The following is a 72,089-nucleotide window of genomic DNA, read 5'->3' on the forward strand; positions in this document are numbered from 1 at the left end:
GTTCATAGTTTGTGGTATTTAGTAATTTAGAGAAATCTGGCAAGCTCCCACCCACTGTAGGTGGCACCATTTCCTAGGAAGGGAGTCATGAACTGGATAAGAGTGAATAAATCAAGCTGAACATGAGCAAGCAAGAAGCATGCATGCCTCCATTCACCTTTCTCTATTCTTAAGAATGTCATGTGACTAGTTGCTTTCAGTTCCTGCTGCTATGATGAACTATTACCTTGGCTTGTGAGCTAAGTCTACATTTCTTCTGCTAAGTTGTTTCTAGTTGGGTACCTTATCAAAGCAACAGAAATGAAACAAAGACAATGACTCAGAATATATGAAGCAAAATTCAAATGTGGTATCTCTTATTTAAGGTAGTACCACAAATTCAAAGTGAAACTCTGAAGTAGTCTAGGAAAAGGGGATTGGACACATGGATAGGTGAGAATGCTAGAATTTTATGTACATTTACTAAATATCAGATGAAATCTTCTTTGTAAGTTTTCTACTTTTCTAAAAGTAGATATGATTTTAAATTATGTGTATATATGTTCATCTGTGTGTGGATGCTTATATGTGTGAGGGTAATCTTACCTGTGAAATCAGATGAGGGCATCAAAGACCCTTAATATGAAGTCAAAGGTAATTATTAGTGACTACATGTGCATTCTGGGAACCAAACTGTCTTCTTCAAGAGCAGTAAGAGATCTGAACCACTGAGCAATATATTCAGTCCCAAGTTCTGTAGCATAAAAAAACTTTTTAATTGCAGCATAAAATAAAATGTCAACAGGCACTCAATCTACCATGCTCTTTCTAGAGTTTTTACATAGATATATAGTATATAGGATTTAGTCTGTATTTTTTACACCAAAACCTGATTCTCCTCCCATTTACTTATATACTTATTTATTTATTCATTCATTCACTTTACATCCTGATTCCAGATCATAGCCCCCTTACCTCTTCTCCTCCCAGTCCCATCCTTCAACATCCATATCTCACCTTTTCCCCCTTTTCTTCCCTTTTCCCCTTACCTTCATCTTAGAGTAGGGGTTTCCCCATCAACCCATCGAGGCATATGATGTCACATCAAGACTAAACATCCTTTCCCACTGAGGCCCAACTAGAAGTTCAGCTAAAGAAAAGGATCCAAAAGCAGGCAACAGAGTCAGAGACATCCCCCGCTCCAACATGAAGATAAAGCTGCACATCTGCTACATATGTGTAGGGGCCTAGGTCCAGCCCCCGCATGCTCTTTGGTTAGTGGTTCAGTCTCTGTGAGCCCCCATAGGCCCAGGTTAGTTGACAGGTCTTTTGTGGTACCCTTGACTGCTTTGACTCCCTCAATCCTTTTCCCTGCTCTTCCACAAGATTCCCGGAGCTTAGCTTAAGGTTTGGCTGTGGGTCTCTGCATCTGTTTCGTTTAGCTGCTCATATGACATTTATGCTAGGCTTCTATCTGCAAGCATAACAGAGTTTCATTACTAGTTTCAGGGACTGGCTCTCTCCTACAGAATGGGTCCCAAGTTAGGCCAGACATTTGTTGCCATTTCCTCAATCTCTATTCTACCTTTATCCCTACACATCCTGTATTTAGGGCAAATTTTGAGTTGAAGGTTTTATGGGTATATTGGTGTCTCCTTCCCTTTATTGGAAGTCCTTTCTGGCTACAGGAGGTGGTGTCTTCAGGCTTCATACCCCCTCTGGTGGGAACCTCAGCTAGGGTTACCCCGGTATCCTCCCAGGCACCTCCCTCATACCAGGTTTCTAGCTTGTCCCGGAGATGTCCCCCTCCCCAATTTCTCCTCTCTCCCAGACATATCATCCCACCCCTGCTCTACTCACATCTGATCGCTCCCCTTTTCCCTCCCTACCCTTTCTTTCATCTAATTTCTTCAATCTATCCACTTCTGGATCTGGGTTACTTCACTTAGGATGGGATTTTGTAGTTCCATCTAATTGCCACTGTGTCTCTTTCTACTTATATATGTCTCTATCTATCTATCTATCTATCTATCTATCTATCTATCTATCTATCTGTCTATCTATCTATGTATCTATCTACATATATACACAATATAGATATATACATAATATATATACACATAGTGTTGTATATGTATATATGTATGTGTATGTGTATGTGTATGTGTATGTGTATGTGTATGTGTATGTGTATGTGTATGTGTATGTGTATGTGTATGTGTATGTGTATGTGTATGTGTATGTGTATGTGTATGTGTATGTGTATGTGTATGTGTATGTGTATGTGTATGTATATGTATATGTATATGTATATGTATATGTATATGTATATGTACATACTCAGTGAGGACTTTCCAAAGACAGCAAAGTGAAAATGTGTGAAATCAAAATACATCTTAATGAAAGGAGGAAAAAAGTCAAGGCCAGAGTTTAATTGCTTTCAGATTCAGTGTTTCATTGGACCATTGCTTACTACTGAGAAACTGATTTAAAAAGCTTAGAATAGGAACTACCTGTATTATGAAAGATTTGGGAGAACTCCAAGAAAGCACTGGGCAAAGGCTGAATTCTTTTAATCAGGATTGAGTTGTCTTCATATTCTTTCAAATTGAGTCTCAAACCCTGTTCAAATTTCATCTTAGTTCACATTCTCTGAATTAAATTCTACATTAACCTCAGAGATTCAGTAAAAGAATTTACACCTTTGAAAAAACACTTTTTAAAAGCCTTGTAAGGGGGATATTTTTATTTATTCTTTCTTTCTTCCTTTCTTTCTTTCTTCCTTTCTTTTCTTCTTTTCTTCCTTTCTTCCTTTCTTTTTTTCTTCCTTTCTTTTCTTCCTTTCTTCCTTTCTTCCTTTCTTTTCTTCCTTTCTTCCTTCCTTTCTTTTTCTTTCTTTCTTTCTTTCTTTCTTTCTTTCTTTCTTTCTTTCTTTCTCTTCCTTCCTTCCTTCCTTCCTTCCTTCCTTCCTTCCTTCCTTCCTTCCTTTCTTTCTTTCTTTCTTTCTTTCTTTCTTTCTTTCTTTCTTTCTTTCTTTCTTTCTTTCTTTCTTTCTCTTCCTTCCTTCCTTCCTTCCTTCCTTCCTTCCTTCCTTCCTTCCTTCCTTCCTTTCTTTCTTTCTTTCTTTCTTTCTTTCTTTCTTTCTTTCTTTCTTTCTTTCTTTCTTTCTCCTGGTTCACCTTCTGACTGTTCCATATCCCATACATCCTACCCCACCCTCTACAAGAAGTTGTCTACACCCATCCATCCCTACTCCTCCAGACCTCATCACTCTCTGGAGCCTCAAGTCTCTTGAGAGTTAGGTGTATCTTCTCTGACTGAGTCCAGAACCTGCAGGATTCTGCTGTATATGTTTTGGGGCCTCATATCATATGGTGTATGCTGCCTGGTTGGTGGCACAGTGTCAGAGCAACCTCAGGGGTCCAAGTTAGTTGAGACTGCTGGTCTTTCTCTCCTGGATTGCCTTCCTCTTCAGTTTCTTCCATCTTTTCCCTAATTCAACCACAGGTGTCACCATCTTCTGTCCATTGGTTGGGTATAAATATATACATCTGACTCTTTCAGCTGCTTGTTGGGTCTTTAAGAGGGCAGTCATGATAGGTCCCTGTTTGTGAGCATGCCATAGCATCAGTAATAGTGTCAGGCCTTGGGGCCTCCCCTTGAGCTGGATCCCAATTTGGATCTGTTTTTCTCAATTTCCAAATTGGACCTTGTTGTCCTCAGGCTTTTCTTCATTTTTGTCCCTGTGGTTCTTTCAGACAGGAACAGTTCTGGGTCAGAGTTTTAGAATGTAGGATGGCAACCCCATCCCTCCACTTGATGCCCTGTCCTTCTACTGGAGGTTGGCTCTACAAGTTCCCTTTCTTCACTGTAGGACATTTTATCTAAGGTCTCTCTCTCTGAGTTCTGGGAGTCTCTCATCCCCCAGGTCTCTGGTACATTCTAGAGGAAGTGAACATAACTTCCCAAGGTTGCATGTTTCTGTTCTTTCTGCTAGCCCTCAGGGCTATAGTCCTTTTCACCCACCCAATACCTGATTGTGTTCCACTCTTCCCCTCTCTGTCCCTTTTCCCACACAGGTCTCTCCCCCATTTCCCCTTTCTGTGATTGCTTTCGTCTCCCTCCCAAGTGGGATCAAGGCATCCTTACTTGTGCCCTTCAGCTTGCTAGCCTTCTTGAATTCTGTGGATTGTATCCTGGGCAATCTGTACTTTTTTTTTACTAATAGGCACTTATTAGTGAGTATACACCATGCGTGTCCTTTTGAGTCCAAGTTACCTTACTCAGGATGATATTTTTTAGTTCCATCCATTTGCCTGCAAAACACAGGATGTCCTCCTTCTTAATAGCTGAGTAGTATTCCACTGTGTAAATGAACCACATTTTCTGTATCAATTCTTCTGTTGTGGGACATCTGGTTTTTTTCCAGTTTCTGACTATCACAAATAAGACTGCTACGAACATAATGGAACACATGCCCTTTTGGCATGGTGGGGCATCTTTTGGGTATATTTCCAAGAGTAGTTTAGCTGTGTCTTCAGGTAGATCTATTATTAATTTTCTAAAGAACCTTCAGATTAATTTCTAGAGTGGTTGTACCAATTTGCAATCCCACCAGCAATTGAAGAATGTTCCTCTTTCTCCACATCTTCTCCAATATGTGTTGTCACCAGAGGTTTTGATCTTAGCCATTCTGATTGATGTAAGATGGAACCTCAGTGTCACCTGATCACTAAGGACTTTGATCATTTCTTTAATTGCTTCTCAGTCATTTGAGATTCCTCTGTTGTGAATTCTCTGTTTATTTCTGTACCTCATGACTTCTGCTGAGAGACAATGATACACAGAAATGTTTTATGTTTTCCTCCTGGGAAGAACTCAAAAGGTATTTAATTTGAATGCTTGCCATTGGTGGAAGAAAATAAGAGGATTGTGCTTTGTTTTCCTGCCTTGATGCCCTGAATCAATGTCAGAGATTTCACCCACATTCTTTACTGTATAGTTAGAAAAGAGAGGGTTATGCACATTGTTTTTATACTTCTGAACATCAAAGACTACATTGTGTTGTCTACTTAAATCAGCAAAATACCCATCAGGCAGTATTATTTTATTAATAAAGAGATCCCATGTTCAACATCTCCCAGTAGCAATGAAAGGAAGAGGTTTATCATGCCTTTCCCTGTCACTTAGTCCTTAGTCATTCCGATAAAAATAAGTAAATCTAGAAAATAATAAGCAAGGTGACTCAGGATCAAAAATATAAACAGCATGTGTTCATGCTTTCTCACACAGGGTGATCAAACATATGCATGTATGTAAGTGAGACTATAGATACAGGCTATGAAACTACAAAGGATATCATTAGAGAGGGAGATGAAGCAAGAGGGTATTGGAGGGTGTTGAGACAAAAGTTGAGAGTTGAAGTTCCAGGTATGAGGGAATAAGCAGATCAGGGATAAAGTGAATAAAAAAAAATGTATCTGAAAATGCCATGAAGAATGTTAATTCTTTTTAATGTTTCACTGCATGGATTATTTTTATTGCAAGCTTTTAAGCATGCAGAAAGGAGTAGATGATGCTATTACTGATAGTCCCATAAACTTAGCTCAGGTAAAATAAGTATTACAAAGTGCAATCACTGCCGTAGACATTCTATGCAATTAATAGTCTGTAGGCTCTTCCTTTTCTGATCCTTATTTGTCTTATTCTAAGAGTGTTAAGTTTTTGTTATTGTTAATTAAAATTAAACTATGTGCCAGGGAGGTCACTTAGCAGGTAAAGGAATTTACCACTATGTTCAGTGTCCTGAGTTTGATTCCTAAGATGGACATGGTAGAAGGAGCAAACTTGTCAGCATCCTAATACTTGAACTTGCACATACACATACACGCACATGCACATACACAAACAGAGAGAGAGAGAGAGAGAGAGAGAGAGAGAGAGAGAGAGAAATGCATTCATGCACACAATGAATGGATCACTGAAATAAAAAATTTTAAGAGAGATTAAAACAATAACCAAACCAAAGATGATTTTGAGTACAATAACCCTTTTATAAGTTGAGTGTGAGAATACCTCAAGAGTGGCAATAGAATAGAACAGAGGAGAATTATAGAACCTGACTTTGCCAAGATATGCATTAACAGAAAAGTGTCAATGACATGAAATTAACTAAACAACTGGCACTTTTATAAAAGCCTTTAGTGAGGTTGGACTCCTTGAAAATTAGTCTGGGGTTAATTGTCCATATTTCTAGACCCCCAGTCACCAGAAGTGTGGGCTGATTTATAGTCTTGCATAGTTTTCATTTTAGTTCTTTGAAAATAATTTCAATGTATATTAATTAAACATAATGAGTTTCATTCTGACATTCTCATATGCATAGATAATACTCACCCCATCACCCTCCCCTCTCCCCCTTGCAGTCCACCTGAACCTTTTCTCCTCCCAACTAGGCTTCCTTCTTTTTTTTCTGACCTAGTACATATCATTGGCAATGCTTACAAGATCATGAATGAAGGACTATTTACAGCATCATGTTACTAGTCTTACCCACTAATGAAAATGTCACATATTAACTCATTATAGGTCTTCAAGGAGGGGTGAGGTCTTATGAGCCATCTCCACCTGTGACATGATGCTGATGTACCTAATCATTCATTTGTGAGTTCAAGAGTACAATGGCAAGTATGGCCTCATAGAATAAATTAAGTAATGTTCCTTCTATTTATATTTTTGTGGAATAGTTTGAGGCATTTGGTATTCTTTGAAAGTCTGGTAGAATTCTGCCCTAAACTCTCTGGCTGCTTCTTGATTCTTCTTCTTCTTCTTCTTGATTCTTCTTCTTCTTCTTCTTCTTCTTCTTCTTCTTCTTCTTCTTCTTCTTCTTCTTCTTCTTCTTCTTCTTCTTCTTCTTCTTGGTTGAGAGACATTTAATACTGCTTCTATTTCTGTAGGGGTTATAGGACTGTTTAGTTTACCTGACCTTGATTTAACTTTTGTAAGTGACATCTGTCACATAAACCATTCATTTCCTTTAGATTTTCTAGTCTTATGGAGTATAGGCTTTTGAAGTAAGATCTGATGTTTTTTTTTAATTTCCTCAGTTTCTGTTATTATGTCTCTATTTTCATTTCTGGTTTTGTTAATTTGGATACTGTCTTGTGTCTTTTTGTTACTTTGGCTAAAAGTTTGTCTATCTTGTTGATTTCCTCAAACTACTGACTCTTGGTTTCGTTGATTCTTAGTATTGCTCTTTTGTTTCTAGTTGATTGATTCTAGCCCTAAGTTTGATTATTTCTTGCCATCTACTTCTCTTGGGTCAGTTTGCTTCTTTTTGTTCTAGGGCTTTAAAGTGTGCTGTTAAGTAGCTAGCATGAGACCATACCAGTTTCTTTATGAAGGCATAGTGTTATGAGTTTTCCTCTTAGCACTGCTTTCATTTGGCTAAGATCAACAACTCAAGCATCAGTCCATGTTTGCAGGAATGTGGAGAAAGGGGAACACTCCTCTATTGCTGGTGGGATTCCACTCTGGAAAACAATCTGAGGGGGAAGTTCTCAGAAAATTGAAAATAGTTCTACCAGAAGACCCAGCTATCCCACTTCTGACCATATACCCAAAAGATGCTCCACTATACCACAAGATCAGTTTGTTTGCTTTGTTTTTTAATGAGGTAAAGCTAGGCCAGCTGACCATTATGCTATCTTTAAATGGGGGATGAGGAGTTATAACCCACTGTACCACCTTTACAAGCATTGTTCACCAACATTCTTCTTGACTAGGAAACAGGATGCTCCTGGCCTCTTCATTCAAGCATGTGTTATTTTTCATTCATCTATTTTAGTTGTTGTTATTTTCCAGTGACAAACTATTTTGAAGAAGCCAGCAAATCAAACCAAAACAAACACAGGTATTCAATCCATTCAATCCAGACATACATATTTAATTTAGTTTTGAGGGTAGACTTAGGGGCTAGTGAGATGGAGCAGTTCAGAGTGCTTGCTGATCTTGCAGAAGACTGGCATTCAGTTCACCACCCCTATAGCAACCTGTAATTCCAGTTCAACTAGATATGATGCTCTCTTTGATGAACATGGGTACCCCCACTCAAGTTCACATATATGCACACAAGTAAGCTCACAATATGCATAGGTAAATAAACTTTTAAAATATTTTTAACAAAAAAAAGAAATGTTTTCCATAAAGTTTTCTATTTATACAAAATCACACATTTACTCACTACCTAATTTGGAGAGACAGGTATTAGCTAATTTTCACTATATTCTCAGATGATAATTAACCTTTTTCTGTTTCCATTTTATTCATGTAAGGACTTAGTAAAATGAAAATATCAATTAAAAACTAGAGAAACTGGATTGAGGAGGGGAGGTATTCTACCAATATTCAATGACAGAAATGCTCAAACAGCATTTGCTAAGCATCAGGGAGTTAGGTCTGTGACAGAGTACGAGTGACTCTAGGGTGGGATGCATCAATTAGTGCATCCTGAATGTAGTGAAAAACAGTACTCTGGAGACAATACTCCATGTCTCACCCTGAAGGGAGCTCTCCAGAGGCTCCCAGAGACTACTTGGAATTAAAGGGATAGATTGTATTGGCTGAGAGAAGTATGTGCTTGTGTGCTTGTGCAGGCAGATACTCATACAGAGACACAGAGACACACAGAAACACGCATACAAATACACACACATATGTACAGAGAGAGAGAGAAAGAGTCAGTAAAACCTTACCTTGAAGAAGCTGAGTTTGTGATCAGATGGAGGGATGTAAACAGGTGAAGATATTGGTGCTGTATTCTTCCATTGTCATCAAGAAACAAATTTTGTTTTGTTTGCAGTGGTGGCGCATGCCTTTAATCCCAGCACTTGGGAGGCAGAGGCAGGTGGATTTCTGAGTTCAAGGTCAGCCTGGTCTACAGAGTGAGTTCCAGGACAGCCAGAGGTACACAGAGAAGCCCTGTCTCTAGACTAAACATGAGAAGGATATTTTACAAAAAAGAAAAAGGAAAGAAAGATTCCATAGTTCAAGAAGACAAGTCTTCAAAGGCCATAGACATAGGAGTAACATAAAATCTTATCTCTAGAAAACATCTACTCTTCACCCACCCATCTCCAAACAAACAAGTGCCTTTACTCCAACCTCCTTCCATTGCTCATGGAAAGTAGCTAAATTTATATATCAAGAATCAGGCTTCATACCTGCTGAGCTATCTTATCAGCAATACTTTTTAAATTAATGCAGGGTAAAAACAACCAAACAGAAATAGTTATGAGATGAGTGATAAATAATAAACAATGTCAGATGCTAAATTCACATGATAATTGATACATAGAAACCATAGGTTAGGATATCCAATTGTATCTACTTAGCTCTGTCCAACAACTCACAGTTTGAGTTATCATTACACTACACTTCATAATAATGATTGTTACATATACTGTTTAATACCCCAGTATTTACATAAGAGTATAACAAAGTTAATTTAATTAATGTATATTGCTAATAATTTGTCCAATATATTAATATATTAAAGAATATTTTCCTTTAAATTATTAAAATTAATACATGCATTTGGGGCCTAGCAAACACAGGAGTGGATGTTCACAGTCAGCTATTGGATGTATCACAGGGCTCCCAATGGAGAAGCTAGAGAAAGTACCCAAGGAGCTAAAGGGATCTGCAACCCTATTGTTGGAACAACATGATGTACTAACTAGAACCCCGGAGCTCTTGTCTCTAGCTGCATATGTATCGAAAGATGGCCTAGTCAGCCATCAATGGAAAGAGAGGCCCATTGGACTTGCAAACTTTATATGCCCCAATATAGGGGAATGCCAGGGCCAAAAGAATGGGAATGGGTGGGTAGGGAAGTGGGGGGCGCTATGGGGGACTTTTGGGATAGCATTGGAAACGTAATTGAGGAAAATATGTAATAAAAATATTAAAAAAAATAAAACTAGTATTTTTAAAGTGAAAAAAAATTTCTTATCATGTGAATGCAACATCTGACATTAGCTGTTGCTTATTACTTAGCTTTTTCTTTTTAATTATAATTTTGTATTTATTCTAAAAAATAGAACTAGATGGATTAGCAGGTAAAAGTTATTATTACTGAACTGTGTTAAATTTCTGAGACCCATAGTGTCTCAGGTTGTCCTGTAGTGTCCAAATATGTGCTGTATCATGCACTTACAAACTATGTGTAAATGAGTAAATACAATATTTTTTAAAGATTCATTGTGTTTGCTAGGCCCTGGCATAGTCTCACAAGAGACAGCTATATCAGGGTCCTTTCAGCAAAATCTTGCTAGTGTATGCAATGGTGTCAGCATTTGGAGGCTGATTAAGTGGATGCTCACAGTCAGCTATTGGATGGATCACAGGGCCCCCAATGGAGGAGCTAGAGAAAGTACCCAAGGAGCTGGGGGGATCTGCAACCCTATAGGTGGAACAACAATATAAACTAACCAGTACCCCCGGAGCTCGTGTCTCTAGCTGCATATGTATCAGAAGATAGTTTAGTCGGCCATTAGTGGAAAGAGCTGCCCATTGGTCGTGCAAACTTTATATGCCTCAGTACAGGGGAACGCCAGGGCCAAAAAGTGGGAATGGGGGGGTGGATGTGGGGGACTTTTGGGATAGCATTGGAAAGGTAAATGAAATAAATACCTAATTAAAAAAAAAGATTCATTGTGTTCCTGTCATGTGTGAAGCACAATACAGATGTCAGTGTTTAACCTAGGGTGAGACAGAGCGAAGATGATCCATGGAAGTCTAGGAGTTTTCCTCACTAAAATGGTCAAGATGCTATATGGAAGTACTGAGGGTAAGTTGGAAGTGTGGTTTTATAAGCATTGGGCTCAAGATGGAGGACTGAGTTTGCATGCAATGTCCAATGGGTTCATAGAAATGAATTTGGAGTCTTTGAGAAAAACTGAGCTAATGCCACAAGTTGGGAATCTTCTTCTGATGGCCACAGGGGTAAGTCTATATAACAGAAGCCATACAGGGGTGAAGAATGGAGTTCTTTGAGGATAGAGTTCTTGCATAGACATACTGGCTTTGGAGAGAGGTGACCACCAACAGAGGACATAGAAAAGACACAACATGTCTGCTGGTGGATTGGCTGGCCCGCCAAAGGCACACACAGCCAGGGAACTCAGCCCGAGTGTGTGCTCCTGAGTAACTTTGGCAAGGCAAGAGCAGTGCAGTGAGGCAAAGCCAGTCTGAAGTGATTTGCACAGAGGATGGGAGGCAAAAAAAAAAAAAAAAAAAAAAAAAAAAACTGAACTGAAACAATACAAATTCCAGTTTATTTTCTTAAAATCTGTTTATGATATATTTAAATCAGTTCCACTTCCATGGTGCCCCTTCTGCTTCCACCCAGATTCCTATCCCAACACCATTCTGTTTTCCAACTTCATGGCATCTTCTTCTTATTGTTTGTTTAAATGACTAACTAAATCTAACAAGTTCTGCTCATATTCATCTGGGTGTGGGGCTCTCCACAGGAGCACAGGACCACCTTCTGTGAGCCATAACCCTGAAAAAAATGGACCCTCTCTTCCTAGTTAGCCACCAGCTTCCAGTAGCTTCTCAGCTATTGAGGGTAGGGCCTCATGAGGTCCTGATTCCATGATGAGATGCTGATTAGCTAGATCTTTTCCAGGCAGCTACATCTGTCGTCAACTCATGAGTACAATAGGCCTTTCATGTCAAGAAAATGCTGTTTTGAAAGAGTTCTCTTTGATGTGTGGCTCCTACATGCTTCCCTGCTTCTGAAATGTTCTCTGAGCTTCAGACAGGACAGGTTGTGATATAGTCATCCTAATTTTGGAATACAAACTCCACAGTCTAATCCAGTATGAGTCTCTGTATTAATCATGATCTAGTTTTTCAAACCATCCAGTTTTTCAAACTGTGGGTTAGAACAGAATGTGGGGGTTGAGATAATCTTGGCAACAGTAAAAGATTTTTGAAAGTGCTACAACCAAAAGTAAATTCAAAATTAAATATGTGGTAAGCTCATGGTGTTTTGGGCAGTATTTACTAGTACTGTGTTCTGTGACTACACTGCTGCCTTGGTTCTGAATGCAATGTATGAGCACCTTGAAGGTCATACTCCTTCAAACAATTTAGCACCAGGAAACATAGCATGGAACACTAAGACCCGAGTTGACCATATTTTATGAATTAGAGGAATGTGCTGTGCATACAAAGTTTCATGCTCTTATATAAATATAATGGTTCAATTACAGAATATTAAGATTTTAAATATTTTCAGCTTGCCTTCTTTAGCTTATAAGTATCAAGTTATTATATCTATGTATTGTTTTATGTCAGAATGTTGAATTCAAAATGTTTTGCTTGAGCTTCTGACTGAAGTGTCATATAAAATCATTAAGTGCATTTTTGCCTTTGGATTTTTACAGACATTTCAGTAATTATGAAATGCTTCTAATCAAATTTATGCCAAATACTGTATGTATTCAATGGGGGGTATTATGAGCACTGAGGATTAACAATTCAAAATATTGATTTAATCTGAAAGGGATTGATGATGACATTATATATTACAGTATCAAACACTCATCTAAGACTTACCTATTTATATACAAACAAAGTATATGTCCATTTAATCAATTTGAAATTTTCCTTCATCTTTAATAAGTGACACAGCTTTATGTTTACCAAATAATTGTTTAAATATAATTTCTTTATGATGTATTTTATGTAAATGATTGATTTCGATACTTATTTTATATACGTGTATGCCTGGGGTTATGTACAAACCTCTATTTTAGAAAAGGTGTAGATTGGGGAAAGTTTAAGAAATCCTGGCATAGACAGCAGGCTGATTAGCCCTTACTCTACCAGTAAAATGTCAGTAATGACTGCGAGAGAGATTTTTGTGGGCTAATGCTAACGTGCAATAAAATCACAGGCATTTTAGAAATGAAAGCAGACCAGATGGGTCCTGTTTTCTCAGTTGGAGATCCATTTTAGCTCCATTGAGCTCAAGCACAGCTCCCTAGTAACATGGCTTAAAATATGCACTACACAGACTCCCACCAAAGTTAAAGACATGTTTGAGAGAGTGAGAGAGTCCATGACCTTTGCTTACTATCCAGTTATAGTATGTTTAAAATTACTTTATTACTCCTTCTATTACAATGATTTATCTTGGAGACCACATAGTCTCAGAGCAGTTTCTAGCACTGATTTTGAGGTTTCTTTTTTTTTTCTTTCTTTTTTCTTTTATTAGATGTTTTCTTCATTTACATTTCAAATGCTATCCCCTTTCCTAGTTTCCTCTCTGAAAATCCCCTTTACCCTTTCCCCTCCCCCTGCTCTCCAACCCACCCACTCCTGTTTCCTGGCCCTGGCATTCCCCTGTACTGGGGCATAGAATCTTTACAAGATCAAGGGCCATTCTGCCCACTGATGGCTGACTAGGCCATCCTCTGCTATATATGCAGCTAGAGACATGAACTCTGGAGGTACTGGTTAGTTCATATTGTTGTCCCTCCTATAGGGCTGCAGACCCCTTCAGCTTCTTGGGTACTTTCTTTAGCTCCTTCATTGGGGACCCTGTGTTCCATCCAATAGATGACTGTGAGCATCAACTTCTGTATTTGCCAGGCACTGGCATAACCTCACAAGAGATAGCTATATCAGGGTCCTGTCGGCAAAATCTTGTTGGTATATGCAATAGTGTCTGGGTTTGGTGGTTGTTTATGGGATGGATCCCCAGGTTGGGCAGTCTCTGAATGGTCCTTCCTTCAGTCTCAGCTCCAAACTTTGTCTCTGTAATTCCTTCCATGGGTATTTTTTACTCCCTTCTAAGAAGGGACAAAGTATCCACACTTTGGTCTTCCTTCTTCTTGAGTTTCATGAGTTTTCCAAATCCCATCTTGTATTCTAAGTTTCTGGGCTAATATCCACTTATCAGTGAGTGCATATCATGTGTATTCTTTTTTGATTGGGTTACCTCACTCAGGACAATATCCTCCAGATCCATCCAATTGCCTAAGAATTTCATAAATTCATTGTTTTTAATACCTGCATAGTACTCCATTGTGTAAATGTACCACATTTTCTGTATCCATTCCTCTGTTGAGGGACATCTGGGTTCTTTCCAGCTTCTGGCTATTATAAATAAGGCTGCTATGAACATAGTGGAGCATGTGTCTTTATTGTAATAAAGATTTTGAAGTTTCAAATCTCAGCCTAACTCCCAAGAGCTCTGTGAGCTGAACACTTCTCTGTCTATGTCTTCTCAATGCAGAGTAAAGATAATAGTTTCTGGAACTGAATGAGTTAATAAGCAACCAGCTAAACCAAGAAGCTAGAATTGTAATAAGTATTTAAGATTTTTTTTCTTTAGTTCATGTGTATCCTCAGTGGGTATGCACACAGGGGTGGAAATTTTCAGGAGGCCAGGAGATATTGTCCGATCCTGTGAAGCAGAGTTATAGGTGGTTGTGAGGCACCTGATGTGGGTGATTTGAAGTAAACTTACATCATCTGGTTAGATGGTTAGAAATATGGCTTAGTGGGGAAAGGTCTTTTGTGACAAGCCCTAAAATCTAAGTTTGATTCCTGGTAACCACATGGTAGAAGTAAAAAAACAACTCCAGTAAGTTCTCCCTCTGTGTCTTTCTTTGTCTTCCTCTTGCTCTATCTTTCTGTCTCTGTCTCTGTCTAGACACACATATACATACATACATACATACACACACACACACACACACACACACACACACACACACACACACACACACACACACACCAAGCAGCATTCCTCTGTGTCCTCTGATTTAGTTCCTCCCTCCAGGCTCCTGCCTTGAGGTCATGTCATGGCTTCTCTTAGTGATACATTTTAAAAGGACACATAAACCAAAAGAACCACCTCCTTGCCAACTTGATTTGGGTTGGGTGTTTTATCACGGTAATGGGAAGGACACCATTACACTGGGTGTATGTGTTTCTTTCTGGCATAGAAATAGTCTTACTATGGAAGCTGGCAGGAAACTTTCTGTGCAGACCAGGCTAGTCTTGAATTAGCAAACGTCTGCCTGCCCCTGCCTCTGTCTCTAAGCATACACTAAGTCATTGCCAGAACTTCTGATGTTCCTTTGCAGGCGCTTTTACCCCCATGACATTGTTAAAATCAGACATTGTTGGCAGATGATCTTTTTAATAAACTGGTAAGGAGGACAATGCCAGTGATGCTATTTGCACCAAGCAGAGCAAGCCTATTTGCTAGCAGTGTGTTTTATAAGATGGGTTTAGCACAAGGATAGCAGCATCCTACTTCTGACAATATAAGGATACAATATTATGATTGCAAATTATGAGGACCCACCCCACCCTATAGGGAGAGCTCTCGGAGTGGGCTCCTCATGTTTTGACTTGTTTTCCATTGAATTCTAATGCACACCAAGTCTAAGAATTTCTCTTTTAAGGACTAGTCACATGAAAGTGAAAAGCTGCAGTCTCTGGATGACTATAGAAGGAAGAGGTGCTGTCTACGTGGCTTGCTTTGACATGAGAGAGGTATGGATATATACTTGTCTCAAGTCACTTGTCTTTGTCTTTTTGTTGTAGCTGATTAACACGCATGAGCTTCCTAGAATATGACCAAACAACATTAATAGGAAAACAACAATTGAGTTTCCCTTAAAAAGGGAAATTGGCTTTCAATCTGCTAGACCTACTAATGAAAACCACATATCACATCTAACTATAAACCTTCTACCAGACACACATTCGGCATCAATTTTTCAGTCACAGAAACATGTTCCTGGGATGTAAACTAGTTTAGTAGTAAATCAGGTCAATCTGAATAATAAGTAGCTATATCAAAATAAGTATAATTAATCATATCTTAGAAGTACAATCTTTCTTCTTAGTTGACTCAGTGAAGCTCAGTAAAATATGATATTCAATAAACTATAGTAAATATTTCTTAAGAATGTATTTTATATCAGAAAAATAAAAAAGGAAATAACAATATAAAGAAGATTAATAGAGTCATGAGAACACACTTATTAAGTTCAAAGACTTGTGAAATCGTAGTGGATATATTTCCAGAAGCACAGTAAGTACCATCTGCTCCCTGAAGTCTTCCCTAATCTATTCTTTTAAAACAAAATTTTCTTATGTATATTCAAAGTATACAATGCAGGGTAGACATCGTTTAGTGATCAAGACACATATATAATAGCTCACAAGATCCGTAATTCCAGTTCCAGAAGATTTGATGCCATCTTTTGGGATTCATGGGCACTGGGAACACACAGAATTCACATAAATTTTAAACTGAGCTGAACAATGTGATGTTGTAGGATGAAAATGAGGTTATTTCTTAAAAAGTAAATCAAAGAATAATTAACAAATGGATGGCTTCTGTTCTGTGTCTGTTTCATTATACACACACTAGTATTCTTCTGATAAGCTTCTTTATTAGAGAAGGAAACATGGCAGGATTTCCTTTTGTGAGGCCAAGTACCAAATTTTTCCCAAATACACACACACCAATTTTTCTTTATGTACTAACCCATTGGCACACATTCTCATTGTTTCCTATCTGAATTTTGTGACTCATACCAGGGTGAACGTAGGAGGACAGAACCCTCCCCTGGGTTTTGATTTCACCTTGCCTGTGTGAACAGAAGGATTGCTGTGCCCCATGTTAGAAACTTCCTTTAGAAACTTCCGCAATGTTTCCTATGATGGTGGTAACAATTGAGATCTTTTTAAAAAAATTTCCATTCAGGTAATTTTGATTAGTGATTAGTGTTAAATATATGTAAAAGTTATAGGCAAAGATTAAAGTACAATTAATGTTTCTGGCAGGAAACTTTCTGTGCAGACCAGGCTGGTCTTGAATTAGCAAAAGTCTGCCTGCCCCTGCCTCTGTCTCTAAGCATACACTAAGTCATTGCCAGCACTTCTGATGTTCCTTTGCAGGCGCTTTTACCCCCATGACATTGTTAAAATCAGACATTGTTGGCAGATGATAAAATGCTCCATTTTAAGTGTGCATTTCTAAGCCAAGCTGATATATGAAGCTGTTCTTGGTGTTGATTTTGTTTGACACAGAATCTTATGGAACCAAGGTTGGCTTCTTGCCTACACCTCCCAAGTGCATGGATGGCAGTAGTATGCCACCACCTCTGACTGAGGAACCCATATTAGTGGGTTCAAGTGACTTTGGCTGAGGAGTGGGAAAGTCGTCAAGCTCCTGATATTCACTATGTGGGATGGGGCAAGTTAAATTCTACAATGCAGTTCCTCATCTCTAAGGTTTTGGTATCAGTGTTTATATCCTCTGGATGATTTTGTTGCAAATTAATCCTCTTAGCCACATCCCTGAGGCAAGGTGCTGTACCAAGACCTATTTTTCTATATACAAAAATCCTTACTACCACACAAAATCTCTCCCCACAGTGAGAAATTAATGGACATATTTTAGTCATTAGCATATGTGAGCTTTGTAAAGGCTTCCCTGCAAGAACACTGAACTCTAGTAAGTCAGGACAAATGAACTTGCTTTGATATTTGTCTTTAAACCTTTTGTGTCACTGGGCATCTCTTTCAGCAGCCTCTTTGGGCTTACTGAGTGTGTTCTACTACTTAACTGAATATGTCCTCTTTGCCTTAGTTAACAGCAAGTATTAATTTTCTTGTCCTTGAATGTTATGAATTCCAAATTTTTTTAAACCTATGACACATCTTTCATTAATTTTCCTCATCTTCTTCCTCATTGTCTGTTGTCTAGTTCCATCTCCTCTGGTTCTTTCTCTATTTCCTCTTCCATATCTATTTCCTCCAACTCCCACTTCCTTTCCTCATTTCTTTCATCTCTCTCTTTCTTCCTCCTCTTATTCCCTTATCTCAGTCCAGTTCTAGATGTCCTTACCCTCCCCAAGGTATTAAAAGGCATAAGTAATATGACTATTTTCATTCACAATTCTCTTATCAGAATATATATGTATATATGTTTATATATACATATATATTCTGATATATATGAGAATCCAAAGCACTCAAGGTGGAAACCTAAAAGCAGGAACTAAAGCAGAAACCATTGAAGAATACTGATTATTGGCTTATATTTTCTGGCTTGTACCATTTGCTTTCTTATGCAATCTAGTGGCACCTATCCTGGGGTGATACTACTCACAGAAGACTGTGCTCTTCCACATCAGTTATTAGTCTAGAAAATTTTGCCACAGACTTGCATATAAGGCAGTCTTATGTAGACTAATCCTCAAGGGAAGCTCGCTATTCCCATGCAACTCAAGTTTGTGTCAAGTTGACAAAACCCAGCCAGCACACTGACTATATATAGATTTGGGTTTCTTTCTCCTTACAGACTATTCAACTATGACAAAAATTAAATTTATCTTCTTCCTGTTGAAATTCTGTCAGTCACTATTATTTCTTATTTTAAGAAATTGCACCTGGAGTTTCAATTTTGTTTGCCTTTGAGACAGACTCTTGTGATGCAGCCAAGGCTAAGGATTTTGTTACTTCAGCCTCCTTAGCACTGGGATGACAGGGGTACAATGCCATGCCTGACTAGTTATCTATTTTGTCATCCTCAAAGAGTGGCATTTTTTTTACACGTTTTGTTCCTCTTCATTTCAATAAGTAGATCTTACTGATTTTGCCTCTTGTGGAATTTCTGAAAACAGGTTTGCTAATTGTTGCTGCTATATCTACTGTTGTCTCGTGTTAAATAACCCTCTATAAGAGGAATGATCCTTAATGAAAATTAGATTTAAAAGACCTGATCAAGAATGTTAATGGATGCCAACTTTAGACTCCTTTTGCCCACTCAAATATAAGTATTATATCTGGAAATTTTGCCCTCTGGGACTCCTAAGGTTCTTAGATTTTACAGCATTCTTCAAGTAAGTAAGGCTCTACATTATTAAGAACCAGTGAGTCTACTAAGAAAGCTGAGATAATATTATGTGTTGACTTTCAACTACATGGTAAAAGGTTTATCACAATATACTGCTTAGTTACCAGCAAAGCAGCTTAGGAAGGACAAGCTGTGTTGTTCTTTGTCAGAGACAACCTTTGATTAGCCACTTAGTGCAGAGACAACATGAAGCCAGGCTGAAATGGAGTAGATTCTGCTCCTTCAAGGAAATCAAGGATGCTTGGCAATTTTCTTCTTTCTCTTTTTATTCTGGAGGAAAGTAGATAGATGAGAGCTAAGATGTAGAACAGGACGAAAGGAAAACAACAGCCTGTCTTAACTGAAAAACTCCTAAGGCAGAGCTACAGATGTGGGTTTTACTTGGGAGCTGTGTTAGTGAGGTGGGATTGCCACCTTGACACAATCTACACTCCTTTGGAAAGCAAGAGTCAAGGAGGAACTCCCTAGATCATGTTGGTCCCTGGGAGAATTTTTCTAAATTGGTTAAATGAGGTGGGAAGATGCACTCTCAATGTGGGTGGTGTCTTCATGAGCTGAGCTGTAGACTGAATAAGTTTGGGGAATGTGAGCTGGGCACCAGAAGCATACACATTTATCTATCTATCTATCTATCTATCTATCTATCTATCTATCTATCTATCTATCTATCTTTGATTAATTAATTAGTTAATTAAGTAATTTTCTCTCGACTGTGGATGTTATGTGACTAGCTTGACTTTCCCTACATAGATGGGATCTATAACTTGCCATTGTGAGCTGAATAACCCTCACTTTTGCAAAGTTGCTTCTGGTCAAGGCATCTTAACCACAGCAAAAGAAGTGGAATCAGAAACTGGAATAGGAGCAAATCCAGGAAGCATAGTGAGGGAGAAAGGAATGGATGGATGGAAAGTAATGAGGTTCTCAAAGATGCTGCTGATGAGAAAGGGTACTAATGATTCTCCGTCAACAGCCATTTTCTGAGAAATATTGAGGAATTGTATCACTGAGTCTCCATATAAGACTTCTCCCAGGTAAGTTAAACACACTTCGTACTATGTCTGCTACTACACACAGGTCAAATGAGTTACACCATCAAGAGAAAGCCCTATGCCTGGAAAGGGGAGACCATGAAAAGATGTGAAGAATTCTTCAGCACATGTTCCAGAAATCAGATGTCAGGAGGAGATGGACACTTTAACACTAAAATACCTGCCCTTACAATCAGCCACGAAATTAAATGTGGCATTTTGTAGGGATGTCAAGTGGAGTCATTCTTTTAGTAAAGTTCAGAAGCCTGATGGATAATGCCCGCCATTCAAGTGCTAATGCTGTGAATCTTGATCTGCATCATTCTCTTCACAGCCATCTCAGAGAAACCCCATCATGACCGCACTTCTTGTATTCATAAAATATAATATGTCCTCCAGCCTATTCTGCTCCAGTCAGTCACATTGGTTTAGTTTATTTTTTTTCCTAAATGCATTGGTCCTTGTTTGATTCTATTTTAGATGCCTCCAGTCGTCTTCTGTTGAGGTTTGGTCTGTTGCCAAGTATTGTAATACTAAGTGTGGGGCCTCTAAGACTCCTTGCCCCAGAGACTAGTGAGTCCTCATGTAGATCCAAATTGTGCTAAGTGGCCTTCCTTCCAAGTTATTTCTGATTGGTAGATAAAGATATCTACAGTCTATGACTGGGCAGAATTGAAATAGGTGGGGCTTGGTGTTCCTGGCCTTGGGGTCAGAGAAGGCCACCAGGAGGGATATAAGTAGGTGAAGAAGGAAGAAAGGTGCCATGGATTAGGAATGAAGAAAGCATGGCCCTGAGGGCTGGCCAAATAGAGATAATGGCAGCCAGGATGAAATATAGTAAGTAATAAATCCATAATCAAGTAGATTCCAATAGCATAGGAGGCAGATATCTGCCTAGCTCTAGTGCTGATTAAAGCTTATTATAAATATGAAGGTTGTGTGTGTCTTATCTGGGAACTAAAGTTTGGGGTAGAAACCCTGAATTGAGATTAAATATTTTCAACTACATTCCCCATTTAGCTAAATGTTGCATTTTCTTCCATTTCAGTTTAAATTCTATTTCTAGAATATTACTTGACTTCTTGGACACATGCTTTATATACTCTATAAACTTTAGAGGGATGACAAATGGTTTACTGGGTGAAGATATGTGTCTGATGACCTCAGTTTGATCTCCATATCTCACAGTTGGAGAAAGAGGACTGAGTCCATAGGTTTTCTGACTTCCAAATGTGCAAACACACACACACACACACACACACACCATTAATAATAGTAATAATTTTTAATTTTCAAAGCTATTAACTCTCATAAGTTTTATATCAACTTCTTCCACTCTGAGACACAAGTTCCATGGACAAGAAGATACATAGGCCCTATAATTCCATTACCCAATGCAAGATAGACATCCTGTGGCTACAATAGATTGGTGATGAGGGCATCCACTTGAGTGGAGTTGAAGGAGACATTGTGAAGATTGTCTACTTCATCACTTCTGGTGATTCTTGTTTCACAGTAATACTCTGAAGAAAATGAGAAAAGAACAGTAATTTTTTTAGAAAAATTGCAATGAGGTTTTTTTGTTTTGTTCTGTTTTGTTTTTTTAGACATTGTCAGATATCAGAAATTCTACTCTTGAAATAGAACCCTTACTTTAGAATGCACTGTAACCCATTTCTTGAGCTTGGAGAATGGCTTAACTAATAAAGAACTTGTAGTAGCCATATGAGAACCTGAGGCAAATCCCAAGAACTTACAGGAAGACAGGAATGACAGAGAGTCTAATCTCAATGTTCCTACATGTGGGTTGGAGGCAGGAGAATTCCATGAAGCGTTCAGGCCATTTAGACTGGCATATGCAGGGCTGAAAAAGAAGGTAGAATGCAGAGGCATACACTAAAGCTGCTTCTTTCTACCACTATACAGCTGCACTCACAGCCAAACCATGCATGCACAGAGATTAAAACACATCTAATTCTCTTCTAGCTATTAATGGGGTTTCATCTTCTTTTATTTCAACCAGTCACTTTTTATATTGTAAGCATTGTATAGCTCCCAAAGCAATCATTTCAAATCTTAAGACTCCAGTGTCAATGATTACCTAAACAAACAGATGGAAAAGAGGAAACCCATGATGTTTTCATGGTAAGGTTGACACTCCACATCCATGCATTTTAATCCATAGATATGACCAATGTTACTAAAATTATTTTTAAAAATTGAACTGGGATACAGCTCAGATAGTAAAATGCTTGCCTAACTTTCACAAAGCCTGAGTTCTTCTTTCTGTATGAAAAACACCAGGCCTGCCACGGGATCTTAAGACTTCTGGTGAGTGGAACACAGCCTCTACTCCAATCCAATTGTGTGGGACCTGAGACTGCATTAGTTAGGGAAGCAGAAAACCGGCCTGAGTAGGGGCACAAGCCCCTTCCTGTCTGACCAGCACTAGGGTAGCTAGGGCGCAGAGTCAGCTGAGTCAGCTACCAACGACACATGCCACGGGACCTTAAGACTTCTGGTGAGTGGAACACAGCATCTGCTCCAATCTCTAAACAGAGACAACTATAACAACTAACTCCAGAGATTACCAGATGGCGAAAGGTAAACCTAATAATCTTACTAACAGAAACCAAGATCAATCACCATCATCAGAACCCAGCACTCCCACTTAGCCCAGTCCAGGGCATCCCAACACACGGGAAAAGCTAGACCCGGATCTAAAAGCATATCTCATGATGATGTTAGAGGACATCAAGAAGGTCTTTAATAACACACTTAAAGAAATACAGGAGAACACAGCTAAACAGGTAGAAGACATTAAAGAGGAAGCACAAAAATTCCTTAAAGAATTGCAGGAGAACACTGCTAAAAAGGTAGAAGACATTAAAGAGGAAGCACAAAAATCCCTAAAAGAATTGCAGGAAAACCAGACCAAACAGGTGTTGGAATTGAATAAAACCATCCAAGACCTAAAAAAAAAAAGGGGGGGCGTAGACACAATAAAGAAAACCCAAATTGAGGCAATGCTGAAGATAGAAACCCTAGTAAAGAAATCTGGAACCATAGATGAGAGCATCAGCAACAAGCAACAGAATACAAGAAATGGAAGAGAGAATTTCACGTGCAGAAGACTCCATAGAGAACATCGGCACGACAATCAAAGAAAATACAAAATCCAAAAAGATCCTAACTCAAAATATCCAGGAAATCCAGTGCACAATGAGAAGACCAAACTTACGGATAATAGGAGTAGATGAGAATGAAGATTTTCAACTCAAAAGACTGGCAAATATCTTCAACAAAATTATAGAAGAAAACTTCCCAAACCTAAAGAAAGAGATGCCCATGAACATACAAGAAGCCTACAGAACTCCAAATAGACTGGACCAGAAAAGAAATTCCTTCCGACACATAATAATCAGAACAACAAATGCACTAAATAAAGATAGAATAATAAAAGCAGTAAGGGAAAAAGGTCAAGTAACATATAAAGGCAAGCCTATCAGAATTACACCAGATTTTTCACCAGAGACTATGAAAGCCAGAAGGGCCTGGACAGATGTTATACAGAAACTAAGAGAACACAAATGCCAGCCCAGGCTACTATACCCAGCCAAACTCTCAATTATCATAGATGGAGAAACAAAAGTATTCCACGACAAAAACAAATTCACACATTACCTTTCCACGAATCCAGCCCTTCAAAGGAAAATAACAGAAAAAAACAACCAATACAAGGATGGAAACCACGTCCTAGAAAAAGCAAGAAGGTAATCTCTCAACAAACCTAAAAGAAGGCTGTCACAAGAACAGAATGCCAACTCTAACAACAAAAATAAAAGGAAGCAACAATTACTTCGCCCTAATATCTCTTAATATCAATGGACTCAACGCCCAAATAAAAAGACATAGACTAACAGACTGGCTACACAAACAGGACCCAACATTTTGCTGCTTACAGGAAACTCATCTCAGAGAAAAAAAGATGGACACTACCTCAGAATGAAAGGCTGGAAAACAATTTTCCAAGCAAATGGTATGAAGAAACAAGCTGGAGTAGCCATCCTAATATCTAATAAAATCGACTTCCAACCAAAAGTCATCAAAAAAAAAAAAAAAAAAAAAACAAGGAAGGGCACTTCATACTCATTAAAGGTAAAATCCTCCAAGAGGAGCTATCAATTCTGAATATCTATGCTCCAAATACAAGGGCAGCCACATTCATTAAAAATACTTTAGTAAAGCTTAAAGCACACATTGCACCTCACACAATAATAGTGGGAGACTTCAACACACCACTTTCACCAATGGACAGATCATGGAAGCAGAAACTAAACAGAGAAACAGTGAAACTAACAGAGGTTATGAAACAAATGGATCTGACAGATATCTACAGAACATTTTATCCTAAAACAAAAGTATATACCTTCTTCTCAGCACCTCACGGTACATTCTCCAAAATTGACCACATAATTGGTCACAAAACAAGCCTCAACAGATACAAAAATATTGAAATTGTCCTATGCATCCTATCAGATCACCATGGACTAAGGCTGATCTTCAATAACAAAATAAATAATAGCAAGCCAACACAAAAGTGGAAACTAAACAACAGTCTTCTCAATGATAACTTGGTCAAGGAAGGAATAAAGAAAGAAATTAAGGACTTTTTGGAGTTTAAAAGCACTAGAACCTAAGGAAGCAAATTCACCCAAGAGGAGTAGACTGCAGGAAATAATCAAACTCAGGGGCAAAATCAACCAAGTGGAAACAAGAAGAACTATTCAAAGAATCAACCAATCAAGGCGCTGGTTCTTTGAGAAAATCAACAAGATAGATAAACACTTAGTCAGACTCACTAGAGGGCACAGGGAAAGCATCCTAATTAACAAAATCAGAAATGAAAAAGGAGACATAACAACAGATCCTGAAGACATCCAAAACACCATCAGATCCTTCTACTAAAGGCTATACTCAACAAAACTGGAGAACCTGGATGAAATGGAGAAGTTCCTAGACAGATACCAGGTACCAAAGTTGAATCAAGATCAGGTTAATGATCTAAACAGCCCTATATCCCCCAAAGAAATAGAAGCAGTCATTAATAGTCTCCCAACCAAAAAAAGCCCAGGACCAGATGGGTTTAGTGCAGAGTTCTATCAGACCTTCAAAGAAGATCTAATCCCAGTTCTTTACAAACTATTCCACAAAATAGAAACAGAAGGTACTCTACCCAACTCATTCTATGAAGCCACAATTACTCTGATACCTAAACCACAAAAAGACCCAACAAAGATAGAAAACTTCAGACCAATATCCCTTATTAATATTGATGCAAAAATCCTCAATAAAGTTCTTGCTAACCGAATCCAAGAACACATCAAAACAATCATCCATCCTGACCAAGTAGGTTTCATCCCAGGGATGCAGGGATGGTTTAATATATGGAAAATCAATCAATGTAATCCAGTATATAAAAAAACTCAAAGACAAAAACCACATGGTCATCTCATTAGATGCAAAAAAAGCATTTGACAAGATCCAACACTCATTCATGATAAAAGTCTTGGAAAGATCAGGAATTCAAGGTCCATACCTAAACATGATAAAAGCAATCTACAGCAAACCAGTAGCCAACATTAAAGTAAATGGTGAGAAGCTTGAAGCAATCCCTCTAAAATCAGGGACTAGACAAGGCTGTCCACTTTCTCCATACCTATTCAACAATTGTACTTGAAGTCCTAGCCAGAGCAATTCGACAACAAAAGGAGATCAAAGGGATACAAATTGAAAAAGATGAAGTCAAAATATCACCTTTTGCAGATGATATGATAGTATATATAAGTGACCCTAAAAATTCCACCAGAGAACTCCTAAACCTGATAAACAGCTTCGGTGAAGTAGCCGGATATAAAATTAACTCAAACAAATCAATGGCCTTTCTCTACACAAAGAATAAACAGGCTGAGAAAGAAATTAGGGAAACAACACCATTCTCAATAGTCACAAATAATATAAAATATCTTGGCATGACTCTAACTAAGGAAGTGAAAGATCTGTATAATAAAAACTTCAAGTCTCTGAAGAAAGAAATTATAGAAGATCTCAGAAGATGGAAAGATCTCCCATGCTCATGGATTGGCAGGATCAACATTGTAAAAATGGCTATCTTGTCAAAAGCAATCTACAGATTCAATGCAATCCCCATCAAAATTCCAACTCAATTCTTCAACGAATTAGAAAGTGCAATCTGCAATTTCATCTGGAATAACAAAAAACCTAGGATAGCAAAAACTCTTCTCAAGGATAAAAGAACCTCTGGTGGAATCACCATGCCGGACCTAAAGCTTTACTACAGAGCAATTGTGATAAAAACTGCATGGTACAGGTATAGTGACAGACAAATAGACCAATGGAATAGAATTGAAAACCCAGAAATGAACCCACACACCTACGGTCACTTGATCTTCGACAAGGGAGCTAAAAACATCCAGTGGAAGAAAGACAGCATTTTCAACAAATGGTGCTGGCACAACTGGTGGTTAACATGTAGAAGAATGCGAATCGATCCATTCCTATCTACTTGTACTAAGGTCAAGTCTAAGTGGATCAAGGAACTTCACATAAAACCAGAGACACTGAAACTTATAGAGGAGAAAATGGGGAAAAGCCTTGAAGATATGGGCACAGGGGAAAAATTCTTGAATAGAACAGCAATGGCTTGTGCTGTAAGATCGAGAATTGACAAGTGGGACCTCATGAAACTGCAAAGCTTCTGCAAGGCAAAGACACCATCAATAAGACAAAAAAACCACCAACAGATTGGGAAAGGATCTTTACCTATCCTAAATCAGATAAGGGACTAATATCCAATATATATAAAGAACTCAAGAAGGTGGACTCGAGAAAGTCAAATAACCCCATTAAAAAATGGGGCTCAGAACTGAACAAAGAATTCTCACCTGAGGAATACCGAATGGCAGAGAAGCACCTGAAAAAATGTTCAACATCCTTAATCATCAGGGAAATGCAAATCAAAACAACCCTGAGATTCCACCTCACACCAGTCAGAATGGCTAAGATCAAAAATTCAGGTGACAGCAGATGCTGGCTAGGATGTGGAGAAAGAGGAACACTCCTCCATTGTTTGTGGGATTGCAAGCTTGTACAACCACTCTGGAAATCAGTCTGGCGGTTCCTCAGAAAATTGGACATAGTACTACCGGAGGATCCAGCAATACCTCACCTGGGCATATATCCAGAAGATGTCCCAACCTGTAAGAAGGACACATGCTCCACTATGTTCATAGCAGCCCTATTTATAATAGCCAGAAGCTGGAAAGAACCCAGATATCCCTCAACAGAGGAATGGATACAGAAATATGGTACATTTACACAATGGACTTCTACTCAGCTATTAAAAAGAATGTATTTATGAAATTCCTGGCCAAATGGATGGACCTGGAGGGCATCATCTTGAGTGAGTTAACACAATCACAAAGGAACTCACACAATATGTATTCACTGAAAAGTGGATATTAGACCAAAAATTAGGATATCCAAGATATAAGATACAATTTGCTAAACGCATGAAACTCAAGAAGAATGAAGACCAAAGTGTGAACACTGTGTCCCTTCACAGAATTGGGAACAAAACACCCATGGAAGGAGTTACAGAGACAAAGTTTGGAGCTGTGATGAAAAGATGGACCATCTAGAGACTGCCGTATCCAGGGATCCATCCCATAATCAGCTTCTAAATGCTGACACCACTGCATACACTAGCAAGATTTTGCTGAAAGGACCAAAATATAGCTGTCTCTTTTGGGACAATGCCGGGGCCTAGCAAACACAGGAATGGATGCTCACAGTCAGCTATTGGATGTATGACAGGGCTCCCAATGGAGAAGCTAGAGAAAGTACCCAAGAACCTAAAGGGATCTGCAGTCCTATAGTTGGAACAACATCATGAACTAACCAGTACCCCGGAGCTCTTGTCTCTAGCTGCATATGTATCAAAAGATGGCCTAGTCGGCCATCACTGGAAAGAGAGGCCCATTGGACTTGCAAACTTTATATGCCCCAATATAGGGGAATGCCAGGGCCAAAAGAATGGGAATGGGTGGGTAGGGAAGTGGGGGGCGCTATGGCGGACTTTTGGGATAGCATTGGAAATGTAATTGAGGAAAATATGTAATAAAAATATTAAAAATTAAAAAAAAAGAAAAGAAAAAACCACATGATCATCTCGTTATATGCTGAGGAAGCCTTTGAAAAAATCCAACACCCCTTTATGATAAAAGTCTTGGAAAGATCAGGAATTCAAGGTCCATACCTAAACACGATAAAAGCAATCCACAGCAAACCAGTAGCCAACATCAAAGTAAATGGTGAGAAGCTGGAAGAAATCCCATTAAAATCAGGGACTAGACAAGGCTGTCCACTCTCTCCCTACCTATTCAACATTGTATTTGAAGTCCTAGCCAGAGCAATTAGACAACAAAAGGAGATCAAGGGGATACAAATTGGAAAAGAAGAAGTCAAAATATCACTCTTTGCAGATGATATGATAGTATACATAAGTGACCCTAAAATTTTCACCAGAGAACTCCTAAACCTGATAAACAGCTTCAGTGAAGTAGCTGGATATAAAATTAATTCAAACAATTCAATGGCCTTTCTCTATACCAAGAATAAACAGGCTGAGAAAGAAATTAGGGAAATGACACCCTTCTCAATAGTCACAAACAATATAAAATACCTTGGTGTGACTCTAACAAAGGAAGTGAAAGATCAGTATGACAAGAACTTCAAGTATCTGAAGAAAGAAATTAAAGAAGATCTCAGAAGATGGAAAGACCTCCCATGCTCATGGATTGGCAGGATCAACATTGTAAAAATGGCTATCTTACCAAAAGCAATCTACAGATTCAATGCAATCCCCATCAAAATTCCAACTCAATTCTTCAAGGAATTAGAAAGGGCAATCTGCAAATTCATCTGGAACAAAAAAAAACCTAGGATAGTGAAAACTCTTCTCAAGGATAAAAGACCCTCTGGAGGAATCACCATGCCTGACCTAAAGCTTTACTACAGAGCAATTGTGATAAAAACTGCATGGTACTGTTATAACGACAGACAAGTAGACCAATGGAACAGAATTGAAGACCCTGAGATGAACCCACACACCTATGGTCACTTGATCTTCAACAAGGGAGCTAAAAACATCCAGTGGAGGAAAGACAGCATTTTCAACAAATGGTGCTGGCACAACTGGAGGTTATCATGTAGAAGAAGGCAAATTGATCCATTCCTATCTCCTTGTACTAAGGTCAAATCTAAGTGGATTAAGGAACTCCACATAGAACCAGAGACACTGAAACTTATAGAGGATAAAGTAGGGAAAAGCCTCGAAGATATGGGTACAGGGGAAAAATTCCTGAATAGAACAGCAAAGGTTTGTGCTGTAAGATCAAGAATAGATAAATGGGACCTCATAAAGTTGTCAATAAGACAAAAAGACCACCAACAGATTGGAAAGAATCTTTACCTATCATAAATCAGATAGGGGACTAATATCCAATATATATAAAGAACTCAAGAAGGTAGACTCCAGAAAATCAAATAACCCCATTAAAAACGGGGCTCAGAACTGAACAAAGAATTCTCACCTGAGGAATACCGAATGGCAGAGAAGCACCTGAAAAAATGTTCAACATCCTTAATCATCAGGGAAATGCAAATCAAAACAACCCTGAGATTCCACCTCACACCAGTCAGAATGGCTAAGATCAAAAATTCAGGTGACAGCAGATGCTGGCGAGGATGTGGAGAAAGAGGAACACTCCTCCATTGTTTGTGGGATTGCAAGCTTGTACAACCACTCTGGAAATCAGTCTGGCGGTTCCTTAGAAAATTGGACATAGTACTACTGGAGGATCCAGCAATACCTCTGCTGGGCAAATATCCAGAAGATGTCCCAACAGGTATGAAGGACACATGCTCCACTATGTTCATAGCAGCCTTATTTATAATAGCCAGAAGCTGGAAAGAACCCAGATGCCCCTCAACAGAGGGATGGATACAGAAATTATGGTACATTTACACAATGGAGTACTACTCAGCTATTAAAAACAATAAATTTATGAAATTCCTAGGCAAATGGATGGACCTGGAGGGCATCATCCTGAGTGAGTTAACACAATCACAAAGGAACTCACACAATATGTACTCACTGATAAGTGGATATTAGCCCAAAAACTTAGGATATCCAAGATATAAGATACAATTTGTTAAATGCATGAAACTCAAGAAGAATGAAGACCCAAGTGTGGACACTGTGCCCCTTCTTAGAATTGGGAACAAAACACTCATGGAAAGAGTTACAGAGATAAAGTTTGGAGCTGTGACGAAGGAATGGACCATATAAAGACTGCCATATCCAGGGATCCATCCCATAATCAGCTTCCAAACACTGACACCATTGCATACACTAGCAAGATTTTGCTGAAAGGACCCAGATATAGCTGTCTCTTGTGAGACAGTGCCGGGGCCTTGCAAACACAGAAGTGGATGATCACAGTCAGCTATTGGATGGATCACAGGGCCCCCAATGGAGGAACTAGGGAAAGTACCCAAGCAGCTAAAGGGAACTGCAACCCTATAGGTGGAACAACATTATGAACTAACCAGTACCAGAGAGCTCTTGACTCTAGCTGCATATGTATCAAAAGATGGCCTAGTATGTCATCACTGGAAAGAGAGGCCCATAGGACTTGCAAACTTTATATGCCCCAGTATAGGGGAATGCCAGGGCCAAGGTATGGGAGTGGGTGGGTAGGGGAGTTGGTGGGGTGTATTGGGGAATTTTTGGATAGCATTGGAAATGTATTTGAGGAAAATACCTAATAAAAAAGATTAATTTAAAAAAGGAAGCAAAAAAAAAAAAAAGAAAAAAAGAAAAACACCAGGTATGGTGGTATGTGTCTCAATTCCAGGTAGAAGAATACCTCAGTTTGGAAGTAAAGAAGAGGACCACAAGTTCAAGGACTATCTTGACAGCAAAGTGAGTTCAAGTTTAGCTTTGGTTACAAAAAACATAATTTTAAAATATGAGTGTATGCCAGTGTGTGTGTGTGTGTGTTTACTTAGTATATATAGACTTTTTAAATCTTTGTTCTCTAAACAATGCAGTATAACCATTTATAGAAGATATACTTTGTATTAAACATTATAAGCACTCTTGACATAATTTTAAGTACATGGGGAGATCTGAGTAGGTTATATGCAAATACAAAGCCATTTCATATAAGAAACTTGAGCATCTGTGGTTTTTAGTGTCCACAAGGGAGACCTGGAACCGTTCCCCTGTGGATATTGAAAGGATTGTACTTAAAGTGCTGTGAATCTAATTTAGCCTCATGAGTAATTTTTCTCTTCTAGAAGTAGTCACTCTGGCTAGAATAGTGTTTGATAGAAAGTCTGCTTTGTGTGAATTATGCTGGGCTCTGGGACACTGTTACAAGTCCTTGAGACAGAAAGACACTGAGTAGAACATGTTTCCTCCTGACTGATGATAAGTGGGCAGTCATTTTAAATGGCATACATTTCCTTCAACCAGTCTTTCACTAACACAGTGCTTTCATTGTTCCCAGTGCTTAGAAGCCAGTGAGTCCTAAGCTCTAATATAGCACTATGCAAAATATTTCCATTTTAATTCTTCAAGGTTATTAGTATGCCCGTGTTTCATTTACACATTTCACATTCTTTCAAATAACCTTTAACTTCTTGTTATTAATATACTAGATGATAAATATGATACAGAGCATTTAAAAACACAAAATATTTGTATTCTGAAAAGAAGTAAAAGAAATATGTGTTGATATGCTATAAGTCATCAGAAAAGTAAGAAAGCAGGAAAGATATACTAGAGTAAGGTCAAGACTAAATTGCATGGCAGGGGGAATGGGTTGCAATGGATTAAAAAAAAAGTCCATACCCATTGTTCTAGAATGTGTAGTTGTGGAAAAAATACACCTCCAAAAGCAACTTAGAGAATAAAGGGCTTATTTTAGTTTAGGTCATAGACCATTATTTCAGGCAGTCAAGCTGACAGGTATTTGAGACAGCTAGTCAAAGCACATTCACACTCAGGAGCAGAGAGAGATGAATGTGTGGATGAATAGTGCCCCACTGGCTTTTTCTACCCTTACACAGTCCAGCACTCCAAATCAGAGACTGGCACTACTCACTTTCAGCCTGGCTTTTCCTACATAAATCAAGGGAAACAAGACAGTCCCTCCCAGAACCATGGACAGACCATCCAGATCTAGATAATCCTTATTTGAGACTTCCTTACCAGGTGATTTCAGATTTGCGAAGCTTGAAAATCTGACTCTCACTTCTAATTCTAAAAGTTCTCTCAAAATTATTAGAGGAATAATATAGTAGAGGAAGGGGAATGGAATGAAGATGGAGTAGATAAGGATGAACCTGGGGTAGGGCTGAAAAGAAAGAGGAAGGAAAGCTTCTGAAAATCAACACAACCTATGATCTATATTCATAAAGATGTTGTTGATAGCAGGCCAGCACACAGTGCATCCCTTGTTCAAAAGAAATCCTGGGTATGGGGGTCAGTAGGGCGAGGGTGGTAGTGAAGGGCATGGAGGTGTTTTTTTTTTTTTTTCTGGATATTTTTACTTTTGATAAACAAAAAGAGAAAATGTGATGGGAGTGAAGAAAAGGGTTCTGAGCAAATTGTGTATGAAAATGGGAAAGGGAAAAAGCAACTGGGAATCACTGAACATTTAAACAAATGACATATACATGTGCACCGTATAAGTCTATAAAATTTTGTATATGTAGATATATATATATTTAATGAAATGCATATTATATAAATGTATAGTATATTTATGTATGTATACAGAGAGAAAGGGAGAGGGAAAGAAAATGAATGAATTAAAAAATACAGTATTATCTGTAGAAATTAAGGTTCAGAGTGACACAGACTATCTTGGTATTTGTATAAAATTCAAATATTCATCAGTACTAGAAAAATAAATGACTCTATGCAAAGTATTAAAATACTGGAGTGTAAGAATGCAAAACCAAGTCATGGCAGAGGTTGGCTAAAGATAGGAAAGCAAAAGAGGAGACAGTGCTCATTCTAAACCAGAAGTGAAGGTAGTGGCTGGCTACCATGGTTTGGGTATATGATACCATAATGTGGTCCAAAGACCCAAATATAAAGGCTCAGTCCCATATTACAAGACCGGAATGTCCTGTAGACAATTAGAAGAGGCCTCATGAGCCATCTTTAAGTCTCTAAGGACATGAGTTCAAAGAAATGTCAGTGGCTGCCCCTATCCTTTCTCTTTCTGCTTCCTGACTCATGATGGATGCATCTCTTTCTTCTGACAGAATACCAATGGGACTGCCCAGTGCTGGACAAGAGTCCTGAGAAGGACTAGACAAATTTAATATCCCTTTCTAAGCTGCACATGTCAGGTGTCTCTCACTGAAGGAAAGCTGACTAAAGCAAAGTCTAAAGAAAGCTGGACCATTTTCTGAATTTATTTTTAAATAACATACAAAAAAGATGACAAGTGTGGATGGACAGGATTGAGATAGAATCTAATTAATGTGTATTCACTGTGTCTCCAAAAAAATGCAAGTAAGAAGGAATGAAAATTGATAGAAACATTAAAAAGTCATTATTTTTAGTCGAGTCTTAAAGACATATAGTGGAGAAACTAGATAAATAGTTTGTTACTTACAGAAAAAATTTGCCTAATTAATAACATTATCTTTCAATGGGTGTTGGAGAGATGTTGCAGTAATAAGATGTCTTGCTGTTCTTATAGCCGACCTGGTTTAGGTTCCCAGCTCCCACAGAGCAACTCACAGAAGTCTGTATCTCCAGTTTCTGGGGATCTGAGTCTCCTGTCCTTTGCAGGTTCCAGGCATGCTTATGATGAGCTGACATATATGCAAAGAAAGCCCCCTAAGATAAATAAATCTGTAAAAAAAACTTTCAAGAAGGTGGACTCCAGAAAACCAAACAACCCCATTAAAAATGGGGCTCAGAGCTGAACAAAAAATTCTCACCTAAGGAATACCGAATGGCAGAGAGGCACCTGAAAAAATGTTCAACATCCTTAATCATCAGGGAAATGCAAGTCAAAACAACCCTGAGATTCCACCTCACACCAGTCAGAATGGCTAAGATCAAAAATTCAGGTGACAGCAGATGCTGGCGAGAATGTGGAGAAAGAGGAACACTCCTCCATTGTTGGTGGGATTGCAAGCTTGTACAACCACTCTAGAAATCAGTCTGCAGTTCCTCAGAAAATTGGACATAGTACTACTGGAGGATCCCACAATACCTCTCCTGGGCATATATCCAGAAGATGTCCCAACCGGTAAGAAGGACACATGCTCCACTATGTTCATAGCAGCCTTATTTATAGTAGCCAGACGCTTGAAAGAACCCAGATGCCCCTCAACAGACGAATGGATACAGAAAATGTGATACATTTACACAATGAAGTACTACTCAGCTATTAAAAACAATGGATTTATGAAATTCCTAGGCAAATGGTTAGAACTGGAAGGCATTATCCTGAGTGAGGTAACCCAATCACAAAGGAACTCACACAATATGTACTCACTGATAAGTGGATATTAGCCCAAAACTTAGGATACCCAAGAGATAAGATACAATTTGCTAAACGCATGAAACTCAAGAAGAACGAAAACCAAAGTGTGGACACTTTGCCCCTTCTTAGAATTGGGAACAAAATATCCATGGAAGGAGTTACAGAGACAAAGTTTGGAGCTGTGACAAAAGGATGGACCATCTAGAGACTGCCATATCTGGGGATCCATCCCATAATCAGCTTCCAAACACTAACAACATTCATACACTAGCAAGATTTTGCTGAAAGGACCCAGATATAGCTGTCTCTTGTGAGACTATGCTGGGGCCTAGCAAACATAGAAGTGGATGCTCACAGTCAGCTATTGGATGGAACACAGGACCCCCCCAATGGAGGAGCTAGAGAAAGTACCCAAGGAGCTAAAAGGATCTGCAACCCTATAGGTGGGACAACATTATGAACTAACCGATACCCTGGAGCTCTTGACTCTGGCTGCATATGTATCAAAAGATGGCTTAGTCGGCCATCAGTGGAAAGAGAGGCCCATTGGACTTGCAAACTTTATATGCCCCAGTACAGGGGAATGACAGGGCCAAAAAGTGGGAGTGGGTGGATAGGGGAGTGGGGGGTAGGGTATGGGTGACTTTTGGGATAACATTGGAAATGTAAATGAGGAAAATACCTAATAAAAATATTTTTTAAAAGAATAAAACAGAAGACTCTCTCTCTCTCTCTCTCTCTCTCTCTCTCTCTCACACACACACACACACACACACACACAGAGAGAGAGAGAGAGAGAGAGAGAGAGAGAGAGAGAGAGAGAGAGAGAGAGAGAGAGAGAGAGAGAGAGAGAGAGAGAGAGACAGGGAGAGACAGAGATAAAGAGAGAAAAAAAAACTTTCAATAGTCTCATGATTTACACAGAAGAAATAATCTGTCTTGAGTAAATCCTGAAAGTCCAAGCTCAAGAAATCAGGGCTTCTTGGAGAATACCCAAACAACATGAAACATACTGCCAGAAACAGCTCAGAAATCAATCCAGAGGGAAATCAGTAAGAAAATTATATAATTGTGAATATATAAATATATATGCCAGCTGAGTATTTCCCAGATTTCCACAGGGTTAATATATTTCCATTTTGGTGAAAAACCACAATCTTAGTAGCTTAACAACTAACTTTCTGAACCAACCTGTTATCTTGATTGCTTATTGTCAGAGGAAGAGAGCTCTCTACAGGCCTACCTCACATCTTTTCTTCCTGGTTACTAATGAAGTAAGTCCCTTGAAATCACAATCTAGAGACGACAATATTGATGCATTGCTATGGTGAGATAAATGAGGCTGTTATCTTATAGAAAGAAAAGTCAGTTGCTTTGGCTTGTGCCTCAGGATCTTGTAGTCCAATATTGGGATGTCCCAACTCTTAAGGTCTCTTGTGAGAGTTGCATATCATAATGGAGATACATGGAAGAACAAGAGCAGAAAACCTGATCAGGCCAGAAACACACAGTCCTACGTTCAGGCCTGCCTTCAATGATCTAAAATTCCTTACTAATTAACTGCCACTCAAATGTCCATGATATTGGCACTTCCCAGTAACAAAGGCCTTCATAATAAGCCATTAAAGTATACCTTTTAGATAATGCACATTGGGTAAACAGGGGAATGACCCCATGCAATGTTACAGGGCAGCGTCTCAACTGTTCAGTTTCCTGAGGCCAGTGACAAGAGCTTAGCAGTCTTTGCACATGATGAAAAGGATTTTAAATACTTATCTGGTGCTTCTCAGCATGTAGTTTCCAGAGATAACTGGTTGTTATATGCTGACTGAGTACAGAAAAACATGTTTAAGTATTTATAGTTATAGTCCCGGGAGAAAAGAGATGACAGCTTAGATAAATGCATTATACATGCCAAGGGAAAGACTTGCACCTCTGAAATCATTAATATCCCATGATAGATGGTCAGGAAGAAAAAAAAAAACTCCTATTTTCTCTTAGATATTTTTAAATTTTAATTAAAAAGTTTATGGGTTGTGTGTGTGTGTGTGTGTGTGTGTGTGTGTGTGTGTGTGGGTGGGTGTGGGTGTGGGTGTGGGTGTGGGTGTGTATCTGTATGTGAGCATGCACATGTGAATTGGGGTATCCAGAAGAGGGTGTTAAGTCCCCTGGAACTGGGGATTATGCGCTGACTGGTGTGGGTGGTAGGAATCAAATTCTGGTCCTCTGCAAAAGCATTAAGGGTTCTTAAATGTGGTGCTAGCTTTCTACCTCTTAGATCTTATACTGAATCAATTCAGTGTATGAAAGCATCACTTGGTAGGGAGCATATGGGGTGAATATTTCTTTCTGAGGAGGATGTGGTAGTTTTAATGTAATTGGCTGCCATAGCTCCATTTAGAGTGGTATTATTAGGAGGCATGGCGTTCTTGGAGGAAGTGTGCCACTATAGTGGTGGGCTTATATACGCTCAAGCTACATCCCATGGGAAGTCTCCTTCTGCTGCCTGCAGATGAAGATGTAGAACTCTCAGCTCCTCCAGCACCATATCTGCCTACACACTATCATGCTTCCTATCATGATGATAATAGACTAAAATCCTGGAATTATAAGATAGCCCCAGTTAAATGCTTTTCTTTACAAGAATTGCATTGGTCATGGAGTCTCTTTACAACAATGAAACCCTAAGACAGAGGTAAAATGAATATTTCAATTTTGAACTTCTGACTTTGAACCTGCTGTTAGTCATTTTTACCCAATTATATTATTCTCAACTGTTCAGTTGTCCTCTATTGGGAGATTATGTTTCTTTACATCATAAATATACAGTTGAGTCACTTGGTTTATACTGGCCAAAAATACAATGTCACTGCTAATGATGACAACAGTCATGGTATACCTTTTCTCAGTGTTTTAAAAGTAGCATATCCCAGATAAAAAGTCTGCCCTTGAATCTATATTCAAGGGCAAAGGGAAGACAGGCATCACAACTCTTCAAGTGATAAAGAATCAGTGAATTTAATGAAATTATTTTTATTAATTAAATAATTAATTTTATATGTATGTATATCAATACCAATGTATACAGCATCACAGCTTCTGAAATTTTAGTTACAGGCTGTTGTGAGCCACTGTGTGTGTGCTGGGACATGTACCCAGTAAGCACTCTTGATCCCAGACACATTGCTCCAGCCCCTTAAGGGTATTAATTCATCTTTGGTATAATGTGATAATTCCTTGGAGTTGCTTATCTCTTTTTTTGTACTGTAGCTTAATTCAGCCCACATCATATTTAGGTATATGCTCTGTAAATAGTAGTTTGGAGATTAAAGAAGAAGAAGTTGTGTTTGGAGTTCTGAGTTTGTATCTCATTGTCAAACAGATTTTATGTAAGATGAAGAAATTAGATGGAATCATCTCAGAGCTTCATCCTGGGGAATGATTAAGTCAGTAATGGAGTCCTGACTCTGCAGTGGAAAGATGCAAGGAGAGGAGGAGCCTCCTGGAGATTGGGTATGGAAAGGGAATGAATGACCAGGTGAAAAGGAAAACAGCCCTGTCTACAGCCACAAACCCAGAGATTCAGGGTGAAAAAATGTGGTTGAGAACCATAGAAGATCAAACTCCAGTGAGAGATAGAAGGAGATCATGGGGTATAATGAGTGTTTGAAGCCCATTTTCCCACATTTCTATACCTTTTGGTCATTTCATTAAAGATTTAGGATTGTGTTTGTGAGTGGTGTGTGTGTGTGTGTGTGTGTGTGTATGAGTGAGTGTGTGTTGTAAGCTTCTTAAATTTGGTATAAAAACATATTTTAAATGCCTCAGCAGGATAACATAACAACCTTGGGAAGTTCTATTTGTCAAAAATCTCATATGTGTGTTTTTCTAAATAAAAATAATCATTAGTTTGAGACTGATTTTTTTCTCCTTTCTTATTTTTCTTCTAAGTGTGCTGTTACTTGCTGGGATGTTAAAGGTTAAATGAGCCTCCATTAAATCCCCGAGATCCACTCCTTTCATCTGGAAACACTGTTCTGGACATATCTAGACTTTGATTTAAAATAAAACTACAATTTCTTTTAAAATCTCATTATGTGGGATATGTCCATCAAACAATTTTCCTGTCACTGAATACTCCATAAATACTCTTAATGGGCAATAATGTGATGGCTGTAGAGAACCCAGCACAAAACTTCTTATTTATGCACTTATCTTGCAAAAATGTTTTCCATCAGCTTTCTCTCTCCTTGAGGAAAGAGCTAATAATAAAAAAAATTCACATGCACTTTGTGGTGTAGTACTGGCTGATAATATTGTTCCTTCTTTGAATGTATCTCTTTCAATTGGCGAATAAACCCTAATGGAATTTCCGCATCTCCTATAGCAAGGTATTCCTTTAAGATATTTCTGACAAAAGCCTTGCAATCTATTTTTCATTATAGATTCTTAGTTGAGAAGACAATAGAGACACAGAAAGCAGTCACAAACATACCTCCAGTGGTTGAAAATGGCTTAAAAAGCGTGTTATAGTCCTCTGAATATAGATTGTATGAGTAAACACTGTGGCTCAGGAGGCTGAATCAGAAATAACTGCCATTGAGGATGACACAAGGATGATGATTTCTGTAAACAAATGGAAGACTTAGCAGGAAATGATACTCATTTTTTTCTGAACACCAGGCACAGCATGCAGATAAAACCTACCACAGAAACACGGAAGACGAACAATGAAGATATTGCCCTCATCTCATTGCTTTCCAATGTTTATCAGGGAAGGGAATTGTAAATGTTATAGGACTTAAAATTGTTGAAAGCAACACCTCGATTTTCAAGCAATCTCAAAGATACAGAGTCAAGAACATAGAAACATACTGAAAACCTCCAAAGAGCACAGCCAGTAGCATACATTTTACTGACTCATCTTTAAGTGCAGATTTCATTCCCATACCCAGAGCTACCAACGGGCTCTCTAAGGCTCTACCAAGGCTCTCTCAATGCTGAAACAGAAGAAAAGTCCAAAGGAGGTGGCTGTGAAGCTGTTCTTCAGGTTTACAATTTCTGTGGTCAAGTCATGCAGAGCAGTGGATGATGTATCTTAGTCTTTACTGGTTGGATTTTAAAGAGGCATTTCCATTCACAACGCCCCGGAGCTTGTGTCTCTATTTGCATATGTAGCAGAAGTTGGCCTAGTCGGCCATCAGTGGAAAGAGAGGCCCATTGGTCGTGCAAACTTTATATGCCTCAGTACAGGGGAACGCCAGGGCCAAGAAGTGGGAGTGGGGGGATAGGGGAGTGGGGAGGGGAAGGATATGGGGGACTTTTAGGATAACATTGGAAATGTAAATGAAGAAAATACCTAATAAAAACAATAAAAATTTAAAAAAGGAAAAGGAACAAAAGAAAAACAAAACAAATAAAGCAGGGCAGGACAGTCTTTGACTTTATTCACACATACATATGAACACTGGACAGATTCCAAATCTTCAGTCTTCCTGGCATATTTAGCTCAGCACAGGCATTTCCATTATCTCTAATATCTCTGTATTCCATAAGAATCCCTCCAACCTTGGGCACATATTGTTCTGAGTGCTATTGCTACTTGTGAGTATACAGTTGTCTAGAATTTGATATTGACTAATTTATAGAGTATTCTTACACATCAATCTGTGCTTTTCCACTCAGTACTATCTTTAAGACTTACTTATGCCAGTATAAGTCAAATGTGTCAATTTAAGTAAGTATAATAATAATATTCCAAGTATTAGTGTTTATAAATAAAATGTAGCATGTCTCCATAGCACTGTAAGTAAACTGCTTGTGGATATAACACAACATTTGCATATATCCACCCACTGGATGACATTTGTGTTATTGTCAGTTTTTAATTGCTATCATCATGACATTTTCTGAGGAGGGATGAGTGAATTACAACTCATCCCAGATAAGGTACCAAGGACAGACAAGAGCAATGAGTTAATGCAAGGCATGCTTAGAGAGACAATGAGCTTATTGGAATGACTTGCAGAAACAAGGGCAAGGGGTCACTTACAATACTGTGGCTAACCATCAAAGAGCTAAGTTACTGAAGAGTCGCTCCCCAGCATAGATGACAACTTCTCCATGGACAGATAAAGTTCACTTACTCTATGTACTCCTGCCTCCCTGGAGACCACATGCAGTTGTGGCTTCGAAGGAAAAGAGGGAGTGTCTGAAAGCTCAGGTGAAGGTTGAAAGACCCTCCCTACATATCAATAGACCCAAACTTGGAGTTCTCTGGTGGACAATGACAGAAGATCTGACTAAGATGGTAGTGATGGACTTGGATCAGATGTTGAAGTTCCTCCAAATGTTCTTGTGCAAATACTTTCATGGATATTGGTACCTCTTGGTACTTTTCTTAAAGTGTAAGGTCAGTGTGGTGTAGAAAATGCATGTGCAATTCATATAATCCAATTATCCAATGCCAATGTGGCTACTCCATGAACCTTGCAGTCATTTTCACCCTCACCATCATGTAGTCATTTCCCCTATCCTAATGGATCCAGAGCTGTAAACTACACAAGCCCAACTGCATTTCCTGGAAGTTAATAACATTTAGTATCCTTTCATATACTACCTGGTTATTTGTGTACCTTCTCTATTAATGTGTCTCTTTAGTTCTCTTGCTAGCTTTCTAGGGGCCTTTTGTTTTCATAAACTGAGTTTCAGTGCTCCTTTATGGACTTGAGTAGAAGTCTTTTGTCTGAGGCATGTGTTGCACATTTATTTTTTGGTTTGTATTAAAACCATTGACCAAAAGCAAAGAATAGGGACTTGGAGGCTACATAGTAAATCTTGAAGTAACTGATTCAAAGTCAATGAATGAAGAAGCTTCAGGAAAGAACACTCTCCACGGAGAGAAAATTAAGGGAAAATAGGACTCTGGGTACAAATGTCAAGCAGAAAACATTTATGCTCATGAAAATAGTGACTCTATTCAACAAAGCAATGAATACTGAGGATACATAAATATTATTATTATCTCATTAAGATGTATAGTCTGCTTAATTCAATTTAATTATCCTGTATTTTTCAGACAGCACCAGTACTAAAATGCCCATCTGTGGCTGGACAAGGGAACTTTTCTCTCGTCATTTTATTTATGGTGCTCCATCTTATAGACTAAGGATGTTACACTTTGCTGCACATGGCTTTAATAACAGGAGAACACTAAAGATACATGCAAGCTGCATTAAGTGGTTGAAACAAAATTTGGCATGGATAAACACTTCTTGTCTTCTCCCCACTAAATGGGCTTATAAGCCCTCTGGAAAGTTTTAGCTCACCAGTATTCCACTTGTCTTTGTGTCAAGGCCTCCTTCTGTTTTCAAAAGTACAACAGATGTGCAGAAGAGTGCCAAGAATGGCACAGACCACATGCCAGGACACAGCCGAGTGTCCTTATAAACAAAACTATCTTTCTTCTCTGTGTCTGTGTTAAAGACCAGTGTAATATAATCAGTCACCACTTTGCATCATCCCATTTTAAATTCCTCACTTATTTAGATACCATTGTTATAAAAAATAATTATTCCCCTATACTGGGGCATACAGCCTTCACAGAACTAAGGGCCTCTCCTCCCATTGATGACCAACCAGGCCCTCCTCTGTTACATATGTAGCTAGAGCCATGAGTCCCACCATGTGTACTCTCTGGTTGGTGATTTAATCCCTGGGAGCTCTGGGGGTACTGGTAAGTTCATATCTTTTTTCCACCTATGGGGCTGCTAACCCCTTCAGATCCTTGGGTCCTTTCTCTAGCTTCTTCATTGGGGACCCTGTGCTCAGTCCAAGGGTAGGCTGTGAGGATCCATCTCTGTATTTGTCAGGCACTGGTGGAGTCTCTCTGGAGACAGCTGTAACAGGTTTCTGTCAGCAAGTGCTTGTTGGTATCCACAAAAGTATCTGGGTTTAGTGATTGTGTGTGGCATGGATTCCCAGGTGGGGCAGTCACTGGATGGTCATTCCTTCAGTCTCTGTTCCATACTTTGTCTCTGTAACTCCTTCTATGGGTATTTTGTTCCCCGTTCTAAGAAGGAACAAAGTATGCACACTTTGGTCTTCCCTCTTCTTGAGTTTCATGTGGTTTGTGAATTATATCTTGGGTATTCCAAGCTTCTGGGCTAATATTCATTTATCAGTGAGTGCATACCATTTGTGTTCTTTTGTGACTGGGTTACCTCACGCAGAATAATATCCTTCAGGGGCTATTTGTCCAAGAATTTCATAAATTCATTGCTTTTAATAGCTGAGTAGTACTCCATTGTGTTAATGTACCACATTTTCTGTATCTATTCTTCTCTTGAGGGACATCTGGGTTCTTTCCAGCTATTATAAATAAGACTGCTATGAACACAGTGGAGCATGTGGAGGGGGAGGGGATAGGGAGGTTTTGGAGGGGAAGCCAGGAAAGGGGACAATATTTGAAATGTAAATAAAGTAAATAATAAAAAAGACAAAAAATATAAAAAAATAAAATTTGTTTTATACATTTAAATATTACTATTTACATCTACTGTGAGTAATTTTTAATTGTTTTTCACATGTTAAAAATACAGAACTTGATGGTTTAAAAAAAGATTCAATGACTAAATATTATTGGAAAAATGTCAAAAAATAATTATTGTCATATTCTGTTCTAACATTGGCCAAATCCTAACCTGGTTTCACCCACAAGATATGTCTTTTAGGAGATTAGTGTATAGACACAGAACTTTGAAGAAGAAAATCATGTAACTTGACATGTTTTCAGCGCATGACTTCAAAATATAGGTCACTACTGCTTAGAAGTCCCATTATATGCCTTCCATAGTTCGAACACAACCTTTTAAGGAGTTCTCCTGACTGCCTTGTCTGGCCTCATTGGGAGAGAACGTGTTTAATCTGGCAATGACTTGGTCTGCCAGGGTGGGAGGATACATGGGGGCGGGGCACCCTCTCATAGGAGAAGGAGAAGGGGTGAAGGGAAGGAACTCTGTGAGTGAGGGACCAGGAGATGGAGTAGCATTTGGGATGTAAATAAATTGCTTAATTAAAAATTTTAAAAGAAAGAAAAACTAAATTTCACCTCCCAAATGACTCTAGGTCTTTTGATTTATGAATTTCCACAATGTGTCTCTGCTTGTGTGTTTTCTATGCAGCACATACATATGTTGTCATACTTTGTATATGAAGAACCTCCCATAAGTCTCATGGGTTAAATGCCTGTTCCCTGTCTAGTGGCTCCTGTCATGGAGAGGTGACTGGAACTTAAGACCTCTGGTGTTATCAAAGAGTTGCTGTATTTAAAATCTGAATAGACCATATGAAGACAGTAGAAATTTGAGAGGAGAAATCTTGATGGGAGGGGTGCCTTTGAAAGGTGTATATTGATGGGTATATTCTTGTGAAACCCTTCTATGATATTTCTCTTGCATCCTGGTTGCCATGACATAAATAGCATTCCTTCACAACGGCCTCTTTCACAGTATATGAACCTTGCCACAGGCTGGCCTCAAACTGACAGAGATGAGTGTGCCTTTGCCTCTCAAGTGCTGGGAATAAAGAAATGCGCCATTACACCTGACCCTGTGACAATATTTGAAAAAAAAAATCAAAACAAAATTGTAAACACAGGTCTTTTGGTGTATTTTACTGCATTGCTCTAGAGGAGTCAGGGATTAAGCCAACTTCTCTGTCTTCAGAGAAAGTCTGCTGCAAGCCCATTATGGCTATAAACATTTTTCTCCTTGTCTTTGGTTTATAGTTTCTCCATAATGAGCTGATTTACAGATTTCATTTTTATTTTTCTGTTGTAGTTCTTGAATCTCTGGGATTAATACTTTGATATACTTTGTGACCAGTCTGTCTTCATGTGATCATCTTTCTGTCTGGGCTTTCTCATTATCTCTGATTAAGGAGCACACTAAATGTGTGCCTGTAATATATCTTGGTGCTCTCAGGTCTCTTTTGTACTTTACACAATTTGTGTGTGCGTGTTTGTGTGTGTGTGTGTGTGTGTGTGTGTGTGTGTGTGTGTGTATGCTCTGCTTGATAGTATTTGTTCCATCTAAAAACTCGTTATATGAATCAAGTTTTCAGGGAACATATTTCTTAATTTTAGTTACCACTTTATTAATTTTTCAGTTTTAATTTTTTGGACCTTTGAAGTCAATCTTAGTTAAATGCTGTGTTCCATTTCTTTTCCCTTCCTTCCTTCCTTCCTTCCTTCCTTCCTTCCTTCCTTCCTTCCTTCCTTCCTTCCTTCCTTCCTTCCTTCCCCTCTCTCTCTCTCTTTCTCTCTCTTTTTCTCTCTTTCTCTCTCTCTCTTTCTTTCTTTCTTTCTTTCTTTCTTTCTTTCTTTCTTTCTTTCTTTTCTTCCCCCTCCCTCTCTCTCTTTCCCTTCCTTCCTTCCTCCTTCCTTCCTTCCTTCCTTCCTTCCTTCCTTCCTTCCTTCCTTCCTTCCTTCCTTTCTTTCCTTCTTTCTTTTTTTCCCTGTTAAAAGGCTTACTGCTGTTCTAGGTTTTCAGTCCAGAACCTGGGGCTGTCTGAGGTTCAGAAAGCTGTCATGCAGTGATGGATGCAGATCCACACACTATGACTTGGGATCCATGAAACCTGATATGGGATCATATCAGGATCTTTTTTCTTAGGATGTTTGCTCTACTCAGTGGCTGCTGGGGTCCCACTCTTTAGTTGGAACCCCCATACCCTAGCAGTGACAGGCCCCGAGCATGTCACAGTGTTCTGATTTGAGAGGCTACCTAGATGTTATCAGATATGCTGAGAGTGAGAAGATAGACAGGAATGAGAAAATGGACTTCTGTAAGTCAGATGTTCCCAGACAAACTGATGTGGTCTCTTTGGTTTGTATAGTATATGAAAAACAATTTGTTACAAATAGTTAAAAATTAAAAGGTTTCATATAAAACTCTAGATTTGGGACCTAACATGGCTAAATACTTAGAACATTTGGCAGCATTCTAGCATGGCACTAAATGGTCATTTCTAGATGGCTCCTTCCCAGGACTGGACATTTCATTTCAGATCTTGACTGCTTAATACCATGACACATGTGCTTTGGGATTTAGTTTTGTTTCCTGTCTATTACAATGATGCTAGCCTATTTCTTGTGTGTGTCATACCAAAAAAAAAAAAAAAAAAAAAAAAAAAAAAGGCAGGGGAAGTGGAAGCATGCCCCAAAGCCTTTGATTTGGCTCCCTTTGTCTTCTGCTTGGCCCTGTAAGCACTTGAAGTTATAACAAGCTTAAGGACACACACCTACAATAACTCTTCCAGGGCTTCCACTACACGATGCCTTGCCTTTCCAGGCTCTACCAGCCCCAGTGTTACCTAGGCAAAGTCAAGAAGTGAATAGAAATTAATCATGAAAGTTAAAGGAGGTACAACTCCTTTACTAGAGCAGAGGTTGGGGTAGAATGAAAAACATTATGATTATTCTAACTTTAAGTCAGCACCTCAAAAGGTGGCAGGGGTTGGAGTCAACTTCAAGAGGCCAAGATTAGGACAGTTTGAATTTAAGATTCCAAACATATTGGTTGATATTTCTTGACTGTTTTGTACATGTAAGAAACATGTAGAAAGTCGTGATGGTAAGTAAGAGCACATCAAGCAGTTAAGCAGATATGAAGATCTGCTTGTCTATACTCCTTCAAGTTGGGTTGCTCAGTGTTTTGCAACAATAGCAGTGGAATCATGGGAGCTAGAGGTATGCAGTATGGCACACAAAAAGAAAAAGGTGATCACTTCTGGTGCTGGTTCATTCTGTCACCATTGCTGCCTTTGAGAGAGACAATGATCTTGATGCAGGCAAGGCTCAGGATGCTCAGAATGCAAGTATTTCCTGGTACTCAACCAGGCTGACAGCTCCAGGTCAGCCACTATGACGCTACTAGTGTCCTTGAAGGAAAAGTACAGCACAGCCTCCAAGTGTTCAAGAGCTTAAGTTAGAACTCCTCAGGGGAAATGTTCTTCCTTAGCAGACCACAGAAGTTCTCATTGGTGTAGCTGCCAAGCTGTTCTATGGAAGATATCTTGCCCAGAAGCAAGCCCCTTCCTTTTCCATGGTGGCTCCATTTTTGAGAATTGAGGGGGATGCTAGTTTTGCCCTCAGTGCTGACAGGGCATCTTGGACTGGGGTGTCAGGGACTCTACAACAAGCCAAGCATGAACAGGAGTGGGACTCATTGTGTGGCTTCAAAGTAGATCTATTTAAATCTTTTTTTATACTTGCACATATTTTTCATATTAATCCTTTCTTTCTTTAGATGCAACATAATTTACCTTTATGTCAACCTCATCATTTAGTAAGTTTTACTCTTTAAAATATTTCTAATTATACATATACATATACATATACATATATATATATATATATATATATATATATATATATATAACCCAGTGTGTGTGTGTGTGTATGTGTGTGCATGCACATGTGTGTGAAGGAGTGAAAGCAAGTGACTAAGTGACTGCCGGCATCAAAAGAGGTTGTCAGATCCCATGGAACTAAAGTTTCAGGTAGTGGTCAGCTGTTTAGTATGGATGTTAAGAACTGGACACAGATCTTTTGCAACATAAGAACAAACATACTCTTAACTACTGAGCCATCTCTTCAGACTTCCTACTGACAACTTCTTGTTCTCATTGTCCTTCTCAATCACAGTATTGGTCTTGGTCTTGGTCTTGGTCTTTCTCATGCTCATGCTCTTGGTCTTAGTCTTGATCTTCTTCATCCTCTTCTTGTTCTTTTTCATTCTCTTCCTCTTCTTCCTTCTCATCCTCTTCATTTTCTCCTACTCCTAATTCTTTGATGGCACTTATATACAATGCCTTATGTTAAAAGAGGAGACCTAGAAAAATTGGACAAGTTCCTATATGCAATAATTTATATAAACATCTAGGAATAGTACAAGATCCTATTTTCACAATCTTAGGGTAAAATTCAATGATCTTCATATTTCTCTAATATTATAAGCCTGGATCTTGTCTTCTTCAATATGCCTTACCCAAGGAGGAACAGAATAGTCCTTCTTTAACACATGATGTTTCACTATCCACCTTAGAGTAGCCATGCGATTTCACATCTGTTCCCTACTATACACTGAATTGTATATTCTTCTTTTCCAATTCCCATTTTGAAGGCTGTACTAATTTAGTTTTGCCCTTATAAATTTGAAATTTAAGAAAGAAAGGTTTACCTGGCTTATAATTCCAGATTAGGGCTTATCACTAAAAAGAACTCAAGGCAGGAACTCAAGCATAGTCACATCCCATCCACAGTGAAAAGAAAAGGAGACTACTTACCCTTTCATATCTGGTGGTGCTTATACTCAGTTAACCATGAAATAGTGCCTCCACATTCAAGGTGAGTCTTCCCACCTCAATTAACAACCTAGTCAATTCCTTACAGATGTACCCAGAAGCCAAGATGATCTAGATAATTTTTCTTTAATACTATGTTTTCCTAGGATTTCAGGTCATGTCAAGTTGACAGTTAAAACTAGCAAGCACAAATACCCAACACTTAATGGGACACAGCCTAGACGTGATAGGTCTAAGAGATGCTTAGGGTTAAATAAAGGTGTGGCCACATTCCATTTTTTAGTTGGGGGATTTGTATTCTTGAGGGGAAAGGCAACACAATCTACTCTTTCTCCTCTACTATGTGAGGATGCTGGAAGAATCATATAGTGTTAGCAAACCATGGAAAATGCCCTCTCTAGACCCTGTTGCTAAAATTATTCAATTTAGTTTTAAATTCCTGCAACATTTTATGAATATAAACTAAAATTGTGAAGTGTCTTGATAAAACAGCATGTGAGTGCTATCGCTAACTACTCACCTATCTGTAAATATCTGTCCATCTTAGTTATTAATGTTATCAGGTGTTTACAAAGGAAAAAAAACTTTACAACTTAATGTCCTCCTTCAGCACTGTGGCCAGTAAGTGTGCTATACTCTTTAACATTTTCATTAGATCTACTTGTGTTTGCATATGTATAAATGCACACACACAGAGACACACACACATACACACAAAAACACAGAAGCACACACAAACATACACACACACACACACACACACACACACACACACACACACATCCCTGTGCATGTGGAGGTCAGAGTACAGTTCATGGGAGTAAGTCCTCCTCTTCCACCATGTGTATCTTGCTGATGGAACTCAGACCATCAAACATGGCCACAAGACTCTTTACCAGCTAACACATCTTATTACCCTAACATTCTTATTTTATATAATAAGTAATTTGATGAAACAAAAGCTTCATTTCATATTCCTCCTTTAAAAACCTTAAAATATTGATTACAAATTTAACATTCTAGAATGTCACTGGTAGTTCTTACAATCCAGAGCTCTGACTTTACAGTTCTCTCTTTCTATCAGAGTTAACTTTGCAAAATTTTGCTGAAAAGAAAAGAATATTTATTTTAGATATGTTTTTTATTTCTTTATTTCTTTTTTACGAGGAAGATAAAGTTGATGCTTAAAACTGACAGATTTCTTTGAGCACTATTGTTCTATACTTGAACCAGTTTCATATTCATAAAATGACTGGCTCTAACTTAAAATAAAAAGTGGCAAACAGAGACAGAATGACAGAGAAGAATGCTTATCTTAGGATGTGCTCTAAATAGCAAAACAAACACTGCAGGGTAGATATTCCTCAGCCATTAGCAAACACTTTCTATTTTTCTGTGCTAAACAACCTCAGAGTCAATGTTTCATGTCACTCGGTGAAACTAGAATTGCATACAATTCCTGGGCATTTCCAAGTACTTTGTTTTATATATTTGCATCATGGATAAAACTAGATGACTGTGCTCTTAGAAAAGAAAAATGAGATAAGCCTGTTCTTTTCCAAGTAGTTATAAATCAACATTACCTCATCAGAAAATGTAATATGCAAACAAAGCTAAAATCCAAAACTAAGACTCTTTTTCATCTCTGGATACTTTGCTGTGTTGGATTAAATATCCTCCCGAGGTTCATGTGTTTGAACACTTGGTCCACAATTGGTGGTGCTGTTTGGGAAGTGTATGAACCCTTAGACAGTGGAGCCATGCTGGCAGAAGAATGTCACAAAAGACAGGCTTGGAGGCTTTTGAACTTGCCCTCACTTCCTAGTCTCTCTGTGTTCCCTCTGTATGGATGAAAATGTGACTAGCCCATTTCCTGATCCTACCACTGTGCTTTTCCAGATGGTGGCCATGCCTTCCCTGTCTTGGTGGACTCAACACCTCTGAAACCCAAACTCAAAATAAACCCTTTCTTCTATAAGTTATTTTTTGTCTTGGTACTCAAATACAACAGTAGAAATGAAAATATTTGGCCAAAGTATGAATATTGTACATTACACACAAAATTAGTAATGTTGGCATAGCATTAATCAATCAAAGTCAATAATTACTGAGATGAATGATGTTTGGGAGAACATGGTAACTAAGTCTTGATAGATTTCAAAATTAGGAAGAAATGTCGATAAGATGACTTAGCAGGCAAAGGAGTTTCCTGCCATGTCTGATGATTCAAGTTTAATCCCCAGGACCCATTTAATAGACCTAGTGAGAGCAGACATCTTGGTTCCAGAGACCCGCCGAGTGTATTCTGCACAGGTGAGAGTACAGAATACAGAAGCTAAAAGCTTCTGGGACAGGGGGGAGCCACAGAGCTTCTAAGGCAGCCCCCTTTTCGGGCCCCAGACAGCTGGCCACTTTCCCTGCCAGAGGTTAGGGATCCGACCAGCCCATAACGCTTTGCCTGAGCATTGGCAGCAGACATCTTGGTACCAGGACACCTATGAGTGTATTCTGCACAGCCCCAGAGATTACCCGATGGCGAAAGGCAAACGCAAGAATCCAACTAACAGAAATCAAGACCACTCACCATCATCAGAACGCAGCACTCCCACCCCACCTAGTCCTGGGCACCCCAACAGAACCGAAAAGCTAGACCCGGATTTAAAAGCATATCTCATGACGATGGTAGAGGACATCAAGAAGGACTTTAATAACTCACTAAAAGAAATAAAGGAGAACACTGCTAAAGAGTTACAAATCCTCAAAGAAAAACAGGAAAACACATCCAAAAAGGTGATGGAAATGAACAAAACTATAATAGAGCTAAAAAGGGAAGTAGACACAATAAAGAAAACCCAAAGTGAGGCAATGCTGGAGATAGAAACCCTAGGAAAGAAATCTGGAACCATAGATGCAAGCATCAGCAACAGAATACAAGAGATGGAAGAGAGAATCTCAGGTGCAGAGGATTCCATAGAGAACATCGGCACAACAATCAAAGAAAATACAAACGCAAAAGGATCCTAACTCAAAACATCCAGGAAATACAGGACAAAATGAGAAGATCAAACATACGGATAATAGAAGTTGATGAGAATGAAGATTTTCAACTTAAAGGGCCAGTAAATATCTTCAACAAAATTTTAGAAGAAAACTTCCCAAACCTAAAGAAAGAGATGCCCATGAACATACAAGAAGAATACAGAACTCCAAATAGACTGGACCAGAAAAGAAATTCCTCCCGACACATAATAATCAGAAGAATAAATGCACTAAATAAAGATAGAATATTAAAAGCAGTAAGGGAGAAAGGTCAAGTAACATATAAAGGCAGGCCTATCAGAATTACACCAGACTTTTTCCCAGAGACAATGAAAGCCAGAAGAACCTGGACAGATGTTCTACAGACACTAAGAGAATACAAATGCCAGCCCAGGCTACTATACCGGGCCAAACTCTCAATTACCATAGATGGAGAAAGCAAAGTATTCCATGACAAAACCAAATTCACACATTATCTTACCGCGAATCCAGCCCTTCAAAGGAAAATAACAGAAAAAAAACCAATACAAGGACGGAAATCATGCCCTAGAAAAAGCAAGAAAGTAATCCCTTAACAAACCAAAAAAAAAAAAAGACAGCCACAAGAACAGAATGCCAACTCTAACAACAAAAATAAAAGGAAGCAACAATTACTTTTCCTTAATATCTCTTAACATCAATGGACTCAATTCCCCAATAGAAAGACATAGACTAACAGATTGGCTACACAAACAGGACCCAACATTCTGCTGCTTACAGGAAACCCATCTCAGGGAAAAAGACAGACACAACCTCAGAGTGAAAGGCTGGAAAACAATTTTCCAAGCAAATGGCCTGAAGAAACAAACAGGAGTAGTCATTCTAATATCGAATAAAATTGACTTCCAACCCAAAGTTATCAAAAAAGACAAGGAGGGACACTTCATACACATCAAAGGTAAAATCCTCCAAGAAGAACTCTCAATTCTGAATATCTATGCTCCAAATGCAAGGGCAGCCACATTCATTAAAGAAACTTTAGTGAAGCTCAAAGCACATATTGCACCTCATATAATAATAGTGGGAGACTTCAACACACCACTTTCATCAATGGACAGATCATGGAAACAGAAACTAAACAGGGACACAGTGAAACTAACAGAAGTTATGAAACAAATGGACTTAACAGATATCTACAGAACATTTTATCCTAAAACAAATGGTTATACCTTCTTCTCAGCACCTCACGGGACCTTCTCCAAAATTGACCACATAATTGGTCACAAAACAGGCCTCAACAGATACATAAATATTGAAATTGTCCCATGCATCCCATCAGACCACCATGGACTAAGGCTGATCTTCAATAACAACATAAATAATGGAAAGCCAACATTCATGTGGAAACTGAACAACACACTTCTCAATGATACCTTGGTCAGGGAAGGAATAAAGAAAGAAATTAAAGACTTTTTAGAGTTTAATGAAAATGAAGCCACAACATACCCAAATTCATGGGACACAATGAAAGCATTTCTAAGAGGAAAACTCATAGCTCTGAGTGCCTCCAAAAAGAAACTGGAGAAAGCACACACTAGCAGCCTCACAACACATCTAAAAGCCGTAGAAATAAAGGAAGAAAATTCACCCAATAGGAGTAGACAGCAGGAAATAATCAAACTCAGGGGTGAAATCAACCAAGTGGAATCAAGAAGAACTATTCAAAGAATTAACCAAACTCGGAGTTGGTTCTTTGAGAAAATCAACAAGATAGATAAACCCTTAGCTAGACTCTCTAGAGGGCACAGGGACAACATCCTAATTAACAAAATCAGAAATGAAAAAGGAGACATAACAACAGATCCTGAAGAAATCTAAAACACCATCAGATCCTTCTACCAAAGGCTATACTCAACAAAACTGGAAAACCTGGACGAAATGGACAAATTTCTAGACAGATACCAGGTAACAAAATTAAATCAGGATCAAGTTAACGATCTAAACAGTCCTATATCCCCTAAAGAAATAGAAGAAGTCATTAATACTCTTCCAGCCAAAAAAAGCCCAGGACTAGATGGGTTTAGTGCAGAGATCTACCAGACCTTCAAAGAAGATCTAATTCCAGTTCTGTACAAACTATTCCACAGAATAGAAATAGAAGGAACTCTACCCACCTCATTCTATGAAGCCACAGTTACTCTGATACCTAAAATACAGAAAGATCCAACAAGATAGAGAACTTCAGACCAATTTCCCTTATGGATATAGATATAAAAATCCTCAATAAAATTCTCCCTAACTGAATCCAAGAACACATTAAAGCAATCATCCATCCTGACCAAGTAGGTTTCATTCCAGGGATGCAGGGATGGTTTAATATACAGAAATCCATCAATGTAATATATTATATAAACAAACTCAAAAACAAAAACCACATGATCATCTCCTTAGATGCAGAAAAAGCATTCTACTAGATCAAACACCCATGCATGATAAAAGTCTTGGAAAAATCAGGAAATTCAAGGCCCATACCTAAACATGATAAAAGCAATCAACAGAAAACCACTAGCCAACATCAAAGTAAATGGTGAGAAGCTGGAAGAAATCCCACTAAAATCAGGGACTAGACAAGGCTGTCTACTCTCTCCATACCTATTCAACATTGTACTTGAAGTCCTAGCCAGAGCAATTCGGCAACAAAAGGAGATCAAGGGGATACAAATTGGAAAAGATGAAGTCAAAATATCACTTTATGCAGATGATATGATAGTATATATAAGTGACCCTAAAAATTTCACCAGAGAACTCCTAAACCTGATAAACAGCTTCAGTGAAGTAGCTGGATATAAAATTAACTCAAACAAGTCAATGGCCTTTCCCTACACCAAGAATAAACAGGCTGAGAAAGAAATTAGGGAAACAACACCCTTCTCAATAGTCACAAATAATATAAAATATCTTGGCGTGACTCTAACTAAGGAAGTGAAAGATCTGTAAGATAAAAACTTCAAGTCTCTGAAAAGAAATTAAAGAAGATCTCAGAAGATGGAAAAATCTCCCATGCTCATGGATTGGCAGGATCAATATTGTAAAAATGGCTATCTTGCCAAAAGCAATCTACAGATTCAATGCAATCCCCATCAAAATTCCAACTCAATTCTTCAACAAATTAGAAAGAGCAATCTGCAAATTCATCTGGAATAAAAAAAAAAAAAACCCTAGGATAGCAAAAACTCTTCTCAAGGATAAAAGAACCTCTGGTGGAATCACCATGCCTGACCTAAAGCTTTACTACAGAGCAATTGTGATAAAAACTGCATGGTACTGGTATAGTGACAGACAAGTAGACCAATGGAATAGAATTGAAGACCCAGAAATGAACCCACACACCTATGGTCACTTGATCTTCGACAAGGGAGCGAAAACCAACCAGTGGAAGAAAGACAACATTTTCAACAAATGGTGCTGGCACAACTGGTTGTTCTCATGTAGAAGAATGCGAATTGATCCATTCCTATCTCCTTGTACTAAGGTCAAATCTAAGTGGATCAAGGAACTTCACATAAATCCAGAGACACTGAAACTTATAGAGGAGAAAGTGGGGAAAAGCCTTGAAGATATGGTCATAGGGGAAAAATTCCTGAATAGAACAGCAATGGCTTGTGCTGTAAGATCGAGAATTGACAAATGGGACCTCATGAAACTGCAAAGCTTCTGCAAGGCAAAAGACACCATCAATAAGACAAAAAGACCACCAACAGATTGCGAAAGTATCTTTACCTATCCTAAATCAGATAGGGGACTAATATCCAATATTTATAAAGAACTCAAGAAGGTGGACTCCAGAAAATTAAATAACCCCATTAAAAAGTGGGGCTCAGAACTGAACAAAGAATTCTCACCTGAGAAATACCGAATGGCAGAGAAGCACCTGAAAAAATGTTCAACATTCTTAATCATCAGGGAAATGCAAATCAAAACAACCCTGAGATTCCACCTCACACCAGTCAGAATGGCTAAGATCAAAAATTCAGGTGACAGCAGATGCTGGAAAGGATGTGGAGAAAGAGGAACACTCCTCCATTGTTGGTGGAATTGCAAGCTGGTACAACCACTCTGGAAATCAGTGTGGCAGTTCCTTAGAAAATTGGACATAGTACTACCGGAGGATCCAGAAATACCTCTCCTGGGCATATATCCAGAAGATGTCCCAACAGGTATGAAGAACACATGCTCCACTATGTTCATAGCAGCCTTATTTATAATATCCAAAAGCTGGAAAGAACCCAGATGCCCCTCAACAGAGGAATGGATACAGAAAATGTGGTACATTTACACAATGGAGTACTACTCAGCTATTAAAAAGAATGAATTTATGAAATTCCTAGCCAAATGGATGGACCTGGAGGGCATCATCCTGAGTGAGGTAACACAATCACAAAGGAACTCACACAATATGTACTCACTGATAAGTGGATATTAGCCCAAAACTTAGGATACCCAAGATATAAGATACAATTTGCTAAATGCATGAAACTCAAGAAGAATGAAGACCAAAGTGTGGACACTATGCACCTTCTTAGAATTGGGAACAAAACACCCATGGAGGGACTTACCGAGACAAAGTTTGGAGCTGTGACAAAAGGATGGACCATCTAGAGACTGCCATACCCCGGGACCCATCCCATAACCAGCCTCCAAACGCTGACTCCATTGCATACACTAGCAAGATTTTGCTGAAAGGACCCAGATATAGCTGTCTCTTGTGAGACTATGCAGGGGCCTAGCAAACACAGAACTGGATGCTCACAGTCAGCTATTGGATAGATCACAGGGCTCCCAATTGAGGAGCTAGAGAAAGTACCCAAGGAGCTAAAGGGATCTGCAACCCTATAGGTGGAACACATTCTGAACTAACCAGTACCCCGGAGCTCTTGACTCTAGCTGCATAGGTATCAAAAGATGGCCTAGTCGGCCATCACTGGAAAGAGAGGCCCATTGGACACACAAACTTTATATGCCCCAGTACAGGGGAATGCCAGGGCCAAAAAAAAAAAAAAAAAAATGGGAATGGGTGGGTAGGGAAGTGGGGGTGGGTGGGTATGGGGCCTTTTGGGATAACATTGGAAATGTAATTGAGGAAAATACATCATAAAAATATTTTAAAAAATAGACCAAGTGAGCTGGCTTTCTCAAATTGTTCTCTGACCTCCACATACCTGTTTCAATGCACACACACACACACACACACACACACACCAGAAATGACTTTCTCAAATTGTTCTCTGACCTCCATATATATGCTTCAATGCATACACACCCACACACACACACACAATCACAAGCACATGCACACACACACAAAATATACAAACACGTACACACATACACACACATACTGAGTAAATTAACATTTAAAAAATTAAAAGTAATATGATCATTTGAAGCAGCTAGACACATATGATTGAATGTTTGTTCCTAAATACTTTTGGAAAAATTAAAATGCAAGGACTTGCTAAAGGGAGTGTCTTCTGAGAGTGGGCTTTGAGGTTCCAAAAGACTTGACATCATTCACAGCCTTTTGTACCTCTTCCTTCTACTTATGAGTCAGGACATGATCTCTCAGCTTTTTCTGTCTTCTCTTTGTTCCTCCCTCATGTACTCCATCTCTATGAAACTGGACAACAGTTCTTTCTTTGGTAAGTTTTCTCACTCATGGTGTTTTCTTAAATAGTAGAAAAGTAACCAAGGCAAGCAATCAGGAAACATTCTGCTTCTAGACACAAATTGCCCATGTTTATGTAGCTATTTCATATTTTAAAGCTATTTAGAGGTGTCTTTGAAGATTTGAGGGCATTTATGTGAAGGAGATAGTCCTCTGGACTTTCCTTTGGTCCTCAGCTCTTATGTTCTTCATCAAAAGAACTCAGATGAAACACACAATATAAATGAAAAGCATGATTTATTACAGGGCAAACTGAGGCACTCTCAGGGAGTGAATTGGCAACCAATGTCCTGGTATTAAGCACAGGCAGCATTAAGATTATTCTGAAAATGTCTCAACACACAGTTATCTCAAGTAGAGGATTTAAGTGCAGGTGATTGGCAGGCCCAATTGGATTGATTGAATAATGTGTTTTTATACTTTCAGAGAGCTCCTGAAGAGACAGTAATCCCTTAAGGTTTAGGACATTTGTCCCAGAATCAGATAGCTATTTATTAGTGTCATTTCATGGTAGTTTTAGAGTAATTTCTCCAAGAGTAAAAGATGTGACTCAATTCTCCTTTCTGTGACCAGCAATTAGAGTCTGACTGTTCCATTCGCTGGTTAATTATCAGGAAAGAGTTCATCCCAATGTCCTGCAAGTCTACTAATATCTAGCTAGCTACTTAATAATTTGTATCTGTCAAGATATAGTATAGTCTATTAACACTATTAGACTTATAAGCACTCAGTATATGTTATCATTATTTCTCTGTCCCTCTTTGGAATTAATTGATAGAAAGATTTGGAGTCTGAGTTGCTTGCCACACAAGCATGCGTACTTGAGTTATTTTCCATCAGATCCATCTGGGTGAGATGCTAACCACCTATAATCTCAGAAGTGACTGGAGGCAGATACCGGAAGATCCTTGGAAATTCAAGGGCCACCTGGCCTGGCTTTCATGGTGAAATTTCAGGAGACTTTGTCTCAAACAAAATGTGTAACGTACCAGAAGGCCAGTACCCAAGGTTGTTCTGTGGCCTCTAACTTCACAAAAAATATGTGTGCTTGACACACACACACACCCCACACACCTGTACACCTACATGCACATTAGTGCAAACATGCACACATATGCAAATACAGAATGATTAAAATAGATTAATAGGAATCTCACGTTTACTTTAATATTGTTAAAATCTAGGTTGGGAGTTCAGCCTTAGATACACATTTAAATGTGTTGACTGGTTCCTCTCCCCAACCCTTGTGTTCACTCAGTCTGCCCTTGGGCCTTACATGTCAACAAATTTGGACTTTATAGTAGACACTCAAATGTCTAGTGAACAGAGTCCAAAAGTAATGGATGTGTCAAGAAGTAGTGGCTTTTCACAGGTAAATTTTGCCAAACTAAATTATATAAATAATGTCACCCATTTCAGAGAACTCTTCGTTTTCCTATGGTTCAGAATGTAAGAGAAATACATGACCATGCATGGGAAGCAAATCCATTATCTTGAAAGCACTTTCCAAGTCCTAGTCTAGCATTCATAAATTAAAAGTGCTATCGGGAAGCAGTAGAGGAAGTGAGATGATTCCATGGGAAAAGGACATTGCTGCCAAGTCTGATGACCTGAGTAGAACCCGAGACCCCCAACAGTAGAAGCAGAAAAGCAGGGACCAGTTTCCTGTGGCCTCCTGCACACACATCTGCATCTGAGAAGTAAATAATGCAATAAAACTCGGAAAGTAGAAATTTATATTAAAGCCCCAGATGATTTTAAACATTCTTAAAGAGAATACTGCTATAATGTTTATCCAAATTATCCCAATCTGAGCCTTACATTTTGTGTTCATTTACTGGAGTCCTCTATAAATATGCACTGTTACCATGTCAATTATAAAGAAAACTACTAAAATGTGCAACTCTGTTTCAGAAATAGAACAATACACGTGAATATATACTTCATTAGAATTTTTTTAAAAACTCAGTAACACATCATAACTGAAAAGATTGAAAATAAATTATGTTTGGATAATAAGGAAATGAAGGGAAGAAATTATGAGGCTAGTAACACACAGGTGTTTGCCAGCTTGTTCAGAAGTGCCTTGGTCAGATTTAATACTCCGATGGGTGCTGGCTCAGCTCTGAAAACTTGCTTTTCCACAATGACACCTTCTTCAGTTGTAATACATAACAATTAAGTGGCTTGTCAATGGATGAGCCGTAAATAAGGACTGGCAGTTGATCCTGAAGTTATTAAAATATGAGGCACTGAGTCCGTTGATTCTGTGAGTCTTGCCCATCTAAGTGACATGATTTATTGGAGCAACTCAACTTTTGCTATGTCTTAACTTGATAACTTTTAGAAAAGGAAGAGTGAAGCCAGATTTTTTAATTTTTTAATTTTTATTTTTCAGGCTGTCATTTTCTAAGAGGATTTAAAAACAGAACAACAACAACAACAACAACAATAAATACTACAAAGTATCCTCCCCTCAGAACTGTTATAGGAAATGAACAGTGATTAGATTTTCCTCGGGAATCAGAGGATAGAGGTACCCTGGAACCTGAGAAAAGGACCTAGAAGTTGTCATATTGCCAATAAATTGTAATGTTGCAAAAACTTTACATATTTTGAATATGTTTATGGTCTTCATATTTAATTAGTTTATATAATAAGAAAAATGTGACTATAGTACAGATTGTTAATTTCTGAAACATGTTAACAAATAAGAAGAAATTTATTATTTTATTACTTCACTATTTTATTATGGTACAATTTTTTAAAACTATATGATATTCCACTATCTTCCTGATTATTTGCTCACTGAAGTTATTAGAGTATAGTTGGAGCTTATCAAATAAAATTTTATATATCAGTTATGCATACTTTTCCATTTTTTGGAAAACAGGCTTTTTTTTTCTCACATATCTTGATCATGTTTTCCCACCCTCTACTCCTCTCAGGTCCCTCTCACCTTCCCTCCTTTCTGGATCCATACCCTTTCTGTATCTCATTAGGGAATAAAATGACTTCTCAGGGATAATAATAAGATAAAATGAAACAAAATAAAACAAAAACTAACAATAAGAATAGGACAAAACAAAGAAACACAAAGAAAAGAGCCAAGAGGAAAAAAAATTGAAACAGATATAGACACAGAGACCCACTAGGGTGCATAATCAGAAGTCTTATATAAGCACTAAACTGAAAGCCATAAGAACCTGTACGATGAAAAGATAAATCAGACATAAATCAAATAAGGGAAAATAAAAAAGAAATATAATGTTAATTTACAAAAAGGAGGTGTAGGGGAAGCCATGACATGATATTATAAGAAAAAGAACCACCAATGTTGCTGTTGAGTTTGTCTTCTGTTGGCCATCTGCTGCTGGGCATGCAGCCAACTCTGAGGTGTGCTTTCTGTCCCCAGTGAGACTCCTTGGGAATAACTAAAATTTTATTTTCAAGTGGGCATGAGTTGGAGAGAGTTTCTAAACTCTTGGATAATCATCTATTGTTTGGAACACGTTGGTGGGGACATTGTTGTTAGAACTAAGTTTCCATTGGAGGAGAACATCCAGATGTTAGCATATGTGCCCAGACCAGGGCCTGTGTTGACTCAATCATATTACCATCATTAACAAACAGAGGAGTAGTGATCTATTTCACTCTTGCAATCCTCAGAGACACAAAAGAGTAAACTAGTAAACTACTATCCAAGCTTTTTTTTTTTTTCTGATTCTGGGGAAACATCTGTCACAAAAAAGAGAAAGAAAAGACTTCCAATATCAAAGCCAAGAATGCAAACAGAAGGTAATAATGAACCACACATTCCTTAGGGAAAGGCCAGGAGATCTGCATGAACATCCCATAGGTCCTTGCCATGTCCTACCCATAATGAGAGCAGTCTGTATTACACTTGTGCACCCTCCCCAACAGAATCTTGGTCACCTTCAAGAAGGTCTTGTTTTCTTGATGTCCTCTATCCATCTTGGCTCTCACACTCTTTCCACCTCCTCTTCTATAGGTTCCTTGAGCCTTGAGGGGAAAGAGTTCATGAAGACATCACAATTAGAGTTGAGTTTTTCAAGGTCTCTCATTCTCTGCAGTAATGTCTGGCTGTGTGTCTCTGTATCTGCTCCTGTCTGCTGCAGAAGGAGCCTTCTCTGGTGATGGCTAAGGAAGGCACTGATCTGTGAGTATAGCATAATGTAATTAGGAATCATATTTTAAGACTTATTTTTAAGTGTGCATATATGTGCATGGGGTGGGTGGGTATATGTAGAACCATAGTGCCCATACACAGATGCAGTAGAGAGTGGAGGTCAGAAGAAGGCATTAGATTCCCTGCAATTGGAGTTACAGGCTGTTGTGAGCCAGTAAACATGGATGCTGGGAAGTAAACTCCAGTTCTCTGCAAGAACCCTGTGTGCTTTCCTGCTAAGTCATCATCAGCCTGTTCTATGCATCTTTGATATCAGAGAAATTCTGGGAGTTTTTCTGTTTAATTCTTATTAAATAATGACTGCATGTTTTCCAACATTAGTTTTTCAGAAAACCTGGTCCTCATATAGAAAATACTGACTTTGTATAATTTTGTTTCAAATCAGCCTCCAAATTTTCAACTTGTTCTTATGTAGTTTTCTTGAAAGTTGATTCTACATTTGAAAAAACTAGAATGAGATATTAAGTTCTGCAGCATTTTTCTGTTAATTTCATTAGTTTTCTTGGTTTGTTATTATATTTATTATTATATATTATTATTATTAATATTATAATATGATGACAGACTTTTTGCAGGATGGCTGTAACAAGCCTGGTACTCACTAATGTACCCAGGAAGGCCTTGAACTTGCAGGAGTCCTCCTGCCTCACCCTCCAAGTGCTGAGATGCTATTACCTGGTTTACTATATCACTGTGTTAGATTGAAGTTAGCATATTTATAGACCACTGAAGAAGGACCCTTCTGTCCTCATTAGTTCTAGCTATCCACCTCCTGTGTTCTTACTAACACAGTAACTCTGTGTGCAACAGCGATGAAATAATTCACTAGAACATTGAGACATTAAGCGTCGCTACTCACTGCTTCCACTACCAAACACCATTGTCTTGACTGTTATCATTATGTGCCAGAGTTTTTCTTAAAGAAATGCTCATCTTTTATTCATTCATATTTGTATGTGATTGCACACATGTACATACTTGCACAGGCCATAAGAGGAGGTTGTTCTCCTAAAACCTGTGTTATAGGTGATTATGCTCTACACAAAGGAATGTTGGGATTCTAACTTCAGTTCTTTGTAAGAGCAACAAAGTACACATTACTACTAAGCCACCTCTCTTCTCCCTGGTGTCCAATCTTAGGATAATGTTCTAATTAGTGCCATCCTTTAAAGAGTGTATATTTAGGACTGATGGGACTATATGCAGAATGCCACATAGGATATGTTTGCATGCACATGGCAGATACATGTGGATACATTGGTTATTTGGAAAACCCATTTAGTCAGACTCAATTAGGATGATACAGAATATCAGAGAAGCATGTGTATACTATTCCAGATGAAGATATTCAACATGGGCTTGGATGGCTTTAACACAGAAGAAAGGAATAGAGTGAAATAGGGGAGAAATGGAACTATTATGTGGCCAGAAAGCCCTGGGCCTTACCCAAAGGTAGTTTAGACATATATCAATTGGGGATCTCTAGAGGAACAGAATGTATGGGATGGATATATACTGAAGGGAATGTATTGTATTATATTGGCTTTAGTGGCTATTTAACACCACAGAGGCTGAGAATCTGACTGTAGCTTAGTTCACAAAGTGAAAGTCTCAGCAGTCCCAATCTGGCACTGAAGATCAGGAGGATTCCTGGAGAGAAGCTTGTTGTCCATCTTTATTGGAAGCCCAAGGAAGATAGTGCTAGTGTTCATCAAAGAATACAGCAGGAGTGTTAGCAGGATGATATTACTATAACAGTGAATGCCAGCAGGCAAGAGCAAATTTTCCTTCAATTTCCTTTTATATCTGTTGTCACCAAAATGTTCTGCCCACAATTAGAATGAGCCTTCCATGTTCAATTGATCTGATTAAGCAAACCCCTCACAGGAATGCCCAGTAGCTGGACTTATGACAGATTCAAGATCAAATCACACTGACAATCCAAGATTGGCCATTTGAAGAAGTAATTTAGCAAAAATGCCCACCTTGTGTTGTGGCAAAAAATATTAAGGTTCTGGAAAAAAAAACCCAGATGTCCCTCAACAGAGGAATGGATACAGAAAATGTGGCACATTTACACAATGGAGTACTATGCAGCTATTAAAAACAATGAATTTATGAAATTCTTAGGCAATTGGATGGATCTGGAGGATATCATCTGGAGTGAGGTAACCCAATCACAAAAGCACTCACATGATATGCACTCACTGATAAGTAGATATTAGCCCAGAAACTTAGAATACCCAAGGTACAATTTGCAAAACACAAGAAAATCAAGAAGGAAGACCAAAGCGTAAATACTTCATTCCTCCTTAGAATAGTGAACAAAATACCCATGTAAGGAGTTACAGAGACAAAGATTGGAGCTGAGACAAAAGGATTGACCATCCAGAGACTGCCCCACCCAGGAATCCATCTCATAATCAGCCACCAAATGCAGACACTATTGCATATGCCAGCAAAATTTTGCTGAAAGGACCCTGATATTGCTGTCTCTTTTGAGGCTATGCCAGTGCCTGGCAAATACAGAAGTGGATGCTAATTGTCGTCTATTGGATGAAACACAGGGCTCCCAATGAAGGAGCTAGAGAAAGTACCCAAGGCACTGAAGGGGTCTGCAACCCTATAGGTGGAACAACAATATGAACTAACCAGTACCCTCAGAGTTCGTGTCTCTAGCTGCATATGTAGCAGAAGATGACCTAGTCGGCCATCATTGAGAAGAGAGGCCCCTTGGTCTTGCAAACTTTATATGCCCCAGTGCAGAAGAAAGCCAGGGCCAAGAAGTGGGAGGGGGTGAGTAGGGGAGCAGGGTGGGGGAAAGGTATAGGGGACTTTTGGGATAGCATTTGAAATGTAAATGAAGAAAATATCTAATAAAAAATTGAAAAAGAAAACATCAGGTAAAAAGAATCAGAGGAAGACATTGGTGTCAAAAAATAATAAGGTTCAGCTGGGTGTGGTGGCACACGCCTTTAATCCCAGCACTTGGGAGGCAGAGGCAGGCGGATTTCTGAGTTCGAGGCCAGCCTGGTCTACAGAGTGAGTGCCAGGACAGCCAGGGCTACACAGAGAAACCCTGTCTCGAAAAACCAAAAAAAAAAAAAAAAACAAAAAAACAAAAAAACAAAAAAATAATAAGGTTTCTATAACTTCATGTTCAATTGCCATTGGACACAAGCTATCTCAGGATGAGATGACTTTCTTCAGGCTTGGCAAGATCCAAAATGACCTAGATGGGGCTGGTGTACACCTTTAGTCCCAACACTTGGGAGGAAGAAGCAAGCATATCTCTGTAAGAACAAGGCTACCCTGTTATACAGATTAAGTTCTAGCACAGCCATCCAAGGCTCAAACCAAAAAGAAAGGTTGATTTCCAAAGTGGCTGACAACTCTCTCTGTGGTAGCGTAACAGGAAGGTGAGCAGCACATCTCTGTGTCCACCTAGCCAGAGGCACGCATGGTATGGCATAAGTCTATTGGTATGGAAGTAGAGAGGAACGAGATGTAGGCAGAATAAAAGGTATGCAAATGGAAATATGGCTAATCTTTTAAGACTGAGCTGGAATGTTTGCCTTTGTATCCCCTGGCCTAGTTTTATGAAATCATTAAATATGGGTCAAGAATGAAAGATTATCTTGTGGGATAACTGTTGTCACCTGAGTCTAGCTTAGTTTTCATATCAGCATCTCAAGAAAGACTGGATGAAATGGGTGTGGGAAACATGCTCTCTACAAGAATGAACACTACTCTCAAGTATGAATTGACTGCACAATCATGAGAATACTATGATCCTACAGCACAAGCTATAAAATGTGCCTGTAACACCACTGTTAAAGGCAGCAGCTCACCAGGACTATAAAACAAAAGATAAAGTGTGGGGATGTAAAAAAACAAGCAAAGATTGTAGATATTTGGTAGATATAAACATTTAAGATAAATACTAAGTAGAGTTGATCAACCATATAGAGCACACAAACCAATATTCTCTACCCTTCTCTCTCCTTTTAAAGTGAGAGAAAGCACATAGAAATGGTCCAGCAGTTCAGAATTCATACTACTCCTGTAGAAGACCCAAATTGTTGCCAGTACCTCTGTTGTGTGGCTGACAAATGCATGCAATTCAGGTCCAGGGAGTTTGCTGTTTGATGCCTTCTTCTGGCCTGCATGAGTACTTGCACTCATGCACACAGACACACAGACACACAGACACACAGACACAGACACAGAAACACACACACACACACACACTCACACTCAAATAAAAATAAATCTTTTCTTTTTTAAAAAAGGAGCAGAATCCAGGCATATCCCTAGGGAGTTATTTTATGGATTCATCTGTGTATTCACTAAGGCAATTATAGCTTTTGCATTTCACTCAGAACTCCTGTGGGTAACAGTATGCTTAACAAAAAGGGAAACAAGGCTTCTGGATGTATTCAGAGACTAAGCAAGGAGGTGAAAACAAGTTCTGACAGGATAATGGGCCAAATCCCGCCTTCCTTGGCAAGGCCAGGCCAATGATGTGACCACATCAATGCGCCCAATCTGGAGTACTCTGCCCTCCAAGGTTTTGAGTCCAAGGGAGCTATGGGTGTCTGCCCATCTCTTTCCTGCAGACTGCAGAATTCTTTGTGCCATCTCAAGAAGATGAAGGCTCTCTAATTATGTAGTCAAATGTTTTGGTTAAATGCCTCCTTCCTTGTTCTAATTATCACCTATCCCAAAGGGAAGAGCTCCAGTTTACAAAAAGCAGGGAGAACAAGGTTACCTTCTCCTCCCAAATCTCTCTTTAGATGAGAAAACACACAGCTGGAGTTGCCAGCATATTTAACGGCAATGTTTATCAATGTAATTTGTTGTTTTTCTTAATAGAAATCTGCTCAAAGCTAGCAGTCATTGAGAAAAAGGAAAAGCACTTAGTAAGAAGGATTTAGCAGCCTTGCATACTTGAAGTTGGAGTTAATTGACTAGGGCTACCAAAAAAAAAAAAGACATTTCAAACAGATCTCAAATTAGCAAAAAAGGTTGAAATTTTAAAACAACACCTCAACAGCCCCATTAAATATCTAATTAAATTATTTATTGCTAGTCCTGATCAGAATAGATGTAGTAAGAGCTTGATGGCTGATTTGATCTCCCCAATGGACATTACAGCATCTATGGTTAGATCCAAGGTCATGCCATGTGTTTCAGCTCAAGCTTAAGAAATGGGGGATTTAAATGCTTCCTTTCATTCCAATGATCTCCAGTGCTTGAAAGTATTTACTTGATATCAATACCATTTTAACAAGTCTTTCCTTTTAAGATTGATCAATCTATTAACTTTAAGTCGCATAGAAGACATCAGGTTTGAATATGGTATTTTTAAACATTTGTTTTCATTGAATGTTCTCCCACATCCCACTGTCTATCCTTGTGAGTTACTCCAGCAACCTCCTTCTGAGTTTCATGTCCATCTCTTGCCCTTCCACAAATCCTCTTTCTCCCCTAGAAAGTTCCATAGTTTACTATCCCACCTACCTTCCACATACATGCATATTTACAAACATTAATAGATAGAATCTTTGGTGCTTTGGTCCTTCTTAGAAGGGGTAACAAAATACTCATCGGAGCAAAGTTAGAGACAAAGTGTGGAGTAGACACTGAAGGAAAGGCCATCCAGAATGTCCCACCTGAGGATCCATTCCACATACAGTCACCAAACGCAGACACTATTGTGGAGGCCAAGAAGTGCATGCTGACAGGAGCCTGTTATAGCTGTCTCCTGAGAGGCTCAGCCAGAGCCTGACATATACAGAAGCAGATGCTTACAGCTAACCATTGAACTGATTATGAGGGTCCCAATGGAGGAGTTTGAGAAAGGACTGAAGGAGCTGAAGGGGTTTGTAACCCCATAGGAAAAACAATATCAACCAATCAGAGCTTCCAGGGTCTAAACCACCAGCCAAGGAGTACACATGGAGGGACCCATGGCTCCAGCAGTATATGTGGCAGAGGATGGTCTTGTCCAGCATCAATGGAAAAAGAGGCCCTTGGTCCTGTGAAGGCTCAAGGCCCCAATGTAGGGAAATGCCAGGGCAGGGAGGCAAGAGTGGTTAGGTGGGAGGGGGCACAACCATAGAAGCAGGAGGAAGGGAAATAGGATAGAGGGTTTCTGGGGAGAAATCGGGAAAGGGGATATCATTTGAAATGTAAATAATTAAAATATCCAATAAAAACTTAAATGTGAAAAAATATTAAAATCATAAAAAAGTAATAGTGTGCTAAGATGCTTGTGCACAGTTTGGTGATGGTTTGCATTTGTACTCATTCATGTAACCAGTACTAGAACAAAGTGAAGAATGTGTGCAGCAATCTGAACTCCTACATGCACTTTTACATCTACCTGACTCCTCACACTAGGTTTCTGGCCTTTTATCCAACGTTTTAGATAAGTTTTCAGATTTTACTATGCTTTTGTGTGTAGTAGACATTACAACCTTTGTTGTTGTATTATTATCAGTATATTTATTAATATACATCAATAACATTCTGATTTATTCTTGATACTGTACAAAGTTTACACTAACAAATAAATCTATGTACCATTTAATCTAAAAAAATAGAATTATCATTTGAGTAAGAAAATGTGATATTTGTCTCTGAGTCTGCATCACCTAACACAATTTAATAATTTTCTCATCTGTCTCTTCTTAAATACATTTTAATTTTACTTGTAGATGAATATAATTTCATTGTATATACATACCACATTTCATAATTTAATTTTTATATTGACAGACATCTAGGCTAAATCTTATACTCTAGTTTTTTTCCGAAACAAGATAACTTCTTGTTTAAATAGATTCCTTATCTTGTATACATTACCCTCCAATTTTGAGTCAGTTAAAATGTTTTGTGATGTATTTCCTAATACCCTGCCTTATGAGTCTTCATGAAATCTCCTATCTCAAAGTTATGTAAGCTTAGTTAAATCTTTACCTCTGCTGAAAGGAGATAATTATAGAGTATGCTACAGCTTGTATGTAATTATATGCCATTAATATCCATTATCTCACCTAAGAGCCCATCTTTTCTCAAGAATTCTATAAATCTAATTCACTCAGGTGATTTCATTCATATGCTTCCACAGGCTTGCTAAATCAAGTGTCATATGTGGTGTTTACCTATCACTATTAATTCACCATATTGTAATCATCATCAGATTTCATGTTGTTAAACACTATTGGTGATAATGGTTTTCTTTCTACTGCATTGCGTCAGCACACATCAAGCCTATTTGACATATATGATTGACCTCAATGGACAAGACCCCAAAGCGAAGCCATAGAAAACAGCATTTGAAAGTTAGATAAATCCACCAGGGTGGAGAAAGCCTACAGATGTAGGGACAAGGAAGCAACCCATGAAGTAACCACACATGGTTTCCAAAATGTGAGCATCTGTTGATGCAAAGGAGAAACAAATACAAGCAGGCATCACCAATAAACAAGTAGGAAACAATTGTAAAAATCATTCATGGTTTTAAAATCTTTGTTAGAGATGAAAGTAAGAATGCCTAACAATTTCCATATAAAGACCGTAGTATGAAATAAGGGGTATAATTTCCCCCTGGGGAAATTTGAAAGACATTACCACATCCAGTTTAGTTATTTTTCTTATTACTGTGACAAACACCCTGGGGGTGGGGGGAAGTGACTTAAGGAAGACAAGTGTTATTTTCACTGACAGAGGAGGGGGTGCAATCTATCACTGCTGAAAAGCCATTGAGTGGGCAGGAGCATTAGGCAGCTGGTCACCTTTCATCTGCTGTCTTAAAACAGTGAGTGATGGATGCTGATGCTCAGCCTGGTTTCTCCTTTAAGTTTGCCCCAATCCCCACCTATTCAATGCTCCTCCCCTCTATTAACATGTATCTTCTCATTGGAATTAACCTAATCTAGGCAAGACACAGTTTCCAGAATTTACATGATTGTACAATTCTACATGCTGTCAGGTTGGAAGTCAATATTGAACATCACAGTTCCATCCCTTGTCAACTCAACACCCGAACATTTTTCTTTTAAATGTAACCCTCCTTTTCTTGCCTATGAACTCATGGATATAGCGTTATGCAAAATATATTTCTACAATTACAACAATGCCAATTGTTTAACAGTTCAAATACTTTCCATCCAAACTTTTTTTTATTACTATGGACTCGGATAAGTGCATTTAATAAATAGCTATGCCACAATGTCAATATGCTCTTGTCTTGGAATTTTCTCTATCAAATAAATTATTCAATGTACTGGATAGTTTTTTGTCAATCTGGAACAAGCTTTGAATTTTCTGAGTATAAATTTAAGAAAATATGTCCATTAGATTCATCTTTAGGAATGTGTATGGGATATACACATTCCTAAATGATAAGGAATGATAAGTGGATATTAGCCCAAAACTTAGGATACCCAAGATATAAGATACAATTTGCTAAACACATGAAACTCAAGAAGAATGAAGACCAAAGTGTGGACAATATGCCCCTTCTTAGAATTGGGAACAAAACACCCATGGAAGGAGTTATAGAGACAAAGTTTGGAGCTGTGATGAAAGGATCGACCATCTAGAGACTGCCATATCCAGGGATCCATCCCATAATCAGCTTCCAAACACTGACACCATTGCATACACTAGCAAGATTTTGCTGAAAGGACCCAAATATAGCTGTCTCTTGTGAGACTATGCAGGGGCCTAGCAAACACAGAAGTGGATGCTCACAGTCAGCTATTGGATGTATCACAGGGCTCCCAATGGAGAAGCTAGAGAAAATACCCAAGGAGCTAAAGGGATCTGCAACCCTATAGTTGGAACAACATGATGAACTAACCAGTACCCCGGAGCTCTTGTCTCTAGCTGCATATGTATCGAAAGATGGCCTAGTCGGCCATCACTGGAAAGAGAGGCCCATTGGACTTGCAAACCTTATATGCCCCAATATAGGGGAATGCCAGGGCCAAAAAGAATGGGAATGGGTGGGTAGGGAAGTGGCGGGGGTATGGGGGACTTTTGGGATAGCATTGGAAATGTAATTGAGGAAAATATGTAATAAAAAATATTAAAAATTTAAAAAAAACAAAAAGGAATGTGTATGGGTCATTTTCATAATGTGTGATTTACATGGGGTGACCCAGCCCACAGTGGGATTTGCCACTCCTGGGCAGGTGGTCATAGGTTTTATTTAAGAATGAAATCTGAGCAAGACAGAGAAGCAAACCAGTAAGCAAGTTTCCTCCATGGCCTCTGATTCATTACCTGCCTTTAGGCTCCTGTCCTTCCTGAGTTCCTTCCTTATGCTCACTAAGTGTTGTATTATAATTGGAATCTATAAGTCAAAGAAATCCCTTTCTGCCCAGCCTGTCTTCAATCATGATCTTTACCATAGCAATAGAAGCAAAGAAATGCAGTCTATTTCCATTAAATTCAACATCATTCAATCTCTCAAAATATGTGCAAACACAGCCAAATCCCTTGTCAGACTCATATGTTCCTTATCTAAGTTTCTAATAGATATTTTGTTCTATTCTGAAGTCTCATGAAGAGGGCCTCTACTTTTAAAATTGTCTTAGAGTTTCTGTTTTCTCGTCTTGGATTAGAATGGTCCACTGGATTCAGCTTACAATATGCAAGGAATTGTACAGTCCAGTCACATTCAAAGCTCCCACAGGCCTGTTTCAAAAACCTAATAAACTTGAGGTCAGCCCCCTCACAGCAATGCCCACACTCTTGGTTACTTTTTTCTATATTAGGTCCTTATCATGTTGCATATGAGAAAGAAAGGTTAGTTTTGATGTACAGTTTGAGTATATAGGCCACTGTGGTTAGAAGTAATGTGGATAGCATCTTGAAGCATCTGGACACATTGTAGTTTCAGTCTGGATGCATAAAGAATTGCATGCTGGTATTCATCCCACTTTCTCCTTTTTGTATAGCATGGAGCCCCAGCCCAGAGAATGGAGCCATTTACATTCAGGGTCACTATTCCTAAGTCAATTAACCTAATTTAGATAATGCTTCCTGGGAATGCCCTAGAGGCTTGTTTCCCAGTTGATTATAGATTCTGTCAAGTTGATAAACAACATTAGCTATCACAATTAACATTAATCATAGTAAGTTGTGTTGATCACAGGAACAGTTGAAATCACACAAGAATGACATTTTACTTCTTTGGTTTTCTTAATCTATAAAGAAGTACAATGAATACTTTGTAATGAACATGAGATGATTTTTGAACAGTTTGGAAGTCTCAGAAGAAAAGAGCAGTGTGATTAGAAGAAACTCTATATATCTTGTGGGGCCTGTTCTCTCCTTCCAAGATAGTACCTTGCTTCTCCATTCTGATGTGTGTGGGACTGTGTCTTCATATGATGACAGGAATGGGAAGGGTAGAGAGGGATGGAGTATCTTTGTTAGGAGAGCCTTTATCTCTTTTACCATTTTAGGAGCCCTCAAAACCTAATCAGCTCTAAAATGTCCCCATGGTCATCCTGTCTAAAAGCTGTCAAGTTTTGCCACCTGAGTTTAGGACAAGAACCCTCTGATCCCAATGGCTGGCTACTTCCTCAAGACTCCAAAGTACTGATAAAGGAAAATATCTTAGACAAACTGGACTTGGAACACTACTAGAAACATGTCTAGCACACATCACAAAGGTCCCCATTTAAGCTCTCTAAAATCCATATTGGGCTATCAAAACCAAAGAAAGCCCAAGAAACTAAATCTGAAACACATTAATATTGACAAGGAGAACAAATGCAACATCTTGGAATCCTGTGGCAGAAAAGGGACACTTGTCAAAAGCTAAAAGAATGGGTGCTAGAACCACAGTTCAGAAATCCAGAGGGCATATTGTCCTTGCAGAAGACTTTAGTTCCATTCCTAGTATCCACAGCAAGCAGCTAATAACCCCATGACTGTAACTCCAGGTTATCCAATGACTTCTTTTGCTCCCTTTTGATATCTTCACTCATATCCACCTACACTACTACTACTACTACTACTACTACTACTACTACTCAAACACACACACACACACACACACACACACACACACACACACACACACACATACACACAGTTAAAATAAAATAAACCT

The sequence above is a fragment of the Mus caroli genome, unplaced genomic scaffold (genome assembly GCF_978045245.1).
Source record: "Mus caroli unplaced genomic scaffold, Mus_caroli_1 scaffold_7, whole genome shotgun sequence".
Taxonomy (NCBI): domain Eukaryota; kingdom Metazoa; phylum Chordata; class Mammalia; order Rodentia; family Muridae; genus Mus; species Mus caroli.